General features: G+C 33.1%; 4 protein-coding genes and 1 long non-coding RNA gene across 6 annotated transcripts; 2 read left to right on the forward strand and 3 right to left on the reverse strand.

Moving 5' to 3' along the window:
* Positions 1-7,357: 7,357 nt before the first annotated feature.
* On the reverse strand, positions 7,358-16,428 carry LOC134701057 (uncharacterized). Its single transcript, XM_063562197.1, has 4 exons — positions 16,189-16,428; positions 12,369-12,461; positions 10,076-10,182; positions 7,358-9,410 (listed from the first exon to the last, which is right to left on the reverse strand). The coding sequence occupies exons 1-4, from the start codon at positions 16,268-16,270 to the stop codon at positions 9,210-9,212; spliced, it is 483 nt and encodes a 160-aa protein (XP_063418267.1). The 5' UTR covers positions 16,271-16,428; the 3' UTR covers positions 7,358-9,209.
* Positions 16,429-20,525: 4,097 nt separating this feature from the next.
* On the reverse strand, positions 20,526-29,285 carry LOC134701050 (stress response protein NhaX-like). 2 transcript variants are annotated; one of them, XM_063562192.1, is made up of 5 exons: positions 29,205-29,285; positions 25,615-25,730; positions 23,210-23,290; positions 22,604-22,710; positions 20,526-21,291 (listed from the first exon to the last, which is right to left on the reverse strand). In XM_063562192.1, the coding sequence occupies exons 2-5, from the start codon at positions 25,682-25,684 to the stop codon at positions 21,085-21,087; spliced, it is 465 nt and encodes a 154-aa protein (XP_063418262.1). In that variant the 5' UTR covers positions 25,685-25,730; positions 29,205-29,285; the 3' UTR covers positions 20,526-21,084. The 2 variants fall into 2 exon arrangements, with proteins under 2 accessions (XP_063418262.1, XP_063418261.1); XM_063562191.1 differs by lacking the exon at positions 29,205-29,285 and having other exon boundaries at positions 25,615-25,853.
* On the forward strand, positions 27,345-32,891 carry LOC134701049 (myogenic factor 5-like). Its single transcript, XM_063562190.1, has 2 exons — positions 27,345-28,319; positions 32,783-32,891. The coding sequence occupies exon 1, from the start codon at positions 27,403-27,405 to the stop codon at positions 28,309-28,311; it is 909 nt and encodes a 302-aa protein (XP_063418260.1). The 5' UTR covers positions 27,345-27,402; the 3' UTR covers positions 28,312-28,319; positions 32,783-32,891.
* A 2,274-nt stretch (positions 32,892-35,165) lies between these two features.
* On the reverse strand, positions 35,166-43,875 carry LOC134701070 (uncharacterized). The gene is made up of 5 exons (XM_063562215.1): positions 43,766-43,875; positions 39,276-39,442; positions 38,110-38,281; positions 36,544-36,637; positions 35,166-35,678 (listed from the first exon to the last, which is right to left on the reverse strand). Exons 1-5 carry the CDS (start codon positions 43,828-43,830, stop codon positions 35,304-35,306), a joined length of 873 nt encoding a protein of 290 aa, XP_063418285.1. The 5' UTR covers positions 43,831-43,875; the 3' UTR covers positions 35,166-35,303.
* Positions 43,876-47,046: 3,171 nt separating this feature from the next.
* On the forward strand, positions 47,047-60,368 carry LOC134701063 (uncharacterized). The gene is made up of 3 exons (XR_010104025.1): positions 47,047-47,217; positions 57,575-57,657; positions 59,878-60,368. It is a non-coding gene; the product is annotated as an uncharacterized LOC134701063 (long non-coding RNA).
* Positions 60,369-72,089: the final 11,721 nt, after the last annotated feature.

Below are 72,089 nucleotides of genomic sequence, written 5' to 3' on the forward strand. Positions count from 1 at the left end.
CAATTAAATTCAGGGTTAGATTTTTTTGTAAATAAAAATTGTATACAACTATACCATTTGAATTTACCTTTTTTATGCTTTACTATTTTATCTATTTCTTGAGAGTGTAAATATTTGTGGTTTTTTTTTTTTTGTGTAAAAAGAAAACCCTGAACTACAACAATATCAAACGCAAACATACAAAAAGTCATTTAAACAGATTGTAGATAACAACTGACATATTCCTAACTTGTTATATAGGCCATTTTATGCAAAATGGTGGGTTGAACCTGGTTTTATGGCTAGCTAAACCTCCCGCTTATATGGTGATGTTAAAATCCAATTATAAAAAAACATTGATCACAAATTGTAATCATCTTCGCCAATTTAGCACACTACGACAGGATTTATTCAAAGGGAATAATATATAAATTTTTAAAAAAAAAATCGCTAAGAGGTCTTTTATTCATAGCTGTCAAATGCATGTAAACATATCTGAACTAGTACTGATCGAAACGCAATCATCTAGAAGGTGATATGCAATTTTGCTTACGCGGTAGTTACTGAAAACCGAAATTTAATCATGGACACTCAAATAGGTGGACTACTAAAAATAGGGTACGGAAATTGGCACCATATTTTTATATCTTAAAAAAGACATTGTTTAAAAAAAAACATTAATATTATAAAGTAAGTGATATTTAACTAAATGTCCTTGAAAGTGAAACACAGTCCTGGTAAAGTCAGATATAGAAGGAAACGCTGTCTGAATCTAAATATCAGTGGTCGTCGTTTGTTGGTGTGTTTCATGGGATTTTCTCGTTTCTATATATAGATTATACCGTGACGGTTGGTTTTCCTGTTGGCATTGTTTTCCACTAGTAATTTTTGGGCCATTCATAGCTTGTTGTTCGTTCAGCCAAACCTTCGCGTTGAGGGCCGTTATTTTACCTGTACTTGTTATTTTTTACATCAGAGGCCCCTGAGGGGCCTCGGGAGTATTGCCATCGCCTACTTTTCAAAGATCTTCAAAGATCAAAGAAATGCATATATAATTCGTGTTGGGAAATTAACCGACATTATGAAATAGTGCAGAATAAAATTCCTTGTCGCTTCTTTTAAATTCATGTTTTCAATGGATACTAAAAAAAAATTGATTTTTTTTTAAATGCAAATTATTAATATGAAAATGTTTTGTTGTTATAAATATTCGTATATTAATCAAACGATCTTCAATATCAATGATATACCGAAAAATTGTTGTTGCGGATGAATATCACAAATGCATATTCATCGTGTTGAAGGTAAACGAGAGAAAATCAATTCACGCAATTACACACAGAAAGGTAATTATATTTCAATTATTTGATTTAGAGTAACATCTTTAAACCGTTTGTAGCATATTTGTCTATAATATTAACGTAGCAAAATCAGGAATATTTAATCCGACACAATATTAAAATATTTTTTCAGGCCGCGTCCCCCGCAGCCATTTTGAAAATACCAGCAGGGTAGGAGTAACAAGAACCTGCAAGGCCCTTAAAGATAAGGTTACTTTCTTTGTATTCTTTAATGCAACTATTTGTTTTTTTTAAAGATCTGAACAATTTTTTAAGTTAAATTTCTTTTCTTCGTAAATAACAAGTAGATTGATCACTTGGACACACACGTGGAACTATTTTCTGTTTTTAAAAAGAGGGACGAAAGATACCAAAGGGACAGTCAAACTCGTAAATCTAAAACAAACTGACAACGCCATGGATAAAAATGAAAAAGACAAACAGAAAAACAATAGTACACATGACACAACATAGGAAACTAAAGAATAAACAACACGAACCCCACCAAATTTAAAACTAGGGGTGATCTCAGGTGCTCCGGAAGGGTAAGCAGATCCTGCTCCACATGCGGCACCCGTCGTGTTGCTTATGTGATTACAAATCCGGTAAATAGTCTAATTCGGTAGGTCAAATTCATGAAAGGGAAGGGGATTGTAGTTACGACGTAAGGAACATATTTTAAGGTATTGTTTCGGATTTTCGCTCCTTCTCCGACTTAGTTACTTGCATTAGTATATTTGAATAATTATGTCCCTTGACTAGAAAAAAAAGCGGATTTTGTTAATCAGCTGTTAATGAATTTGTAAGTAATTATATATAATTATTGGTTGAAATAATTGTATTTTATGTAATATTCAGAGAATCTTCGACTTCTTATTCTTCCAATAGAGATGGACTATATTTGAGTGTGAATTATGACTCTTTGCTCGCTCGTAAAAGCAAGAGTCTTATTTTACACTGAAAGTCAGAATTTGGGTAAATCACATTTACTGAATTACAATTAGTGGCGTTGTCCGTACCATTTACTAGCCTCTAGATATATTTGGAGAATCCTTACAGTTTTAGAGGTATAAATATAGATTACAAATGTAACTGTTATGTTTTTTAAGTCTTCCTTGTAGTATTGTATAATTTTGGACCATACAATGCATGTCACATTACGTCATGTATTGCCAAAATTATTAAGTTGTGTAACCATATCCATGTAAAATTTTAGGTATTTGAATTAGACATTTGTTCACGCATACATGATTACTTGAGCAGATACAATCAGTTAACTGTCACTACGAGCACCCATGAGATCTTAAATTGCGCAAATATGATCACTTACAATTATGAGTAAAATTTGACCTAGATCTACTCAATTGAGTTAGATATATCAATTTTGAGACTAATCTAAATGGTTATTTGAGCACACATGTGGCTATTTACACTAATGAGAGCAATATTGGGATTATTGAGTAAACTTAGCAAATCTTGATAGAGACAAACCTATTCATGAGCGCTTTACCCTGCATATGACTGCAAGAGATATTTTAAAAGTTTTCTGGAACCCCAGATTAAAAGTTGAACTACAACATTGCAAAGTGTTAGTGTATTATTTTATTTTATCAAAATGTTAAAATTGAGAATGGAAATGGGGAATGTGTCAAAAAGACAACAACCTGACCAAAGAAAAAAAAACAACAGCAGAAGGTCACCAACAGGTCTTCAAAGTAGCGAGAAATTCCCGCAACCGGAGGCGTCCTTCAGCTGGTCCCTAATCAAATGTATAATAGTTCAGTGATAATGAACGCCATACTAATTTCCAAATTTTACTCAAGAAACCAAAATTAAAATAATACGAGACTTACAAAGGCCAGTGGCTCCTGACTTGGGACAGGCACAAAAATGCGGCAGGGTTATGTTAGTGAGATCTCAACCCTCCCCCTATACCTCTTGCCAATTTAGAAAAGTAAACGCATAACAATACGCACATTAAAATTCAGTTCAAGAGAAGTCCGAGTCTGATGTCAGAAGATGTAACCATAGAAAATAAACAAAATGACAATACATAATAACAACAGACTACTAGCAGTTAACTGACATGCCAGCTCCAGACTTCAATAAAACTGACTGATAGATTATGATTTCATCGTATGAATATCAAGCACAATTCTTCCTGTTAGGGGTTTAGTATCATACCAATGATACCATCATTACATATATGAGAAGAACATAACTTGTGTCATGCCAACAACTGTTTTTTGAATAAATGTGTTCAGTTCCAATGCAAAGACCCGATAAAAGAGGGACGAAAGACACCAAAGGGACAGTCAAACTCGTAAATCTAAAACAAACTGACAACGCCATGGCTAAAAATGAAAAAGACAAACAGAAAAACAATAGTACACATGACACAACATAGAAAACTAAAGAATAAACAACACGAACCCCACCATTAACTAGGGGTGATCTCAGGTGCTCCGGAAGGGTAAGCAGATCCTGTTCCACATGCGGCATCCGTCGTGTTGCTTATGTGATTACAAATCCGGTAAATAGTCTAATTCGGTAGGTCAAATTCATGAAAGGGAAGGGGATTGTAGTTACGACGTAAGGAACATATCCGATATCATTTGTGAAACGGTTATTCCATAACGGTCAACCAACTCGTGATGGCGTCCGTATAATTTACGAAGGGATGATTTCAACTTCACCATTTGGAACTCTTGGTTTAATAGCTTCCTTGTGAGCAGTAACCCTCTATCAAGAAAATCATGATAGGAAATGCAAGCACGGGAATATCGTATCAATTGGGAGATATATACCCCGTATGCAGGTGCTGCTGGAATGTTGCTACTTAGAAATGGAAAGTTCACAATTGGAAAGCTGAAATCATCTCTTTTGTCGTAAAGTTTTGTCTTCAACCGACCCTCATTGTCAATTTCTAGATGTAAGTCAAGATATGAAGCCGACTTAACTGTATCTGTAGTATCCTTTATATCCAATTCGATGGGATAGATGCGATCCACATAGTCACCAAATTTTGAATTGTTTAGTGAAAGAACGTCATCTATATAGCGGAAAGTAGAGTTAAAGGATATTGCTAACTTCTTATCTGTCTTCCTAAGAAGTTCCTGCATGAAGTCAGCCTCATAATAATAAAGAAACAAGTCAGCAAGTAGAGGCCACAGTTTGTTCCCATTGGGATGCCGACAGTCTGTTGAAAAACACGTCCTCCGAACGTAACAAATATGTTGTCAATCAAGAAATCAAGCATCTTGATAATATCGGTTTCAGAGAATTTTTTGTTTGAATCAGAATGGTTCTTTACAAAGTATGATTTATCCCTCCCTAAGACAAGATACTTGTATCTACGTTGGCCATTCTTTTTTATGAAGCAAAGTTATACCAACTCTTTTAATTTGTCTTTTAGTTTGGAATGTGGAATACTTGTGTAAAGAGTAGAAAAGTCAAATGTTTTAATACTGTTACAAGATGAAAGAGAGTTAGATTGTATGTACTCTAAAAGATCTTTGGAATTTTTAAGTATCCACATCTGATTCACGCCACCTCTAGAATAGGCAGTTTCACAATAACTTTGAAGCCCGTCTTTGATTGCTGATAAAATGGATGTTAATAATTTAGAAAGGGGTTTCGTGGAGCACTTGGAAGACCCAGCAATATACCGTTGTTTGTAAGGACACTTATGTAGTTTAGGTATCCAATACAGTGATGGAAGATCCAGTTCTTCATCTTTGGTTGAAATACCAAAGGAACAAAGAACAGACCTATGATTATCCAGGATTTCCTCTTTGGTAAGTGTCGTGAGGGTATATGTTGGGTTTCCAAGTGAATTGTCTATACCTAATTCGTTTATCAAGCAATTAATGTAATGACTTTTACAGATAAAAACGATGTTATTTGGGGCTTTGTCTGCGGGGACAACAACATATTCATCATGGAGGTCAGATAGGTGTTTAGCAACATTTGGATCTTTGAAGATTGACGTAGCATGGGCATTGATGGACCCATTCAGTTTCTTAATTCTGATTTGTATTAACGACCTAACGATAAGTGAATCAATATGAACGCCAAAATATGCAATCTTTAATGACCTGATAACAGTATCGTTACTATATCCCTTCTTAATAAGTATATTCAAAGGTTTTGTTAGTTTCCGAGGTGAAAACGGACACCTTTGAGCTATCTATAGATATTTTCATGTATAAATTGATAATTATTTTAACCAATTTATACATTTTTTTTAATTTGTTTTTGACAATTTTTTGTTCATTTAAAAATATAGGGACAACAGAGTTGGTGTATGTGGGTTCGATTCCCACCCTAGGCATTCATTTATATTGGCTGGTGCAAAGCGGGCAGTTTAGCTTAGTGGCCCCACACTGACTCTGTTGTTCATATGTCACTTAAAAAAATCAGGCCGCCTTCTTCAGGTCTTGCCATCTCTATTTTTCTTTTTGTAAATCATACACAACAAAACTATTGAATAATTGTGAAAATTATACCACTGATAACTATGGTAAAACTTTAATTGTTGTTGGAATAATTAAACTTGGCAGCAATGGCTGCCATCCAAGATCTTAAAAGTTTTTATATTGATGAATTATATATCAGATTTGGATTCTTTTGGTCACAAAACATTTTGGAAGGTACACTGTAGGTGGTGGCCAAATCTTTATTCTTAAAGGCTTAAAGCTTTCGGGTCTGACTTACATCTAGAAATTGCCCAAAATCATCATGTTTTTACAAAATTTGGAACATAAAATGTACTTTTATGAAAAGAACTGATTTATTGAGCGTTAAGACTTTAGAAATATACCCATTTGAGAAACCAAATAATTGTGAACTTTTTGGAGCTTTATGTTAAAGTAAATATTTTAGGCCATTTTGGACTAGAAGTGAAACTTGTCCTTTGAATTAGTGGTTTCACACTAATAACCATACTATATACTAAGTATCTGTTAGAAGATAGCTCTTTCACAGTACATTGTTAAACTTGAAGATAAATTTATACCAACAATGACCAATATTAATGATGGAATGAGATTATACATGTGTATATATACTGTCAGTGGCGGATTCAGAGGGGGGCGTACAATGTACATGTATAGCTGCAGATTCTTATTTTTTTTTTAATAATATAATGGATAAATGATTGACTGTGTTAACGTTGCAATAAAACCAAGATAACTCAGTGAAGCTATTTCTGAACATTAAAAAGTTTTTGTTGACTGCAACAAAAATCTAGAATAAGGGATAGTAATATTGCTGTGTTAACATCCACTCCATTAGTGATTGATCCAAAAGCTAAATGTTCCAGAAAGTAGAAGACCTGGCCATGCAGAGTCTTTAGTTTTCTATGTTGTTTTTAGTGTACTTTTATTTGTCTGCATGTCTTTTTTAGTTTTAGTCATGGAATTGTAAGTTTCGGTTTATGAGTTTGCTGTTCATCTGGTATCATTAATTTAGCTCCAATATTACAATTTGTCTGTTTTAATATGATTGTCTTAAACCTCTTTATCATAGTTCAGTGTCAGAGCATTGGTGAGTGACTATATAACACTATGTTGATTCTCTTTTATAAGTTATATGCTAATTTTTTTTTTATGTGTGCAAATATATGGTCATAATGCCAATCTAACAGTTCTCATTTGACCACATAATCATTTATAATTCACAAAGTTAAGATTGATTGATTGATTGTTGGTTGCTTTACGCCGCATTAGCACAAAAAGGCTATATCGCGGCGAATTCACAAAGTTAAGTATCCTAGTTCAAGTCAGTATCTCAGATATAATATACATATATATATAGCATAGCAAATTATAGTATTTGTACTATATTGTAAGGTGAACATATCTGTCCGGCAAGTATACATTTTGTAATATAAACACCTGTCATTTATCAATAATTCAACACAACTTGAGGTCCTCTGATGTTCAGTACTTTGATTTATATATTGTGATCTTCTTAGATATAGGAAGATGTGGTGTAAGAGCCAATGAGACAACTCTCCATCCAAATAACAATTTAAAAATTAAACCATTATAGGTTAAAGTACGGCCTTCAACACGGAGCCTTGGCTCACACAGAACAACATTCTTATTTATATTTACTTTTCTATCATATAGTATGCTGACATATCAATGAAATTATGCATTGTCAATTACAGACAATTGTCTAACAAAATTATAGACAACAAAATGTATCAATATGAAATAAACGGTTGTTCAAATATCAACAAAAAAATTATTACTTATTCAACATTATATAATCGTATGATCAGATGCATCAAATATATTCTGATCGGTCTTCAAGGATCCTGTTCTCAAGACAAAACATAAACAGAAATTAGAAAAATCAGTTAATCTGCATTCAAAATGTTGTAAAATGACCCCAGTTTGAAAAAAGGCAGTCTAACAAGGGCGTTGATTTTGCACGAAAAGGAAAGGTAGGGGTAACTACCTGTATGTTCTGCATGGTTATAGCCTTATTCTTCAGCAAAATTAATGTTTGATATATCCCTTCCCAATTTCGCCACAGAGAAAGTCCATGCTAAAGTTAGTAAATATTCAGATGATTTCTTCTCCGCGAGATTACAATGCATTAACCAATCGATTTTAAGTAAACTTAATTTTATTTGCAGGATTGTATCAAAAGTTAGTTACTTTCGCATAGGCGGATCCAGGGGTTGGCTTTCGTGGAAAAACATTTGGTTGATTATATAGGGAATCACTGAAGTGTGACTGGAGTGCGCCCCCCCCCCCCCCCTTTTTATAAAAAGTTCTGTATCCGCCACTGTTTCGTATTTGTTTGGTGTGTAATTGTTTCAGTGCAAATATGTGAACAAATAAAATCAATATGACGTATCCATTAAACGGATGATGCCTGGCAAATCTATTTGATGCGAGTAAAAATATGCATGTAGTGATGTACTATAAAGCTTTGAAAGCGATTACACGCAGTTTCACATTTGAATAGGAGTTGTCTCTCTTTCAGTAGACATAAGTGTAAATATTTACTCAACTTTCTCCATCCCAACTCATCCTAAATCGACTAAAACATATTTTCCTATAAGTCCTTATGTAGTAATACGAGTCCGTGTCAGTGGTCAAAACGGGGATTTTAAATAATGATTAATTTATCCGTAAATAAAATGTCATAACATTTTAAAATTGTGATAAGACAATAATAAAGACTAATTTGGTCTCGATGGTACATGTACCAAATAAGGGATATTCTAGTCTGATAATTAAAGAGCGATAATCAGACATTGTATTTTATAACACAGCAACTACATGTAGTATCAAATAGACATAAAAAATAATAACATTATTGGCTATAAAATATTAAAGCGGCATAATTGATTATGAGACAGCTAGCTGCCAGTGTCGGTAAAACGATCGTATAAGCAATTATACATCGTCTCGTAGCCTTAAACAATTATAAGCAAAACCCACACTGCTCTATTAAGACAACGATCAAACAAATTGTTAAAAGATCCAATCGGGAAAAGTATTTGATGTATAACAAAACCACAAACGAAAATCCAAATATGAAGGGCAGTCACCAACGATTAGCAGCGATTTACAGCATTTGGACAGACTAATTTTAATCGAAGTTATTTTTATAGTTTATTTTTTTTTAGTAAAGTCTAATTGAATTATGGCGTTGTCAGCGGTTTATCCTTGCAGTCTAATATCATTTAATTAATGTTTTTATACCAAGGCGAATAGTCTTTGATATAATTATTTAATCTATCTGTAGTGACCTGATCTACAAAGACATAATTATTTTGGACATGAATAAACTTCTTTTTTTTAACCATATATATTGGTGAATTTATATACACTATTCTAAGAACGATAACTCTTTGAATTTAGTCTATCAATGTTGATGTCGGCAAATCACAACTGGAACGTGAGCATGGTGAAGAATATAGTCACTTGTACTTCCCACCAACGTGCGCCGAATTTTGCCTAAACCACGACATCCGGTTATAATAATGGCGGCGTTTAGTTCTGCCGCACATTTTACGATACCTTCTCCTGGATTAGTAGTATGGACGCTTTTAACTGTTCCATTAACCTGAAAGAGAAAACCATCCTTAAAATATATAAAACTTTATAAAAGTTTAAAGGCCGAACATTGCCCTTTGTGTATTAACATCATCGTCCTGAGGTTTCTGGAATGCAGCTAGCTTTTCTCATTAGAAATCAAGCCACAAACTCCTGCTACTTTTATTACTCCCCTTTGTCCAATCTTTTTGATGTGTTATTCCCCCTTACGCAATCTTTTAAATAAGTAGTAACGGAATACTTAATTGACGACCAAGTTGCGATAAAAAGGAGAAAAATCCATGCTTATTATACATGTGTTACAGTTCATGAAAGGTGCTTTCCCCTGCTCAAACATTTAATACAGTCAAAACTATTGTGAAGGCAAAATTGTTTCTAATTAAGTGTATTAAAAATATAGGTCTATCAAATTATGGGAAAACATACATAAAGCGAACGAGCAAAAAGGACTTAATTTGGAATATATATAGTGTGTCTGCATCATATCTGTTGTTTTCTTTGAAACAGATTTGAAATTTTCAAAGAAACAAATACCCAAATTTGTAAACAAATGATACACTTCTGTTTTGTCTTTTTTTGTTTCACAACTTCTTTAGCAACAATTAATACATCTTAAGAAAGATACGTAACCAATAGTTAGTAAGATACGTACTCCAGATTCAGCAATATACGTACCCCAGCTTCAGTGAGTAGCGCAGCGTATTCTTTTAACTCTTGTGTTACGCGATCTTTTTCTTTCTTCAAAATGGACGCTAACACATCTGGATCAAATGAGTATGGAGCTGTGTAATGAAGAAAAAGACTTTATATTTATGGTATATAAACATTCAATATAAACAATAAAAGTAGAAATTAAAGTATGACCATCTCAATTGAAACACCGAATGCCATTCTGCCTTCCTTATAAATAAAAGCCTTTTTTCGATTTTGTTTAGTTTGGAGTTATTTTCAAATATAATTGATTCATAGTTGTTCGTTTAAAGTCCAGTGGCAAATATATCATGCTGCTTATTATTATTCAATATTAAGAATAAGCAAACATTGACTACAGATGTACTTTTAATAGGAAAGTTCTCTGTAAGTATCGAAAGTGTAGATGTTGTTGCAAGAGTTCGTTTACGTACAAAGCCCGTTACACTTTATCTACACAAGCATGGTAGTTAACGCCCGGATTCAGACTGTACGCTTGCGTGGGTTTGTATTTTTTTCAGTTGGTCTTGCCTTGATAAAGGTTAAGAAGTCCCGGTATGTTTTGACATGTTATCTTTACTTTTTGTTTACCTGGTCAGTATAAGGTTAACGAACCTTACATACAAAAATACATACAAATATTAACAACGAAAAAGTAAACAACGAAAATATTTTCTGATAGATAAAATAGATAGAAAAATCTACATTTGTCACCTTTTGAATCATAAGTCGGTTGTCAAGTGTAGATGACCTTAGCTCCGTATTGTGCGTTTTTCAATTCCATTTTGCCTAACGAGAAAAATATCTGTCAAGCAATTTTTTTCATTAGGTTTTAATATCTCCGTAGTTATTACTGAAGTAATTGATTCTCAATGAATAGAAATCTAAAAGAAGACTGTTTAGACTTCAGATTTTTTTGTAGAACATTTTCAAAGAAATACAAGACTGCCATAATTAAAGTTGTAAATTAGCTTATTGTAACCTTTGTCCACTGATTTCTTCTATTATTATAAGTTTCTTAATAGTCATGCTAAGAAGAGGTACACAGATATAGAAAGATGTGGTGTGAGTGCCAATAAGACAAATCTCCATCCAAATTGTTTCTAACGTAATCAAAGCTGGTAATATATATGTGAATAAACGCATCATAGATACAAGGATTGGCAGCAGTCCTTTTGCGCCAATTACTGTTATTCAGGGGTATCATTTTCGCCAATTTTTGTTTTCAAAATGTATCAATTGCGCCAATATTCGGAACTCATTTGCGCCAATTTACCTGTACACATATCTATTTCTATATATCTATTCTTATTTTTGCCTCAAAAGGTATCATAATTACTGTATGTTCGGAGATATTTCACCATAAAAATGAGTTTCTGATGAGAATTAAATGACTTAAGCAGCATTAGACAGTCAATGTACAGAGAGAGAATAAAACTTATTGCTTTGTTTAACAAAGATATGCCAATATATAAAATAGAAGTTTTTGCTCTTTATGTTTTAGCCACATATGTTGATGATACAGTGCTTTGTTCCCACCATGCGTATATGGGCTTTATTATTATGAGAACTATTATTAACTATTTTATGGATTTCATACTTCAATGTTTGTGTTTTTGGACAATAAAGTGAAGCTACAAGCTACTACATACATGAAATGGGAAGTACCCATGCAGCAGCAGTAAGAAAAAGATATGTTTCAGAAAAGGAAACATGTGCCGTGTTACACTGCCGGTTCCAAGTCCGAATAAAGGAGTATAGAAGTAATTTTTCTTCTAACTGGCGCAATCGTATGTTTTATTTTTGGCGCAAATGATACCATCTAATTTTAAAACATGTGGCGCAAACGTAGCATTTGAGAAAAAAAATGTGGCGCAAAAGGACGCAATTTTGGCGCAAACGGATCTCTCCCCAAGGATTAAAAGGGTGTACGTCAGACACCAGACGCCAAATACTCAGCAGACACGCTCAAATAAAAATAATTTGAAAGGCCGAAATTTTGAAGAACATTGAGGCCGTTTCCAAAATTCTGAAAGGTTTCGTCAAATTGAGCTTACTCAATGCCACCTATTCCTGGAGTAAAAATAAATCAAGACATTTAAAGTTTTGTGAACAGTTAATTTAAAATTATGACCATACCAATGATCATAACTCTTTTAATGATGACTACTGAGCTCGCGATAACTTTAATAAAGATCGGGGGGACCTCCACTAATAAAACTAGTATTTGATTAGCCCAGCTACGTTTCTCGTGACTTTTTTCTGTATCAATACCTACATGAGAACTGTTGTGACGCGAACATTTCATTCATCTCGACTGCATGGACGATGTAAACATGATCATCTTCTTTTCGACAGTTGTCAACAAACCCTGTAATGAGAATGAAAAACTTTTTGATATTCGTTATTCATTTGAGATCACGTTTCTGACCGAAAGTTTACGCAGTTTTACATACTAGAATGAAAATAATGTACTAGTATATATATATATGCATTATTGTCGCCATCAAAAATATATTTACAGAAGAAACCGAATTTTTAATAAAAAAAACTCATGAGAGATACCAGGATGAAAATTTTGTACGTCATACGCGCGTTTCTTCTACAAAAGACACATTGGTGATGCTTGAATAAACAAAATATGCCAAATAAACAGTGACGGATCCAGAACTTTTGATAAGGGGGGGTGGGGGGTGGGGGTGGGGGGGGGGCTCTGAATGACCTAAATAGGGAAGGGGCATCAGTTAAGAGACAGTGTTTCCCCATATTATAAATTATTGTTCCCACAAAACGGGGGGCCAGGACCCGCAGCGGGATCTGCTTATGATAAAGTACGGAGTTGAAGAGGACCCAAATTTAGAAAGGTTTTGTAAAATATAGCTACAGGAATCTCTTCCTGGGGGTAGACATCTTTTGAGGGTCTCCAACTTATCCTGATAAATGTCAGACATTTGTTTATGTCGACATCTTTATATCATAGTAACACTGCTTTTTGATAGGTATTGAAGATTACATGATGATTTAAATGGCAAGCGTTATATAAAGTATATAATGTATCTTTAACATGATTATAAAATTGATATATGATTCCTTGGAATGCACATAAAATTCAAAATAATGATTTAACATGATCGAAAGATGTTAAAAAGTCCAAAAACAAAATATTATAAAAGATACAAACACTCTTTAAATTTTTCTAAAAACTTTAAATTTCATCCTTGACATTAATACTTTTGCAAGGTCTGATAAAAATTAAAACGTAAAATCTAATTGAGTTTGCAGATTTTTTTTCTTGGTCAACAGGTACATGTACACTTGTAAATGATATAATCTGAGATAATGGTTTTGTAACATGTTTAATATAAAAAAAAAAAGAAGATGTGGTATGATTGCCAATGAGACAACTGTCCACAGGAGACCAAAATAACACAGAAATCAACAACTATAGGTCAACGTACAGCCTTCAACAATGAGCAAAGCCCATACCGCATAGTCAGCTATTAAGTACGTTTCATCACATACTACACACAGTATTGTATTGACACAGTCCTAGACCGAAATAACATTCGGGTTCAATCGGGAAAAGAGGGGGGTCATCTTATTTGATGGATCTTACCCAAATAGAAATTAAACCAAACGACACCAATCGTGAACAAACAAAGGAGTTACTGGAACTTACCTTGTTCATCCCTAACTCATTCAAAATGAATCGAAGGAATCGTCAAATAATGCCTACAGATAAAACCAAAACCATGCATTTATCAATTACGAGCAGAAGAAGCATATATATATTTGGATCATATGGGGACATTTACGATCTCACAATAACTGTTAAACCAAGACGCATGTATGCGCCTGTCACAAGTCAGGTACTTTTAACCTTTGTTAGTCTTGTGTGTGTGTGTGTTGTTTTATAATTTCGGTTTATTTGGATGCCTCGGAGTTTATGTTGGCGTCCATTTCACTCAACTTGTATATGAAATAAGTTCGTGTAGGATTTTATCGCTGCATTAGAGACCTTTTGACCGCCTATGGCAATTTACTGCATCTTGATCGGTTTGTTGTTAATCTAACAAATTCCTAGATTCCGTTCTCTATTATTTTATATTTAATGTATGACATGAGCACTTTGTTGATTATAGGTTATTAGAAAAATGCACATGGAGTTTCTAAGACAAGACGATCATGCCATATATATACTTTACATGTAGCATTTGATTTTGAGTTATATGATATAAATGGGCAACGTATTACAACCTCTATGTAAATTGTTGATTTTAGAATATTTTTGTATTTCAACTTCCAGCATAAAATAGAATCATATTCAAAACAGTGTGGTACTGGCCATTGATTGACGACCTAAATTATCCCATTGACTGGGACAGATTAGGTGAACGTTTGTCTTTAACGACCATTGCTCACTTCTTACTTATTATAGAATTTAAACTGTGGGGTCACCAAAGGTTCTTAACGCCTTTAATAATAAAATAATTAAAAATTATTCAGGAATAACCTTTATGTTTTGATTTATATTATTAATATAAATCAACAGATCGTATTATTCCGGATTCGTTTTTCGAATTGCTTTATTTAGGTGTTGAGAACCTTTGGTGACCCCACAGATTCAGTGTCTTTAACAAGTACATAGTGAGCAGTGATTGTTACCGACAAACGTTCACCTAATCTGTCCCAGTCAATGGGATAATTTAGACCGTCAATCAATGGCCAGGACCACACTGTTTTGAATATGATTCTATAAGATATATATGAAAATGGGGTCTAATGAGCCTTTTCTTACCATTTTTTCAATCGTTTCTAAAAGACACACTACAGGCCTACTCATAAAACAAGGAGCTCAAACATGATTTATTATTGTGCTTATATATCATAATTTATAAGAAACAAATAGAGGACCAGTGGTCGAGGGCATGCAATGAAACCTTCGTTTTATTTGCGTATGCCTATTTCAAATATATTCCTACGCTATAAAATTAGGAAGTCAATAAGACATCTATATATCAACCAGAGATCAAAGAATGAAGATGTAAATAAATATAGGTCATTGTACAACGCAATATCAGCTTTAAAAGGTAACAACATGACAAAATATGATTTACTAGTATGTTAAAAACAATGAAAACAAACAATTTCAATGTGACTATCCCAAGTCAGGAATCTGTAACTCGGTGGTTGTAGTTTGTTGCTGTATATCATATTTGTTTTCGTTATTTGTACATACATCAGATCGTTAGTTTTCGTGATAGAATTGTTTTACATTTTCATTCCAGTGTCTTTAATATATTATGTACTATATATGCAATATATAATGTTTTGTTCTGCGTTGAAGCCTGTTTGGTAACCTATAACAATTAGTTGCTAAGTCAATTGGTCTATGATCGCATGAGCTCAAAAAGACTACATCGCGGCGATAGCTTACTCGAATTGAATTACAGGCTCCAGCACGACTTGGGACAAGCACATATACACACATATGGGTCATCCATGCAAGCACATAATGAGTCTTGTAACGATATATGCTTACTTGCATGAAATAAATTTGTTACCAATTATATAACATGAATTTCAAAATTAAACTGGAAAAAAGAAGTCTCCGAGCTTCCACAAATATTTCTCTCCTCCTTTTCCCCTTACATGATATGTTTATCCATGCACAACCCATGTTCAAAACCGTACAGTTTGTTTGCTGATGATATAAATCTTAATCAAAGTAAAATCCCATTTAACAATATTGTAATTTGTACTATTCTCATGATAACTATATAACGATGAATGTATATACATTGTAATGTTATCAGTTTTACGTGAATCTGATGCACGTATCTAATCAACTAAATATATAATATCTATTGTATAGTGCAATTTGATATAGCATTATAGTTTTAAACGTAATATGCATGAGCTAGTTTCCAAATGCTTGATGATGATCTGATTTTATCACAATAATATTAAATATAAAAGTCATTTCCAAGGTCATGTTGAACATCTTATAAATAGTATGTTCATTTCCTTCAATATCATGTACAATGTATGAGTTATCGTATAAAATATACAAACAAATGTGTTAATAAAATACTTACATTTAAAAGCATATTTGGAATGTTCGCTTCCATCCATAGCTATGACCACATTTTTACCTCCCGTTTTTGCTTCCTCTGTCATTTTTAAAACTCAGAATATCTAAAAAGTTTATATATGTGCAGTCACTGATAATTTACATGTAAATAAAAGATATCGTCACCTCAGTATATAAACTTGTCCTCGATGCGAAATCACGGTCCAGATGACGACACGATTTAAATGACACTAACCGTGTAAATTTCAAAATAGTTGAAACAGAGACATATAATACATTGTATTATATGTCTCTGGTTGAAATAAACAAACGGGATTTTATTACATCTGTGTATTGGTGTCCCCAACATCAGTAAAATTGATTAATACTGTGTGCATTAAATCGATTGTATTTACATACAAACATTTCTAAATACACTTAAAACTGATCGTCAACTTCTTATTAGACTAAACAGATATTCGCTTGCGGTTATTTTCAAGGCATGTCGTGGACAGGGGCTAGTATTACAAATCCCTTCTTAATTTTCGATTACAAAAGACGCATCAGTGACGCTCGAATAAAAAAGTTGAAAAGGGCCAAATCGAAGCTGAAGAGCATTAAGAACCCAAAATTCCGAAAGAGTTCGCCAAATACAGCTTAATTACCACTTTAGTGTTTCCATTAAAACAGATCTAGAAGTGGGTTTTTTTACGTTTTCTATCTGTTAACTTTCCAAAAATGTTATTAGCTGTGAAGTTTTAATCAAAGAACTGTTTTTAAAATTAGTTCTGTTAATAGACTACAAACTGTGCTTCTTTCAACATTTATTTCCTTCGGATTCCATCAGTTTTTATTGTTTCCGACTTTGAAGACTATTAAGCCTCTTATAGTATAGTTTGCTAACCAATGTTTTCACTCTATTCATGTAGGTGATGAAACAGTTTAGTTTTTTTATATATAGACTTACACATTCCAAACCACAAAACTCCCTTTTTTAGCAAAGCTAAGTTTATTAGAACACCGTTTTACGTTTTCATCATCGCTTCGCTTCTTACATAAATGGTCATTGCTTATTTAGTCAGTTTGCAGCGGCCAATATTACATGAATTAACATAAGAAAAGATTTGTACATAAAACAGCTTTTATAAAATTGAGAATGGAAATGGGGAATGTGTCAAAGAGACAACAACCCGACCAAATAAAAAAAACAACAGCAGAAGGTCACCAACAGGTCTTCAATGTAGCGAGAAATTCCCGCACCCGGAGGCGTCCTTCAGCTGGCCCCTAAACAGATATATACTAGTTCAGTTATAATGAACGCCATACTAATTTCCAAATTGTACACAAGAAACTAAAATTAAAATAATACAAGACTAAAAAAGGCCAGAGGCTCCTGACTTGGGACAGGCGCAAAAATGCGGCGGGGTTAAACATGTTTGTGAGATCTCAACCCTCCCCCTATACCTCTAACCAATGTAGAAAAGTAAACGCATAACAATACGTACATTAAAATTCAGCTCAAGAGAAGTCCGAGTCTGATGTCAGAAGATGTAACCAAAGAAAATAAATAAAATGACAATAATACATAAATAACAACAGACTACTAGCAGTTAACTGACATGCCAGCTCCAGACTTCAATTAAACTGACTGAAAGATTATGATTTCATCATATGAACATCAGGAACAATCCTTCCCGTTAGGGGTTTAGTATCATACCATCATAACATATATGAGAAGAGCATAACCCGTGTCATGCCAACAACTGTTTTTAGAATAAATGTGTTTAGTTCCGACGCAAAGACCTTATCAGTGACTCAATATTAACGCCAAAATATGCAATCTTTAATGACTTGAACACAGTATCGTAATTATATCCCTTCTTAATAAGTCTATTCAAAGGTTTTGTAAGTTTCTGAGGTGAATACTGACACCTTTGTGCTTTATAAAGAATATTTCCATAAAAAATTGGATGTGAAATACCTGAACGTATAAGAAGTCTGCATGTTGAGCTATATTTACGAATGATGTCTTTATACCGATGATAAAATTTAGTAAATGTTTTGACTAGTTTGTGATATCGAAAACCCTGGTGTAATAATTTTTCAGTAATACATAAATTTCTCTCGTTAAAATCTAAAACATTGTTACATACACGAGCGAATCGTACAAGTTGAGATATATAAACACCGTAAGATGGTGACAAGGGAACGTCACCATCTAAAAACGGATAATTAACGATAGGAAATGAAAAATCATCCCTTTTATCATAAATTTTAGTATTCAGCTTTCCGTTAGTGATATAGATATCAAGATCGAGGAAAGGGCAGTGGTCATTGTTAGTATTAGCTTTATTTAAAGTAAGTTCAACAGGATAAATTTCATTAATATACATACTGAAGTCGTCATTATTGAGAGCCAAAATATCATCCAAATATCTAAAAGTTTTATTAAAGGAGTAGGTCCGGTAAGGACCGATTTTGGCCTCAAATTTAAGTTTTATCTGACGAAAGATTTTGACCACTCTTTAAACACTTAAGTGTCTATTTCATATGATTCAATTAATTTATGTGCAAGATTTTAACTTATTTAGTCATTAAAAACGGTCCGATTCAAGCTCAAATATGAAAAATCTACCAAATATGCGAAAAAATGTCACTTTTCAGATGGTTTTTGTCCAAAACAAAAGTGGCCGCATCCGTGTTCATCCTCAATCTTTACATATGTTATGTATTATCATCAAATACAACTTCCATTTCAATATTTTGGATGAACACGAATGCGGCCACTTTCGTTTTACCCGGAAACTGTCTAAAATTTAACTAAAATGCTGGAATTGTGAAGATTTCAGTAATTTAGCACGACTTCATGGTGCTAGTACCCAATATATGTGCATTGTATTGGCAAAAACAGCCCATTTTTATGTAGCAGAACCATTCTACTTTCCAATAACCAAGAAAAAGTTTAAAATTTAACAATTTTGTAAAACTGTAATATTTTGGGGCCAAAAAGAGGTCTTACTGAACCTACTCCTTTGTTTATCAGATGTTGTTTTGATGGGTCTTTGATTATTTTTGTCATAAATTGTAACTCATAACAATACAAAAAGAGGTCCGCAATAAGTGGTGCACAGTTAGTCCCCATTATACTTACTTTGGAAACACTTAATTGAGGCAGTGAAAATATACATATACCATACCACTTCTATGCATTATGAATACTCGAAGTGATTGAAAAAGGTATTAAAACATATTTGCTATTCTTTATTCTTTAAAATCAACGGTAATATTGAAATCAATTGAATGAAAAAGGATTATAAATTCGCGAATCTTAAACCATTAAACATGATGAAGCATGAACAGAAACATCGAGGCAACATGCAGCTCTCCACAAACATCCATATCATACGTTAATCTGTAATTCTGGTTTTGAAAAATTGGAATTTCAAATAGAATTTTGAGGCTCCCAAAAAAACTGTGTCAACTGCAGCAACTTTTTCCTATATTTTGAAATAATTACTCTTTTGCGCTTTTGTGTTGGTGGGTCTTTTTTATTTACCTTCATTTGCCTTTATTGTGCATTGTTGTCAGACATTATCTTCACTTAACACGTTCAAAAGTCTAAAGTTGAGTTAATCATCACAAACGAAGCGAAACTACATTGGAGACTGCATGTTTAACAAGGTAGATATAGGCCAAACCTGCTAAAGTAAATTTTATCTGTCGGAGTTGTACGGTACATGTACCATTTACCAGAAGCCAATAACTAATTAGACATACATGTATATATACGCTGTAGAAAATTCTCAATGCCAAAGCATTCAATTTCGCTCATCGTCTGTTGAATCAAGGTAAGATATGACATCACAACAGTAAATCAAGGTCAACTATACTGTTTGTACATTGCTTTTTAATGTTTATTATCAGGAATGCTCGGATGAAAAATCTAATTGTTGCAAAATCACATCGCGTTTAAAAATACCATTACAATCAACAAGAACGATCGCCGCGAAGAAAAAAATCAATTATTCACTTGACTGCATACAACAAGTTTTATAACAAACATACTGACAATAGTACAACATAATAATCAACAAATTAAATATTAATTATATTCCTTGTTTCGCTTTTCCAGGATAAGATAATATAAAAGCAGTTCATTTTGTAAGTGTTAACAAATAAAAGAGATTTTGAGACTCGGATGAATTGACGATCTAAAAGGAGGTGGGGCCGGGGCGTACTGCTCTCTAAACTTCATCCCACCCCTGACTCCGGCGCCACTAGTCTTACTTAAATGACTCGCTTTCATATTAAAAGAAACATCATATCGCAATTGTTTCAACTTCAATCAATTATAAAAAGATACAGTTTTTAATGTTTTATTCAAATGTAATTTAAAATGTATAATGAATAATGAAAAACAATCCTTGATTGTTCAAAAATATTATAACTACCCTGGGAAATTTCTTAAACGAAATTAATCATCAGAAATCGTTACACTTTTATTACTTCTATCGAATCTATCTTTTGTCCTCCATTCCCAGAAGTATCCATCAAACTTGATGCAATCAAATAAAACCTATTTGTAATTAAAAGCAAATGGTAAATGTAACATGTACATATGATGGCTTATAATTTAATGATATCTCATTCTATGACCTGCGTCCAAAGCCACTTGTCTCTAGAAAAAAAATTCTTTATACTTTCATATATTCTTTTAAAGTATTTGATTTACATATTCATGTGCCTATGTTGGCGTTGCAGGCGAGAGAGACAACAAACCTGTCATGTAGTTTCTGATATAAACGTACATGTATGTAGATAATACAATACAACGTAATAAATGATACAAAATGGGAAAATTTGTAACATAAACTGCGTATTAATTGATAAATTAGGTCTTCAGAGATAAATAATTACATTATTAATTGTTACACAAGTCCTTTTTCACAATAAGGACAGGCACTTTTGAATGATGTACTAAAAATGAACTAACACTACCCATAACACCTAAACGCGTTTTATTTCGTCCTCGATTTCCGGTTACGATACAGTCTACATTTTCTTCGTTGGCTACTTTAAGAATTTGTTCTTTTGGGTCTCCTAGTTTCCGCACAATTTTTCCTGAAATCTACAAAATTAGAAACTTGTTGCATTTTAAACAGCACAGACAAAGACGATATATTGCTAAAAACCAAATATTTTCTACGCAAATCGTGAAAAATAAACCTGTCCATTGGCAATACAGTCATCCTTTTTACCAATTTTAAAATATTTATAAAAAAAAATGAAATCTATAGCCGAAATAAAGCATATTTATGTAAACCCAAATGAGGCTGATATATTAAATAATAGATCTAAATATCCGTAGCACACGTCTGGAAATTGACACAAAAAGTTGCACTTTATGCAATTAGAAAAAAATATCTAGATCATAGAAAATTCGGTTTTATGATAAACGTCATAAGGACTTTTCATTCATAAATTAGTACAGCAAGGTTTCTATTATTTGAGTAATAGAAGAAGTATAGTTCTTTCTACCTTCCCAATACCTATAAATTCATAGAAAAATACAATAAAAAAAACCGTGTGCTGATAAATAATAATGTACATAAAACAAAAACAAGTTACATCCAACCGATTAGGGGAAAAAAAAACTCCATTTTTAGGCACAGGCTAAATATATATAATAATTATGCTTAGTCTGATAAATTAAATGAGAATTCTTTTGCTTTTAATATCTGATATATTATATTTCAAAGCATTTTAAAAGTATTTATTTGCAACATTTTGATTTTTTTAAGCCCCAAATGTTGATAGCTGAAATTTTTCAATTTTAACGTCAAATTTTAACACGCAATGTTGAATATAGAACTTAATATACTGTCTATAATATACACTATCCTATTGCCATGCAACTTTGTAAACAGTCTCATATTTTGTTAAGCTTAGGTCATGCCAAGTTTTATTAAGATTGGTCAACTTTTTCTATCCTAAGAGACGAAATCAGGAAATATAGAATCTGTACTTTGACAACTTCCCTGAATGATTTAATGGTGTCAATTTGTCAAATTGCATGAAACTAAAGGATTTAAACTTTTATTTGATAGAAATTCTGCAAAAACGACCAATTTTGGCATTATGTGGTCAAAATAAGCATTTCATAGCTTTTTCAATTTTGATACTTAGGTGGCATTCTGACTTTCTATTCGAGAGGTTTTTATGTGTCAATATTTCTGTTGCGAGGCTTTAATCCAGTTATTTTACTTATTTCTGATTTCTGAATCTACAGAAAAGAATATTATCTCAGACAATTTGTGCAAAATGTGTTGTATAAATGAACCTCGTCCAACGCCCTGCTTGGATCAAGTTCAATGTGAGGAGCTTGGTACTAAAAAGTTGAACTCCATAATAAAGACCACATGATCAATCAAGTGACTTACTTTTTCCCTTTTCAGATGTTCATGTAGTCGCGCCAAAAGTAACCTCGTTTCTTGTTCGTGCTCTAATATCATTGTCTTGAGTTGATGTGTACATTTGGATATGAAACCTGGAACATAAAATAACGCTAAAAAGCAATTGGTACACATATCTGCAACAAGCTTGTTCAAAATTTTAAATGGTTTTTCATTTAGAACAACCTACAGTTTAAGCTATCAGCGAATATTTGTTTTAACTCGGGCAACTCAGGCAAGGTCAAAACACTTCTTAAACGTGCCAAGAGTGTTGAATTTTCCCCACACAAAGAATCAGAACTATCGTCCGTTTTTTAACCGCAGACTTATATTTCCCGTTCACCCAAAACACACACCCTCTTATAGGTTATTGCCAGACGTAAGAAGTCGTGAGAAGACCATTTTTTATACCCTAGACAACTTTTGTAGACACATGTCTCTAAACAGATATAAAACTAGGCCTTGGTGCGAACGCACAATATGTATATTTACGACGTATTAAGAAAATACAAAAGAAATGAATGTAAATGGTTGAACACTACAGAACGATAGTATATGATTTACAGTACAAAATGAATATTTACAAATACTCACATGAAAGCTGTGACTGTGTCAATTCGGGACAGTGAACAAACACAACATAATCAGATGCTTGCCTTAAGTACTTTAGATACCCTGTTTAAAATACAACAATATCAAAGTGTCAACTTTTATGTCATAAATTTAACTGCTTAAACCCTTTGAAGTATGAAAGTCGAAAACACATGGAGTTTTATAGTGTTTTCATTATTTCGTATGAGATGTTAATTTTAATATTTTGATTGGTTATGAGTATTCTGTACAACGTCCATGTACATTTATTCTATTTTTCTTATTTACCATTTACTAGTATACAATTAGTAACACCATGTCCATGTATTGCATGTACATAAATAATAAGTTACGCTAGCATTCATGAAGTCGCAAATTTGACTTCGGCGGCTTGTTCTGGTTACTGTTTATGTCGTGGGACGTCAGGGCGCTATTCGTTTAACGCTTTTTGTTGTGCTTCAGGGGAAAGTACAAATAAATATTTGATAGATTGAAAAATACCTAGCTATGTAATAATATATAGTAACTTGAATGTATACTAATCATCCCACATCCTGTCGATACTGTTTATTAAGATTTTGGCGTTTTAATTTGATAATGCTTTTCTGTTTCGGATATGGGGTAGCATCTATAACACAAAATCAGTACATGCACAAAAAATTACACAAAAATCAAAACGTTTTTACCGTTGATACTCTTGGGTGTGTTCTGATCTATTAGAATACATGATTTTAATAGTTCTAATGAACTATCTTTCAGTAGCTGCTTAAATTTGTTCTAAGTGAACGATGTGTTGTAACACCACTTTAACAGGTAAAGGGGGCACTCACAATCTCGTGGGGGCCTCGGAGGCCGAGTGGTCGAGGTAGTTACTACTGTAATCACTAGCCGTTGTGAGTTCGAACCCCGTTCATGCGTGTGCACTCGACTCCAATTTTAATTGACTAGGATTGTCAGTTTTCCTATCGAAGGTCGGTGGTTTTCTCCGGGCACTTCGGTTTCCTTCACCAATAAAACTGGCCACCACGAAATAGCCTTAAAAGTGGTGTAAAACACCAAAAATCAAAATCAATCAAATCACAATCTCGTGCTTTAAAAAAAAAAACATCTACGTACATGACGTCACGTGAGCTCTAGCAGAAAGTTACATGTACCTCTTTGAAAATCATACAATATCTCCTCATTTTTTTCCGACATAGTCGGTATAGTTTCGGTTTGTGCCCTTTGAACTTAAGGACGCTTAACTATGGCAACAGAATACGCATGCTCGAAAATCCTTTAGATGTGATTGGACAAAATGCTGTCATGGTGGGTGATTTGGTTGTGTTTGATAAACGCCTCGTTAATTATATCGTGATGGAAAGCAAGTGAAAAACTATTAATATTTGAACTAGATCTTACAAAGATTTATATTTTTATTAAAATAATTGTTTCTCCAATAGCTCTTTGCATCCATGACAGCTGTTTATTCGAGACAATTATATAATTTTCAATGTAAACTTTGTTGTACGAACGTACATGACTTTTAGAACGCACCTACGCATGTGTGATTTCCGCGTTATTTAAATGGTAAATCGAAATGATAGTTTTAAACATATACTCAAATTTAAATACGTCGGATATCTTTTTTAAAGATAGTTCTTGTTTATAAAGTCAACGAATTATTTATCCCATTCTGCTAGACACGAAACCCGACAATGCTTTCACGAATTTCAAACCAAAACTTTGATCTCCTGGTCCCTCAAATTTCTGAGGTATTTATATTTTGCTGCAAAGCAAAACATTTTTTCTCTTCGTATTATAGTAAGTTTATGTACTCCGTTATTCAAAGATTGCTACAAGAGTTATAAATGACCGAGTGTCGGAAGGGAAGTAATTCGTATATTTTATTAATCATGTTTACTTAATATCGACAAATAATGTAATAAGTTTTATGTGTATTAATTTTTGTGTAAGGAATGTATTCGACGTAACCCATGAATGTGTATTCAGACTGATTGTTTTTTTTTTGTTTTTTTTTTTAATACATATACTGAAGATTTATTCTATAATCATAAAAATGGACGTATTGAAACAACGTTTTGCCAGTTTAAGTTTTTTAAAAGTCATCAAACGATACATGTATATTTGAATTTCATACATTTTTATACACTTTCAAGATAATTTATATTGAACCGAATGTAATAACAAAACATTTGATCGTCAATATTATGATACTGTATCATCGCTTTTTGCAATAAAGTTGATATATTATTATAAATAGACTCTGGAAAAAATCTATTTCGCAAATAGACTCAGTCATTCAAGGTGAAATTACAAAACATTTACTTATTTTAATTGAATGCATTTTAAAAAAAAATGTATTTTATAAATTTAAAATTTATGAACTCCATGCACGTGAAACTTACATCGATAAGCATGGTCCGAGTGGTCACTTCCGTCCATAGCCAGTAAAACTGTTCTGTAATTTTCTTCCATTGTATTTTCTTTTGTTTACAATTCTTTCCTAACAGACATCTTGTGTCTGAAGAATATAGAGATGTACATGTCTCGGTTAATTGTTGGTGATTATGACATTTGTTATCCTTGAAATAATATGCTAAAATGAATTGTTCGTGTAATACACATCTTATTTATCTACCAGATATATAAAGGTTGCCAGAAGAAATAAATATAGAGTGCATTGACACGGTTCAACGATAGAAGCGTATACTTACATAAAAAGAATGGATGAACGATCAAAAGTAAATCGTATCCTAATAAAAAATTATGATCTTACTAGAACTTTAAAATTGTGTTGTTTTCATGACTTTTGTTTGTGTACATATTTTGTTATTCAGTCGATTATGTGTCACTGGTTTTATGTCGTTAATTGAATATCGACTTCAAATAACACTTTGAATTTGAATTTGAACTTAATTTAATAAGTAAGTTCATAAAGAACTTACAGATGCGGATCATGATGGGATGTATTTAACAATACAGACTGAGAGGTGGATCCAGCCATTGTCAAAAGGGAGCTCCCAACCCTGGATAAAGGCAGAGGTCCATCCACATGTCGCTTTTCCAATGCACTGATCGTCAAAATGAAGGGTTCCAACCTCCGAACCAACTCAACCTCTCTGGATCCGCCACTGACAATATGAGTTGTGGAAGTCAACGGTCAACACATTAATACTAGTAGGTTATATGGAACATTTTGGAACTCCTTCAAATCCATATTTCTTTTTCAAAAGCATAAAAAGGAAGATTCACAGAGACTTTGGTATTCAATGATTCTTCACAGGCGTTCAAAACGCTTTCTTTGTAAACTAAGGAACAAATTAATTCATGTACATTTTTTTTTATTTTCATTTTCGTTTAAAATGCTGCGGAATCCTTTGATTTTTACACAAACAGAGTTTACCTTTCAAATTCCAGGCTATGTTGTCTTCTATATGAAATTATATATTATAACATTTATACGGCCCTGCTACATTTCTATTTCATACCTGCAGTACTCGCTAAAATTAGGGATCCAACATGCAACTTTTTCACCAGAAAATTTTGAAAAAACTTATTTGAAGAAAAAGAAAATAATTTAAGTTCAGCTAAGTTATAAGTATCTTAATATTAATAAAAAGAATATTGTTGGAACATAAGTCTACTCACAAAATTTCAGTATGCCGGTATAAAAGATGTGTCTTTTTTGCTTTTTTTTCATGAATTTCTTTATTTCTTAAATATACATTTTATTTTATTTTATTTTAATTGTATTGTTCCAACTCTAATCTTTTCAATATTAACTTTACTTTTACAATCTATTTTTGTTGTCTGATCTTTTAATGAATGAGTAAATAATGCATTGTAAATAAATATATCAATATATTGCGATGCAACCAATAAATAATTTTCTTAGAAAAAAAGACAATTTTATAAGTTTTTGTCCTTCTCATGTCTTTATAAATTCGTTTTCTAAAAGTTCAAACTTGTCACTATAAGAAGTGGTCGGATAATTTATCTATTAGGCCATTCATTAAGCAATTAGAAAACAATTTAATTGATAACATCCGTGAGAGGAGATCGAAGGAGCAACACAGCATGGGATGAGTCGACGCTTTGGACAATTTATGACTTTAGAAACAATGGGTGTTTGTCACTATATCTGTTTGACCGCTGTATCATTTCACAAGTCTTTATCTCTCTCTGAAGTGACCATGGCCGAAAATTCTGCTCTCAGTCCAAATCAAAACTTAGAAAATGATGATTCTGTGCCGATTGATTTAACCAAAGATTCTAATGATAATAGTAGTGAAACTGATAATGTGATTAACAGACGAAAACGAAAGCCGAAAAAGTTCGAAAATTTATCTGACATTGACATTGAAGAAAGGAGGAATACTGCAAACGTCCAGGAAAGAAAACGTATGAAAAAGTTATCGAAAGCTCTTGAAGATCTCCGAAAGTGTATACCGGCCGAATATCACCTAACCAACCGAAAAATGTCTAAAATTCGGACTCTTAAATTAGCTGTTAATTACATTGCTTCTTTAACAGATATAATTGACAGAGACAATTTGTTAAAACAACAAACTTTCCACCTTGAAAGTCAGATGATACAATCAACATATTCGTATTTGATGCCTTCGCCCATAGTTCAACAAGGGAACATTTCCACCGTGCAGCAGTCAGGGTTTTCGCCGTATCACACGCCTTGTATTAGTTCCGAACACAACAGACTACCAAAACGACACTTAAATTTCTCTCCTTTTTGTGGAACACCAATTCCGTCGATGATTTCGCAGGGAAGACAGTTAACATATCAGACTCCGGTGAAATCAGAACCAACTCCGTATAGGATTCCGGAAATGATCGAAAGACGGCGTACAAGTACCTTTTCGTCTCCGTCCTTTATTGGTGATCTTAGAAATATGAATGAAGTAAATACAAGTTTTCTAAGCCCAATGACAGACGATAGTGATGTGGGGTCTGGACCTTCACGTTTAACCGATACAAAACAGTATGCATACACTTTAGATGGAATCAGTCCACTTCCAGAAGAGGAAAAATTCAGAGGAACTGACTGTGTGTTTGATCCAAGACGGAGAATCAAGAAAATAGAATGACGGATTAGGTAAGTGCTTCTCTTTAATGTTTTTAAATGATTGTATAACTAATGCAGAAATCGTGGACAAGAAACGCATAGTATACATATATATTTTACTGTATATTCAAAACTTAAAGGGCAGAATAAAACTATATCAGTATTACCGGCGTCAAAAAAGACGAAAAAAGAATTCTGCATAGTCAACAATAGCAAAAATACATGTACATTGTACCTGGTAGCTTGAAGCTAAAAAATCTAACCCTTGTGGCACTTTAAAGTTGAATTATCCGCTTTGTAGGGAAATACATATCTTATTTGCCTAAATTTTCTTCTGATACGGAAGGTCAACTTTTTTGTGTATACAAATTTTGCTTTCTACATCATCATGATCATCATAAATTAAAAATTAAAAATACAATTTAATTTTTGTTTTGATGTTCCTTATTGGAAGAAGTTATAATTATGAAAAAACTTACTACACATTTACCAATAAATGTATTTTTAATATAAAAATCATAATAGATATTGACAAGGTCAAGGAAGAAGTTCAATGATTTTTACATCGATCGTAAATAAATTCATATCTGTTCAAGTAAAAACATAAAGATAAGGAGATGTGGTATATTTATTGTCATTGAGACAACTATCAACCACATTTCAAATGAAGTTGATGTTAAAAATTAAAAACCTCCTGCACAAATAAAAAACATTTATGATTATAACTGCAAATGAATGTAACATTTTTGTAATAATGTATGCAAAATGGAAAATATAAGAGGATAATGAAACTCAATATGTAATATTTTCTACTGAAGTGAATTTAAAATATAGTAATGTTAAAATGCTGTATAAATCTAGACAAGTATATAAACAATGAATTGAAATGTACTAGTGATTGACAAATTTACCTACTTTTCACAAATATCTCTTGTTGAAAATTCCTTAATACTCATTTACGTAAAGGTGTTAAAATGTCTACATATGTGTGGAAATAATTCAATTGCAGTTATTGGACCATGACAGACAATAACAAATATCGCGTAAATTTTAAAGAATGTTGTTTTCAAAAAAAAAAATTCTTCATGTATTTTAAACTAATTGGTTATAAAAAATTATCAAAAACAATAGGTTAAGGAAATTAAACGTTTGTCTGTACGATTTAATACATGTATCTACATTAAAATTAATTTTCAGTAGATCCGAAATCAAAAATTATATATGTGCATGTTAACACATTTCTGCTTCGCTAAATCCACTATACAATTTTTTTGGGTGTAAAATACATTGCCATTCTTCGGTGTAAAATTTAGAATGATAGCTTGTCAAGGATATACTCTTTCAAAAGTACTGTTTTGCAGAATTTCCAATTTGTTTTCAAAATTTTGTTTTTATTAAGAAATAACCTCTGTTTGCATATATGATTGTCTTTAAATTTGTGTTCATTTCATAAAACTTGATCGCATGACTGATAAAATTGAGAATGGAAATGGGGAATGTGTCAAAGAGACAACAAACAACCCGACCATAGAGAAAACAACAGCAGAAGATCACCAACAGTTCTTCAATGCAGCGAGAAATTCCCGCACCCGGAGGCGTCCTTCAGCTGGCCCCTAAACAAATATATATACTAGTTCAGTGAAAATGAACGATGCATTTATGTCCTTCTTTCACAAATATTTCAGAACATCTAGATTTTTTAAAGCAATAATGCAATTATTTTTTTAATAAGAAATATGTAAAACAAGAAAAGCATTTCATTCAAAAACATGGGAAAGCAATTTTGCTTTGAAAACGGAGCAAAAAATAAACACTTCTGTCAAACATTTTTGCTCTAGTGCTTAGTTTATTGCTGATATCGTTTGAGTTTTATTCCAACCATACGTTTCTACGTATCTTTAAAGCTACATCACTTATTTAAAGTTTAGCAAGGTAACCGTAGTTGCTGAAAAAAAAACTTAAATTAAAAAGCTATATTTTTCCACTAGACGTATGAAATTTATAAGTTCGGAATTTGAAAACTTTTGTATCACGTTTCAAAATTATAGACAAATGAGATTTACAAATGTGTGGTTCGATTTTTGTCACAGATAAACATATCTCCTTTTAATTATATATTTTCAAATTATGTGAAATTGGCACATTATAATTTGATTGAAAAAACCTAGTTCAAGCCATACAAAATCTAAACTTTCAACTTCACAATTATGTTTAGTTCCAGGCTTCCTTTGTTAAATTTTTATTCGTGTTTTATTCTATATTGTTCTTCTTCTCCGTAAATATACAAATATTTTGCTGTAATAATAAACATGCTCACAATTTAACATAAACAATATTATATAAGACAATCTGTATGTTTAAGTTCAGCAGAAGAAGAAGCGAAAATTGTATTTTTTTTCGTTTGACCCTATTTTTATATTATTTTGAGGTCTTCAGTATGAATTTGAATTTGCACATTTCGTTTGGTTTTTGAAGAAGAAATAATTGCAAACGACGAAAATCGTAACATTTTCTACAGTATTCTTGTTTTTCAGAAATGTATTATTTAATATTATCATCAATTATTCATGTGTTTCAAATAAAACAAAACAATTTATTTAAATCCTAAAAAAACATGGAATAGGAGAACATGGATGATTGGGTTTTAACAGTGTAAGCATGAAAACGAAATACTTAAAATTCAAAAACCAGAACATTTTCCTTCCCTTTTTTCTTTTTTTTTTTGCTTATAAATTAAAAAAAAATGTCCATTCGTTCATTTTTTTTTTTTATTAAATCCTTTACACTTTAAAATACAAAGGCAGATTAAGTATAAAAATTCAATTACAGATCATATTTAAATTGTTTTTCATTAGTTTGAACCCTGTTTTTTTTTGTTTAAACAAAAACGAACAATCAGTAACTTTATTTTAAGACAAAAACGGTATAAAATTTCTTGACAGTTTGATGTAATTATCAACGTCCGTTAATTTAGCCTTTTCACATGGGAATGGTCATCTTTTATCGTTTTACAACATGGCTATTATTTGGACATTAATTCGGTGTTACTTAACACCTAAGTGCAAAGAAACGGGAGTTTAAACGGATTCTTAAAACCAAAGAAAGATCAGATAATTCAACAAGGTGGTGCTAACGACCGATATGCCAGCAGATTTTATGATAAACGATTACGTCCCTAACTAATCAGTGATGACGCCCTTTAATTGAGCAATAAAATAATTAACAGGGTGAGGATAGTCCCTGTGTGTTCCGTTACTGAAGCTGTCTAGTTGGTAATTAGATGCCACTTGATCATTCTTTTGATAAATTTGTTTCAGTCATTTGTCGGTATTTTGTAAATTCTTTCGATTTGTGAAGATAATCATCTTCTGTCATTTTAAAACCGAATTCATGAAAGACAAATAATTCAAATGTATTGGTATCTCAGTAAAGTATACGAGATGAAAAAAAGGAAAAACTTGATATGTTTTTACTTTTATTTAAACTTATTTAAAAGACGAGACTGAAACTAATTCGTTTCTCATCTTTTTATTTATTTTAACTGGTTAAAACATATATAATTGTATTGTATTTTATTAAACCTTTTACCTTTTTTTGTTCGAGCGTCACTGACTCGTGCGTCTTTTGTAAAAAAAAATAAAAAAACGTGCGTCTACTGAACCAAATTTTGCACAGTATTTTTGTAATTTAAAATCTTACAATTGTACAAATGAATGCTAATAGATTATTATGTATTTTCTATGACTTTAAGATTGTAAGACCTCAAATGATTTTACGGTAGAGTGCTAGGAGGGCATTATCTTTTTTTCTTCTTATAAAACGGGTCAGTAAACACGAAAACTTCAAACCTCTAAACCTTTCTCAAATAACGTTAATTATTTATATTTGGTTTGGTTTTATTTGTTTCAAATGAAAATTAAAAAGATAAAACAACTTTTAACATTGAGTTTCAAAAATATTTATGAATCCTGCATATTATTGAAAAAATAAAATTTTGGGTTGTAAATTTCAGTATTAAAAAAAATCCGAGAACAAAACCTATGACCCTAACACATGTATAGTTAGTGCCTGATATGAATCAAAACTTTTGTCATGATAACTTGTTGTGTACATGCCAATAACTTATAACAATTGCACTACGTGACTAGTTTTAAACACATGCTACGTATAATGATTTCCCCTCTCAAACGTCACCAAATCACCATGTAAAATATTCAAAGACGAACAAAAATTCTTGAAAACAAGGGAAAATTAAATATTTTCCTACAGATGATTTATAATGTGTAAAACAAAACTTACAACCCCAAGCAAACCTCAATTTCCATGCACATATCATCGCAATATATTAATATTATTTCAAATACATTTTTGGTAACATACTAACATGTTCATGTATGTAATTAGCAAGGAGGTCATATAACCTCCTCGGTAATAGTTTATCTATTAACAAACTTGAAAAACGTCTTCATCTAAAAAAATTTCTTTTTTTCCAGGTATACAGTCCAGATTGTGGCCAGTTCAATGCGAGGTTCGATGTAGTGCTACAGAACAGCCAGACGACTTCAGTTCAAAACATTTATATTACTTTGTAAGACAGTCTTAATGTATCTGTTATTTATTAAATATGTGTATGAAAGTATGATGTTAAATTTGATCCTTTTTGTCTTGAGAACCTTAATTGAAATCACAAATACAGGGCTTTGTGTAGTCTCTTTTCTCTTGATTTCCTGTATATCTTTATTCTCATAAACCAAAATCCATGGTACAGAGATATTATAAACATTTATAATATAACATAAAGTCAGAATTAATACAAATGTATGATCTACAACTGGAAAAATATTTCCAGCTACATGTAATATAAAAAAACACATTATGCATGTATACAATATTATATAAAAAAATACATTTAACAATGTTTCCCCTAAGAGTCCAGCTGTTTATTATTCAGTTTGATAAATTTGCACAAATGATTCAACATACTGATGTTTCTAGTATTCATCAAATCATGAAATTTCAATACGTTTGGTCTATTTAGATAATATGGTTTCAAAAATTTTTCTCTATCATGATTAAATTTCGAACAATTAAAAATATAGTGGAATTCATCCCCAATATCTCCTGAATTACAAAGTTTACAATTTCGATTTTCTCTAGGTATATTTTTCCACCTTCCAGTTTCAATAGGAAGTTTATGACTGAGTATCCTGAATCTACAAAAAGTAATAATATTTTTATCATCTAGTATCTTAAAATAGTTTTCTCTTTCAGCATTATCTTTGAATAGACGATAGTTAATAGCTTTTGGCGATTCTAATAAGATAGAGTGCCAATTTTGTTTGAATTGGTCTACAACACAAACTTTAACCTTATTATATAACCATGTATTACTAACAAAGTACTGTGAATTCCAAACATATGACAGTCCACAACTATCTAGAATAGATTTTATATTATTAAGCCATGGAATACTCATCCCATACTTTTTATATGCATATTTATACAAAATAACAGGAAGTTTTTCTTGCTTTCCACACATAAGTTTCGACCAGTAATTTAAAATCCGCAACTTGATATCAATTTCCAAAGGATATCTTCCCAGTTCTCCATAAATCATGAAATCTGGCGTTGACTTCTTTACATTTAACAAAATTTTACAGAACTTAAGGTGGACCCTTTCAATAACAGAAATGTTGCCGACTCCCCAAACTTCACTTCCATACAATAAAATAGGCTTAACAATTTTATCGAAAAGATCGAGTTGGCATTCTATAGATAAATTATGTTTTCGACCTTTGCGGATAACATCGTACATAGCGTGTGTGGCTTTTTCTGTTTGTGCCTTTTTTGCCTTAGAAAAACTTCCTGTTCTAGAAAAAATAACACCAAGGTACGTAAACTCATTTACAATTTCTAAAACAGTATTATTATATTTAAATTCTATATTTGATAATGGTCTACCTTTTGAAAAAACTACAATTTTACTTTTATTTACATTAACCTTCAATTTCCAAAGTTCACAATAGTGAACTCCGTCTTTCCTTTAATTTTGTCAATTGCGCATTTGTCCACATGTCTAGTGCGCCGATTTATTCTGTGCATCTTGCAAATTAAGATTGGTATTATTCTTAAGTGATGCTCAAGGCGACGTGATCTTGTAATCTCCTACCTTAACGGAACCAAGTAGAGCACGAACAATCGAGAAAAAAATAATTTTGTGCATGCAATTTCGAATGAAAAATTAGAACATTACTTTAGATATTTTCCAACTGATTTTTTATGTTGTGTTGTTACACCACTATCCGCGAGATTAGGGAAGGTAAAGAGCACACGAACATGTTTTACTTCGCCACACTGTTAATGTGCCTACCGAAAGTCAGAAACCTGTGATTCAGCGATTGTCGTTTGTTGCTGTAAACAGTGACATAGTCGTTTTCAGTTTTAAGATTGGTGTTTATATATATATATATATTTTGGTGGTAAAAAGTCTCCAGAAAATAACATTATCATGTACATTTGGAAAAATGCGTATATTATGACGTACATGTGATAGTGCCGCCAAACCATCAAACATTGTTTGCAATTCATTCAAATTTCTTGATCGTAAACAAACTCTGATTTCAATACTTTAATATGCGCAAATTCGAAATAACTCTTAAAAAATGAGTCTTAATGTACTGACAGAACTGATTTTACATGCTTTTGTAAAATTATCTCTCACTGGTATTTGAAGCTTGATAAAAGCCGAATCGAGACTAAACTATTCGAGTTATGCGTAAGCCAAATGTTCGAGGAATGCCTTCAACTAGGCGACAATTAGGTATCTACAAGGAACTTCATAGAATTTTTCATTTATTTTAATGATGATATCGATGTTTATATAATTTGATATCTTAATGTTAGACCATGGAAGTATTAAAGTCAATATAATACTTCCATGGTTAAACTTATTGTTTATGCTATCCACATTTGTAATTTTGTTCATCACTTCAACAGAATTTGTAAAATTCAAAACTAGATATGTGTCAATTCTGTGTCGTATCTTTCACTCTTTGGTGTAAGAGGAGGAATGTCTGCTTCCGGTACAAAATAGTCATGTCCATCTGGGTAATTAATGTCATTTTCATCCTTTATATGAATCATTGGTCTTAGATCTGGAACCGATTCTGGTCGCAAAATATAGTCATTTCCCTCGTTTTCTGACAGTGTTGTATATTGCCTTTCCATTTTATGTCTTTGGAAATTAGATAAACCATCGTATCCAGGTTTTGGAGAATCCGTTGCTATGGCAAACACTGATGCATCATGTTCACCAGTCTTGTCATTCTCTAAGCCGTATGTGACGTTCTGATTTTCTTGATGCCCTAGTTTGAGTTTAACATACCGTGCCTGAAAATATATTAATTGTTTGATGGAGATATATTCGGAAACTTTAAGCCCTCTTGGTTAAATTTTGCCGGCAAGTTTTTATTGGCGGAGAAAACCAGAGTGAACTTCGGTTAACTTCGTATGCCTTTAATTCATACCAGTTAATAACAATTACATCGTCATTTAATTCTGTCGATGTTGTCTGGTTGTTTTTGACGTTTATTTGATGTCTCATTGACCTATAACCTCAGTTTCATTTTATTCAAATTGAAATAAGAAAATAATATAGAGGGGTTATTCTAAAAGATGAATATTTTGTTATCTTTCAGTAAATTTAGATATATGTTTTTGTTTTGATTTTTCCAGTTAAATGAACTTAATGTATCGTTAGCCTTAAAAAGAGAAAAAAACTCGAAACAGTTTCATTAGCCAAAGACATGTTGAATCATTTGACTTTTCGTCGAGTTTTTAATGCCATAACTGTTAGTCTCTTTGATTGATTGGTTACTCAAAGAAGATTTAGTGGTAGGAAATTTCCATTTACTAGTACATACAAAATTAACATATTACTATACATGCACACTTGAGTCTTTTGAGTCTTTTGATTTGACTTTGTCATTCCAAGTCCAGAGGAGAGTTTAATACTCAAATAATTTCCCCCCCAAAAAAAGTTGTTCCATCTTTAAGCATACATGACTTTTAATGAAAAAAACCACCACAATTTTTCTAAATTTTTGAACACATAGATATAGAAAGATGTGATGTGAGTGTCAATGAGACAACTCATGCTTGTATTAAACCATGAAGCGATGATAATTATTAATCAAATACTAGTACCCGATACTCAATTGTATTTATAAACGCAGTGTACTATTTACAAACATACTTGGTCCGGATCCATATTAACCTCACGAATTTCAGCGTAGTCAACTGAGCCTCTGTGTGCCAAATTGTAGGCAGCATTATCATTCTCTTCAGTCCTAAATATATAATCACAATTGTTTTAAAAAGGGGAAGATAAATCAAGAGGGGAATGCAATGATTAAGACGAAAAACAAAATGACAACATTATGGCCAAAGGAGAGAAAACTGACTCGCAACAGTCCAAACACTACATTGAAAACTAACAAAATGGGTGTCATCATTACTCATTGGAGCGAATTCGGATGCAAGGAAATGGTAATCAGATCCACTAGTTACAAGTCTTACAACCGTCGTATTAATAAAATTAAAATGACATATATTCTGAGATAAGCCCTTTGATTTTTTTGATTTTTTTTTTATATAAAACTAGGGGTCTTACAGTTTTATCATTTGTATGTTTCTGGATTGCTGTCTTCATCTGTGATGTATGACCCAAATACCCTATTGCTTATTCTGATTACTCATGATTATAAAGATATAAACTGACTCCCATACAATATACCGAGGTCGATCATAAAAATAATGAAAAGGAAGGTTTTAGAGGAGCGTGGCTGACATCCTCTAACGTCGTATCTATTAAGATTTTAAAGTCTTTGGGCGCGCCACAAGTTTGTGCTGAAAAACTGGTTCCGCTGTGGAATTTTTGAATTATTGGTTTGTTTTAATCAGCGATTTAATTGTATTAAAAACTTTCCGTAACTATACTAAAACTAATATTGCAACTCTCTTTAGTTGGTCAACTTTAACAATTTTGAATATCCTTCGTATATTCTGTTAACTTTAGATGCTCCAAAGTATTTAATCTTTTTGGTATCATATCCATTCTTTGAAAAGACGTACAGTACTTAGTAAGGAGACTGAGGTTTGTGCGCACTTACATTTGGCCAAATTCTGCAATATTATATGCCTGTTACAAGTCAAGCTGTATGGGCATTGAGTTGATCTTTGTTCATTATTCGTTGTTTTTTGTCTTTAGGTTTTTGTCGGAGCTGTCGGTTTACTCTATATGTGATCAAAGTGTACCATATCCAGTATTTTTCGGTAAATTATGTAGCGTCAGCGCATATATGTATTACACAACTGAAAAATTAGCAGGTCATAGTTTGTTTTTCTAGTATGATAAAGACACATTATTTCATTTTACCAATAACTTTGAAAAAGATTTGTAATTCAGTGATGTTGTTTGTTGGTGTGTTACATATTTGTTTTTCGTTTATTTTTGTACATGACCTTTGTATAACAGGGTATTTTATAGCTGACTATTCAGTATGGGCTTTGCTCAATGTTGAAGGCCTTACGACGACCTATAATATATATTATATAGTTGTTAATTTCTGTGTCATTTGGTCTCATGTGGAAAGTTGTCTCATTGACAATCATACCGCATCTTCTTTTTAATATTCAGATTTTGAATTTTAAAAACATCATCGAATATATAGGCACTATATTTTTGTACACTAGTTTTACAACATCATTGTACTGCAATCAGTATTCACAGCAAATTAAATGATTATGATTGAATAATTACCTCTTTTCGGTCACTTTCCTCTTGGATCTCCGGTAAACGAACAGTGAAGAAAGAATCAATACAACGACGAGTACAGCTCCAACACATCCGCCGATTATGGCCCCGTTATCATTACTGGTGTTCTGTTTAAAAGCTGAAGTTGTACTTTCCCATGTAACATAGTCATCAGTAGCTAAATGAAAACAGTGCTGGTCATTTCAATAATGATACATGAAACAAAAATTCAAATGTTTGAGGTACATACATAGATCAATTGAAGCTTCGATCGTCTATATTTTCAAAATTCAAAAATTCTAATTAAAATAACGGATTGCCATCCCCTTTGTACTTGGTTGGGAACCTATGCCCCCCCTCGCTCTGCAAGCCAGCAGGAAAATAGAAGAAACTTTTTTAGGCTCGAGCATACATGTAATATATGATGAGGTTATTTCAGAAATGGCCTTGGGTGTAAATTTTTAGAAATTTGTGATTACATAAGAGATAGTCCATGATATAAACAATTGCAGGAACCGTGATAACAATTTCTAGAATTCTTTTTTTTTTAATTCGTTAATTCTAGAAATGGTAGAATTGCATATATACGTTGTGTACAAGTTATCAGTGTTTATGAACTGCTAAACACAAATGGACGATGCAAGAACACAGTCTTTTGTTTCGCATATTTCTGTCATATTTTCTCAACTACATGGTACAATCTAATACTGAGCATTGATACAAAATACTTTATAAGACGACAAAAAGGCTTTTTGTGAATATGGATATGGTATCAGGAAATGTTATGTTGAAGTATATGAATTTGAATTTATGGCATTAAACTGATACATTTTAATAGATAAACCTGTATCACCTGTTGCAAGAAGGTATGTGTAAAAAAAAATATAATTTGTACAAACGGTAAATTTTTAATTAATTAAAAATACTTAATTCCATCTCGGATGCTTTCGACATTACTCGTTACCTTTCGACATTACTCGTTACCTGTTTATACAAAAATTTATCGTTCGTAATTTATACGCATTTGATTGGTTAACAGAAATGGCTGTTCACTTCAGGTAAATTTTCATAAATATTTCCTAGTCATTTCGAAAAGTTTACTGGTCAGTTCAACACGTTAAATTTACACAATTGTATATATTTGTATACTAGTATATAAATGGAGAACATACTGTTATCACCGTAATCGCCGTAATCATCGTAACACGATCCATTGTATGAGTACTTATCTATTATTACTCGTATATGATGTCCGAACGTCTGTTCCATAATGGACTGGTATCGGTCACAGAATGTGTTTAAATTTTCCGAAATGCAATCCAGTAGATAGTTCGTAGCCCTAGAAAGGACAAATATTATAAGTTAAGCTACATATATAAATAAAACATACCTTCATAGAGAACTTTTAATAGATCTACTGCACCCCAGAGTACAAATCAAACAGACCCGTAATACGTGTAACAAAAATAAAGAACTGAATACAAACTGTAAATATACAACGTCTATTTGTATAAGACTACTCTTACTATCAGGAGATGTTTCTTTAAATCCTGGGCCAGTAAAATTTCCGTGTGGGACATACGAGAAGGGAGTCAGAAAGAATCAACGGGCAATCCAGTGCGATGATTGTAACGTGTGGTTCCACCTAAAATGTATAGACCTACCCCTAAACGAATATGAACTACTTGGAAGTACAACTGACAGCTGGTTCTGTAAAATATGTTATCTACCGGATTTTAGCGATTCTTATTTTATTGATTTTAACGAGGAATCAAACACACCAAATGACAGTCTATCGTCTAACTCTACTTCCGGTGTAAACAAACTTTTATTTCAAGACCTGAGAGAGACCAGACGTCTGCATCCAAAGAACTTTATTGCGGCATATATTAATATTAACAGTCTCAGATATAAATTTGATGAGGTAAAAGAACTACTCACAGATAATATAGTTGACTTACTAATGATTGCCGAATCAAAATTGGACAATACCTTTCAAGACAACCTATTTCAAGTTGAAGGTTATAAATTACAAAGGCGTGACAGAAATCAGCACGGTGGTGGCTTACTTACCCTGATTAAATCAGACTTTCAATCAAGTAGAAAACAATGTTTCGAATCTGATATCCTTGAAAATATTTGCTATGAAATTTATATAAATGATGCCAAATGGCTAATAATGGGAGCATACAAGCCTCCATCCATGAAAAATGATGACTTTATTGAAAATTTTACAAAATCACTAGATAAATGTTTTGTGTCATATGACAATATTATTTTTTTTGATGACCTAAATTTTGACATGTTGTCTGCTGAAAAATCTCAAACTCTACATGATTTATGTGATATTTTTAACTTGTCCCAACTGGTTAAAGGCCCAACATGTTTTAAAAAGGGATGTAATCCATCCCTTGTAGATGTTATTATTACAAATAAAAAGAATTTGTGTTTTAAAACAATAAATAGTCCAAATGGTGTTAGTGACTGTCATAATATTATTTCAACAGTTGTGAAAGGAAATTTACCTGCACAAAAACGCAGGGATGTAACATATAGAAGTTACAAAACTTTTGATATTGATGAATTTACAAATGATTTACAGAAAATAAAGATTTCAGAAAATTGTAATGAAAAAGATTTAAATAGAATATATGATGATTATGAGGAAGATTTTAAAAACATATTAAATAAACATGCACCTGTAAAATCTAGGGGTCAAAGAAAAAAACCACTTCCATGCATGAATAAAGAACTGAGAGGGGCCATATATAGAAAACAAATGCTTTATTCACAATATACTAAAAACCGGAGTGACAAAAATTGGGAGAAATTTAGAAAACAAAGAAATTTGGTAACAAAGATAAAGAGAAAATCAATAAAAGTATACTTTTTAGAACGTTGTTCCGGTGGGTCAAAATCTTGCGATTTTTGGAAAACAGTCAAACCATTTTTCTAAAAAAAGGGGAACTGTGGAGAGCAAAAAATTTTATTATGTGAAAATGACAAAATTGTAAATTGTTCAAATGAAGTTTCAAATGTTTTTAATAATTTTTTCTCCACAGTAGCAGACAAAATTGGAGCAGATGTTGTATATGACCCCTCAACTCACCCTAGTATAAAAGAAATTTTGGAAAACAGAAAGCATAATTCTGATTTTGAATTTAAAAAAGTATCAAATGAAAATGTTGAAAAATTTTTGAATAAAATAAACATAAAGAAGGCTACAGGAGCTGATGGTATTCCAGCAAAAATAGTGAAAAATTGTAAATCTTATATTGCACCACAGCTGACAACTCTTGTAAATTTGTCAATTGATAATAATTGTTTCCCCGATAAACTTAAAGAAGCCCAAGTGACCGCCCTTCATAAAAAAGTGACCCATTATTAAAAACAAATTATAGACCAGTTAGTGTCTTACCCATATTTTCTAAAATCTTTGAAACAATATATGAAATTCAACTAACTGATTATTTTGATAAAATATTTAATCCTTTTTTGTGTGCATTTAGACGTGGACATGGATGTCAGACCACACTTCTCAGAGTGTTAGAAGACTGGCGAGAAGCTCTTGATAAAAACCAGTACATTGCAGCAGTATTAATGGATCTTTCTAAGGCTTTTGACTGCCTGCCTCACAATATTATGCTAGATAAATTATACGCATATGGTTTAACCCCCAATGCAGTTGCTCTTTTAAAGTCCTATTTATCTAATCGAAAACAGCAAATTAAAGTCAACAATGTTCTGAGTGGTTGGGCTGACATCCATAAAGGCGTACCACAGGGTTCGATACTAGGGCCATTGTTGTTTAATATATTTATAAATGATATTTTTCTTTTTATTAAAAATGGTAGTTTATATAACTATGCAGATGACAAAACTTTATCTTTTTGTACTCCAGATTTCGATTTATTAATTTCAACTTTGGAATCTGATTCAAAAACACTTATTGAGTGGTTCAGGGTAAATAAAATGCAAGCAAATCCTGACAAATTTCAAGTTTTGGCTGTTGGCAAAAAGACCTTTGAAAAGAACCCATCTATACATATTCAAAATTCGAACCTCACATGTGAAAAAACAGTAAAATTATTAGGCATTGAAATAGACTACCAGCTAAATTTTGATGTTCATATCAGCTCAATCTGTAGGAAGGCATCACAGCAATTAAATGTTATAAAACGTTTAGGCTCATTTTTGGATAGACTTAGTAAACTTACTATATTTCATACTTTTATTCTTAGTAATTTTAATTTTTGCCCTTTGGCATGGCATTTTTGCACTGAGAAAAATTCCAAAAAATGGAAAAGGTGCAGGAAAGAGCACTCCGTTTTGTTTATGAGGATTTTACCAGCTCCTACGAGGACCTCTTACTTAAAGCTAAGGTGCCTTCCTTGCAGATCAGACGGATAAGAACAATGGCTCTAGAAACTTTTAAAATTATAAACAACATTCCTGTGTTCTTACAAAATTTGGTGAATGTCAAAAAATCTAAATATTCTTTCAGGTATGTAAATATTCTTGAAATTCCGCAGGTAAAGTCAACCCGTTACGGTAAAAAAATCGTTCAAATTTGCTGCTGCTACTTTATGGAATAGTCTTCCAAACCATTTCAGGACTGAAAACAGTTTTTCACATTTTAAAAGTCTTGTTCAGTCCTGGAACGGTTTGGAATGTCACTGTTCTGCTTGCAGATAATTCTTACACTGTATTATTATTTATGCTGCTTATTGGTTGATCTGGTCAAGCATGTTTTTACTTCATTCTAAATTTTGTTGATTATTTTTATTGCATGCTATGTATGTGAGATTTCAACTTTGTATTACAGGTTGTTTTATATGTCAAAATGCACTGTTTTTATGTTATTTATATGTTTTTATATTCGGTCAAAAGCTCCTTAGAGCTTGTGTTGCTTATTTGTACTCATGCCGAATCAAAATAAAGTTTTCTTATCTTATCTTATCTTATAAGAAGGAATTCACACAAAATAAGAAATCAAAAAATATGAAATGTATTTCAAAGTAACAAACACAAAACAGATATAGATATATGATACAGCCGTTTGAGTATATTGGGCATCAAATATAAAGTCATATTCAGATCAAATACATTGTATGGCTTCGTATTTATACATCCCACTCCGTCCCCCAGCAGGAGTTCTGCTGTCGGACAAGAGAAGCCCAAGTGATGACTATATCATTTTTTATATATTCTACTCAGCGCTTGCCCCCTTTGGTGGCGAAGAAGTTGTTTGCCCCCTTTTGATAAAAAAAATATATAATTCTCTTTTCTAAAATTTTCAAACTTATGGAACTACGTCCATAAACCCTTGAAACCCTCTGAACATACAAGTACACTTTGGATTGTTTAGTATATATCTGAGGTATTTAATGAACACATGACATGTTAGTTATGCATTGTGCATTAAGCAGATTTTAACACAGTAAGAATCTTGTAGATCTTGCCTATTTCATCATGTGTTAAACTTCTCATTTAAGGACTACACTGTATCGCTCATTGATGTTAATCGTCCTGAGTATAAAGATAGCGATAAAATATCATAAGAATTTTACTATATTAGCAAAACATGGAATCTAACCATGTACACATGTATATCGTGGCTCAATTTATACAATTCATATCCGCATTCATTGTTATGACCTACCAACAAATATCATCATCTCTGGTGAGTGCATCTACATCGTGGTATATTTCTGGATAAAACGTCATATCCAGACATGTTAACGCCTCCAAACAACACCATGTTGCTGTATATGAGTCTAGAATAAAGAATAGTAATCATAAAATTAGCCATTTGATTGAATATAGCAACTATAGGTAACCGAACGGACTTTAACAATAAGTAAAATACATACCGCGTAAGTCAGCTATAGGAGGTCCCAACATTTGCTCTTTATAACTCTATTTGTCATGCTTATGAAACTCATCTTTCCATTTCCTTTAGTTTCGGGACTTTTTGTAGCTTTCTATGCAGAATATGGATTTGCCATTTGTTGAGGGTCGTACGGTGACCTACAGTTGTCAACTTCGCGTCTGTTTGTCTCTGTTGGATAACCAGACTCAAGCTAGCGACCAATTCTAGCGACCAATCAAGCTAGCGACCAATTCTAGCGACCACTAAAGTTAGCAGTGAGAATCAGCTTTTTAAAGAATCATATTGTGGTATATGTGAAAACCGAAAAAACCATTAAGATCAAACGTTCTATCAAATAGAAATTCTAGCTACTAGCACGGAATATATTTTATCGTCCACCAAAGTTAGCAGTAAGAATAAGCTTGTCAAATAATCATATTGCGGTATGTGTGTAAACCACAAAACACCATTACGATAAAACGTTCTGTTATAGAAATTCTAACGGAATATGTTAATTTTTCAACGACTTAACTTGACAAGAGTTGCCAAGCATTAGAAGTGGAATTGGAACAAACCTAAACCAGTGACGTCTGTTAATGACCGAACTTACTATCTTGGTTGCTTAATGTCTATATGTTTATCAGCCTGTCTATGTGTATACTAGTCTGTCTTTCTGTTCGCCAGTTTTTCTATATGTCCCCCTAGTCTTCTTACATTTTAACATGTGCCACTAAGTGTCAAATTGATCTGACTACAACTTCATCTTTAACTACATTAATTTACATGAGCGGACGAATAGATAAAAGGAAAAACGAACGAACAAAGGAATGAACGAAAACACAAATCTGAGAATACATGCAGTGCTTTACTGTCATAGGTCGACTTACATTTTCCCTGTAGTGCTATGTATATTCTTGCAAATAAACAAAATACGAGAAAAAAAAACCCAATATATGCTGTAGCGTAACTAGTTCACTGGCTTTCCATACATTCGATCGGCATTTCAAATATCCTGTAGTGTTACAGTTTTTTTGTTAGAAAAATAAATTGTCACGTCTATTTCCTATACTGAAAGTATATAGAATACTAGTAGCAAGTAACAAGCTGTGGGAGTGTATTTCATACATAAAATTAGTACATTTATATGAAAGTAAAATATGCGTGTTCTGCAATCCGAAACGTAATGTGGAATTTTTATGCTCCAATTTCTGTTTCTCCCGCAAGCTCAATTCTACGTCATTAATATTAGGTCATTCGATTCTAACAGGATAACAGTCTAATAACATTATAAGATATTAAACCAATTACTGTTTCTTTGAGATCTTCAACAAAATATCGTATAGTGAGCAATCTCAAGACGACTGACCCGTTTGTTGCATGTTAATTATCATTTTTATTATCATTCATCATCTATGATTGACATTTTATTACATCACAAGAAACCAATGCTATTTTAAAACTAATACGGAAAATGTAGATAAACGCCGCTAATATAAACAATGACACAACTTTTATAAAATGTTTGCAAATGCCTGCGTCCGTCTGTCCGTCGTAAACATGGTACAGCATATTATCCAAAATCATAAGACGACGGGCGTATCATTTATTTATTTGAAATTTCAAGAGCAATCTGTCCTTTGTGTGTCTTTTGGTTATTAAAAGAGTTGCAAAACTTGATTTTTCTCGGATATTGATCATAATGTAAAATCATTTTGATAGACATCTTTAATTTTCGTTAATATAAATCGCTGAATGTGTTTTCTTCTCGATAATATTTCTTTCACTATTCTACACCAGATCTTTCACGAATAATGGGCATACCAATGTGACTTTTCTTTCATTTGTTTTTTGGTACGTGTATATCAAATGATAGCCATGGGATTGGCAATCAAACCATATCTTCTTGTTCGATAGGTAGACTTTATATTTCTGTTTATGTTCATCGAAAAAGCAAAATAACTAGTTTTTAACACCAGATAAAAGCATTTGCATCTCCTCAACCCTTTTAAGTTCCACGACACAGTGGATTAAGAACACGGCCAAAATGACAATCGTAAAAGGCTTGACTCACCAGAACCAATTCAATAGCACATGTAACCGGTGCACATGTATACGAATATTTTATCAGTATGATTTCTGGAATATAACATAAATCAAAGTAAAGAAAAAAAAAGAATCATGCGTTACATAACCATACGCACCTTACAGATACCACACGAATTTTATCTACGATCTACAAACACAATCTGTTAACTAAACTACAGTGACTTCAGAACTAAAAGAACAATTCAAAGATTTTTCAACTAAATATTTATAGGTACTTGTTATATAAAAGAATGACCATGCAGTCTGAAAACAAACTTGGAGTAAATTTCTAAAATGTGAAATATTAGATGCTGAACAATTTCTTTATCTGCATACGGGGTATATATCTCACAATTGTTACTATATTCCCGTGCTTGTATTTCCTATCATGATTTTTCTTGATAGAGGTCTGCTGCTAACAAGGAAGCTATTAAACCATGCGTTTCAAATGGTGAATTGGAAAGTATCCCTCCGTAAGTTTTACGGACGCTATCACGAGTTGGTTGACCGTTATGGAATAACCGTTTCACAAATGATATCGGATATGTTCCTGACGTCGTAACTACAATCCCCTTCCGTTTTATGATTGTGACCTCCCGAATATGACTATTTACCTGATTTTTTTATCACATAGGCAACTTACATGTGGAGCAGGATCTGTTTACCCTTCCGGAGCACCTTAGATCACCATTTATTTTAGTGGGGTTCGTGTTGCATATTCTTTAGTTTTCTATGTTGTGTCATGTGTACTATTGTTTGTCTATTTGTCTTTTTTTCTTTTTAGCCATGTTGTTGTCAGTTTATTTTCGCTCTATGAGTTTGACTGTCCCTTTGGTATATTTCGTCCCTCTTTTATAGCAATATGAATTGGACATAAGTAAATTTAGATAACAACTTCCCATTGGCTGCTTAAATGAGCCAATCACAATATTCCAACCCAGTGACGACGCCAATCTTTTAAACTGCGCAGTTTACCGGGAGGACATGACACAAGTGATGTTGTTTTGGATTTTATGCTTCTACTACCATTGTGTTTATAACAATTTAATAGTGAATGTGTAATACAACACATGGTTAGCTGGCTTGAACGACCTACATATTATATTCTCTACGTAGCAGATTTTGTGATGGTTCTGAAGATTCATAATTCATACAATGTGAGTAATTTTTACGTTTTATTATTTTTGATCTTCCATAAACTGATATTGTTTTGAAACGGTTATTGGAGCTGAATAGTTTCTATATATATCTTTATTCTCATAAAGCCAATGCATTACATCGGTTCAGAGATAACAAATACAACAATAAATATTTACAATATGTACAAAACAAGCGAGAGAGGTTACAAAAGTTACAAGCCATAGTATACATGTTGGACGATACATTTTCCTGAAACCTCTATAACAGGGTAAATGTTTTTTTTCAAAATCCAATTCAAAGACTTGGGATTTCGGGGCTTATTTTTCGTTAAAATGCCTTGGAAGTAACGAAATCACAGTTTTGCTTCATACATGTACATTTCCCGTTTTGAGAAATTGTCAAACCATTGATGTTGTTAAAATCAAATTAGAGAATTGCTTTTGATAAATGATTTCGAAATATTAAATAAAAATAGTGGAATCGCAGGCCTTATTTTCTAAACAGAAAAAAAACCAACACATTTTTTCCAATTAATTAAATAAATTACCTGTCGTTGTCCTTAAACAAAATTTTCTGCAAAATTCAAACACGCTTAAAGAAAATAAATTTTGTAATAGTTTAATCTAAAATTTTCAAGTTGTCTATGTTCCTGGTGTATGTTGAATGATAAACATGAAACATTTCTGTAAGATGGCAAGAAGATATACTTGGAAAAAGACACCAATCTACTTTATTGACCAGTCGTCACTTTATTTGTAAATCAGATTCCTGGAAAATCGGAGTAAACAATAACATACACATGGACTGAAAATTGAGCGGAAATACAAATTTCGAATACAAATACTAAAATTGAAATCGGACCAATTTCTTTTAAGGGGTGGACTTCCATTTGACGTGTAACACACACAGTTCAGAGGCCTAAAACTTCGACACATAGTTTAAAACCGTGGATATATATCGTCTATTTTGTTTATTAGTTAAATATTCATAGAAAATGATTACTTCTGGTTCCAGCTTCAGTTGCAATAAAACATATTGAACAATTAAAAAAAATCTAATTTTTGAACTAAATTATCTTCTTTTATAGACTTCTCTACCAAGATAGGTTTCACTCTGACATAAGCACTGTTGTAAATCTAACCAATGGAGTCCACTCTACATGTAGACTACAGTTGGTTACTTTTAACAGCATCATTTGGCGTAGAAAAGTGACGAAAAATCGTCAAACTGAACGCTTTCTGCACTACCTGATGATCAATTTCAACTATTCGAGTTCGAGTGTTAATCTGATCGAGTAGGTCTCTATATAACTTATTCACTGAGAGAACTTCCTGAACTGGTTTAAAACATGAAAATAATGTACATGTATAAGGAAAATGCATTTTAATGTTCTGATTTTTTGCAAATGTTAATAAATGAAATCTCATCACTGGACGTCCGTCGTCCAGTTAGTGCTGTCCGACGTTTGTCGTATGTCGTCCGGCGTCTATTAACTTGTACTTAAATCTTCTCTGACACTACTGGGTCAAAGCTAACCATATTAACCATAATTGTTCCGAATGATTATTGTGGTATCATGTTTGAAATTTGTGTCCGATGACCCGGTTAGCAAACCAAAATGGGAGATAAAGGCTAAAAACAGAATTAAGGGAAAAACGTAGATGCTTTTCGCTGGTATAGATATAGGAAGATGTGGTGTGAGTGCCAATGAGACAACTCTCTATCCAAATAACAATTTAAAAAGAAAGGTAAACCATTATAGTTCAATGTGCGGCCTGAACACGGAGCCTCGGTGAAATCTTTGCCCTGAAATTTCTTAACGTATCGGACAACCCGTTATTGGGTTGCTGCCCCTTAATTGGCAAATTTTATACGCCCTCAAAAAAAAATTGAACTCGAATAATGATTAATGTCACGTCGTCGACGTCTTCGTCGTTCGCATCGTGTCCGAAGACATTTGATTTCTACACTTCAGTAAATGTTAAAAGAGAAATATAAAATTTGTACACATTTTTATAAGCACAAAATATCAGGTCTTTTTGGGGCAGTTATGTTCCCACCAGTTTAGGAATTAGGGACTCAAAAGGGCCAAAATAAGCATTTTTCTAGCTTCCAGACAAAAACTTGTGAAACAGTGTATTTCTCTCTCTAAAATTATAACCCAGGTTAAGATTGGCTTTTGGAGGTCGGTATTAGGGTTTTATGACTCAAACTGTTCAGGAATTAGGGTCAAAAAGGAGAATAACAAGGGTTTTCTTGTCTATTTATAATTAAAAAGGTACAAATTAAATGTTTGCATTACCTCACTTACACTGTTTTTTAATTATGAATAAAGAAATATTGAATAATCTTCAGGTGATTAGGTGTCAATTTATTGTTAGAAGTTAGAATTAAAAAAAAATGCTACTTAGGAAATATCTATTCGTCCATGATTATATATGTCCTCTTTTATTATGCCCCATTTATAGGCATTATGTTTTCTGGTCTTTGGGTCCGTTCATTCGTTCGTCCTGTTTCAGGTTAAAGTTTTTGGTCAAGATAGATTTTGATGAACTTGAAGTCCACTCACTTAGTACACATATTCCTAATGATATGATCTTTCTAATTTTAATGCCAAATCAGAGATTTTTCCCATTATCACGGTCCATTAAACATAGAAAATGATAGTGCGGATGGGACACCCGTGTACCATGGACACATTCTTGTTTTAAGACTATTATGCTGTATTTAGATAGATAATTTTGGTTGCAAACTCTTTTGGAAATTTGACTTAAGATACTAACCAAATTTCACCAAACTTTGCCGCAATCAGTCTAAAGATATCTTGTATAAAAAACATATCCGATGACAATGCCTGCCAACCAACATAGCAAACATTGCAAACAAAAAGGGGGAATGCAGTTTTTGAATAATATCTTTGAAAATAAAGCAAAAGTATAACAGTTGAATTATTTGATAATGAATTGTAAATAAATATATCAGGTGAGCGACACAGGTTCCTTGGAGCCTCTAGTTTTATATTTCAACTTCTACAATCATTGAGGGATCTGATCACCCTTCCGGTTCAAATGAGATCACCCCAATTTTTAGCTCACCTGGCCCAAAGGGCCAAGTGAACTTTTCTCATCACTTTGCGTCCGTCGTCCATCGTCGTCGTCGTCGTTAACTTTTACAAAATTGTTCTTCTCTGAAACTAATGGGCCAAATTAAACCAAACTTGACCACAATCATCATTGTGGTATTAAATTTAAAAATTGTGTCCATTGACCCGGTCAACCAACCAAGATGGCCGCCATGGCTAAAAAAAGAACATTTGGGTAAAATGCAGTTTTTGGCTTAGAACTCAAAAACCAAAGCATTTAGAGCAAATCTGGCATGAAGTTGATTTGTTTATCAGGTCAAGATCTATCTGCCCTGCAAATTTCAGATGAATCGAACAACCTGTTGTTGGGTTGCTGCCCCTGAATTAGTAATTTTAAGGAAATTTTGCTGTTTTTGGTTATTATCTTCAATATTATTATAGATAGAGGTAAATCGTAAACAGCAATTATGTTCAGCAAAATAAGATTGACAAATAGGTCAACAAAACTAAAATGGTCAGCTGACCCCTGTAGGAGTTATTGCCCTTTATAGTCAATTTTTAACCATTTTTAGCTCACCAAGTGAGCTTTTCCCATCACTTGGCGTCTGTCGTCGGTCGTCCGTCTTCCGTCGTCGGTCGTCCGTCTTCCGTCGTCCGTCGTCCGTCTTCCGTCGTCGGTCGTCCGTCTTCCGTCGTCCGTCGTCCGTCTTCCGTCGTCGTCGTCCGTCGTTAACTTTTACAAAAATCTATTCCTCTGAAATTACTGGGCCAAATAAGATCAAACTTGGCCATAATCATCATTGTGGTATCTAGTTTAAAAATTGTGTCCGGTGACCCGGCCAACCAACCAAGATGGCCGCCATGGCTAAAAATAGAACATAGGGGTAAAATGCAGTTTTTGGCTTATAAATCAAAAACCGAAGCATTTAGAGCAAATCTGACAAAGGGTAAAATTGTTTATCAGGTTAGGATCTACATGCACTGTAATTTTCAGATGAATTGGACAACTGGTTGTTGGGTTGCTGCCTCTGAATTGGTTATTTAAAGGAAATTCTGCTGTTTTTGGTTATTATCTTGAATAATATTATAGATAGAGATAAACAGTTAACAGCAATAATGTTAAGCAAAGTAAGATTTACTAATAAGTCAACACGACCGATATGGTCAGTTGACCCCTTGAGGAGTTATTGCCCTTTATAGTCAATTTTTTACATTTTCAAAAAATTTTGTAGACTTTTAGAAAATATTTTTCACTGTTATTACTGGGCCAAGTTCATTATAGATAGAGATAATTGTAGCAACAAGAATTTTCAGTAAAGTCAGAACTACAAACACACCACCATCATCAAAACACAATTTTGTTATGAATTTATCTGTATCCATTGTTTAATATGCACATAATCCAAGGTGAGCGACACGGGCTCTTGAGAGCCTCTAGTTGTTTGAGTTTGTGCTGCTCAGTCTTTAGTTTTCTATGTTTTGCCCTATGTACTATGTGTTTGTATGTCTTTTGATTTTCAGCCATGACGTTGTCAGTTTTTAGCTCACCTGACTCAAAGGGCCTTGGCGTCCGTCGTCGTCGTCGTTGTTCGTCGTCGTCGTCGTTGTCGTTCGTCGTCGTCGTTCGTCGTTCGTCGTCGTCGTCGTCGTCGTCCGTCGTTAGCTTTTACAAAAATCTTCTCTGAAACTACTGGGCCAAATTTTACCAAATAAAGCCAGAATCATTATTTGGCTATTTAGTTTAAAAAATGTATCCGGTGACCCCGCCAACCAACCAAGATGGCCGCCATGGCTAAAAATAGAACATAGGGGTAACATGCAGTTTTTGGCTTATAACTCAAAAAACAAAGCATTTAGAGAAATTATGACAAGTTAAATTTGTTTTATATCAGGTCAAGATCTATCTGCCCTGAAATTTTCAGATGAATCGAACAACCTGTTGTCGGGTTGCTGTTCCTAAATTGGTATTTTTAAGGTAATCTTACTGTTTTTGGTTATTATCTTGAATATTGTTATAGATAGATATTAAACTGTAAACAGCAATAATGTTCAGCAAAGTAAGATTTACAAATAAGTCAAATGACCGAAATGGTCAGTTGACCCCTTTAGGAGTTATTGCCCTTTATAGTCTATTTTTTACCATTTTACGTAAATCGTCTACTCTGAAACTACTGGGCCAAATTTAACCATTTAAAGCGAATCTGACATGGGGTAAAATTGTTTATCAGGTCAAGATCTATCTGCCCTGAATTTTTCAGATGAATCGGACAACCCATTACTGGGTTGCTGCCCCTGAACTAGTAATTTTAAGGAAATTTTGCTGGAAGCAAAGGAAGACCTTAAAATAAGTCAACATGACCAAAATGGTCAATTGACCCCCTAAGGAGTTATTGTCCTTTATAGTCAGTTTTTAACAATTTTCATAGAATTTGTAAATTTTTACTAACATTTTCCACTGAAACTACTGGGCCAAGTTTATTATAGATAGAGATAATCGTAAGCAGCAAGAATGTTCAGTCAAATAAGATGTACAAACACATTCCCATCACCAAAACACAATTTTGTCATGAATCCATCTTCTTCCTTTGTTTAATATTCACATAGACCAAGGTGAGCGACACAGGCTCTTTAGATCCTCTACTTTTTTTTTATCTATGAGTTTCACTGTTCCTCTGGCCCCTCTTTGAATTACTTAAAAAGATGCTTAAATATTTCGTATGAAATGCTGATTAATTTCATAATTTTATAAGAGATAAAACATCCTTATTTTTACATAGGAGCTGACAGACAAGGCATAAACATGTCTCATACAAGATGGTATTAGAGTTTTACTATGATAGTACTTTAATTTGTTGGTTTCAACTTTCGTGGTTTTAACAGCATTTACATCCTAGTGTTTTTTTTTTTTTATTTTTTGGACTTTTGTTTTCTAAAAGAAATGTAAAACTGAAGCCATAAGAAAAGAAAGTTTAAATTTGTCTGCATTGAAGTAAACTGAAAAGTAAACATTGAGCCGTGCATATCGCAGTGATCACCTTAATTAACCCGAGATAGAGTGATCAACAGATTATATACCATCAAATGTGTAACAGTTAATAAGGCCATAAATATGTCACCTAGAGAAAACGGTAACAAATGATATAAATGTATTTTTAATTGTAAAATATTTTTTATCAAAAGCAAGCACAAAATGAATTATGATAATAAAAAGATCAAAAGTTTTACTGTTATGGTTATTTAAGATCAAATGGGTATAATCCTGCCTGTAGTTATAGTTTATACAGTACACACAGAAAGGATATAATCTCATACTCCCAACCTTGATTCTGGTGTAACACAGTGTTACACTGTAAAACACAGAATTCCTTCCCATAAACACCAAGTAATTACTCCCATCTGGGAGGGTTTTATAACCTGTTGATTGCAGGTAAAAGTAATAAAAATGAACAAAGTATGACTGCATTGTTTGACAGTGACATATAATTACATGTCATCTTTTCTCTCACTTCTTCCTATTTCAATCATTTCATATTTAGTTTTATTTCTGAAAGCTAAAAATACGAAAGGGTGTTCATCCTTAGTATTGAAATGTAAGTTGTATTTCATGATGATACATAACATATATTAAAGTTGTGGATGAACACGGATGCGGCCACTTTCATTTTTGACAAAAACCATCTGAAAAGTGAAACTATTTGGTAGATTTTTCATATTTGAGCTGATATCGGATCGTTTTTAATGACTAAATCATTAAAAATCTTTCAAATAAACAAATTGCAAAAAATGAATTGATTCACATGAAATAGACACTTAACTTCTTAAGTGTTTAAAAAGTGGTAAAAATCTTTCGTCAGATATAGTTATAAAGGGCCCCAAAATTAATAGTGTAAAACCATTTAAACGGGAAAACCAACGGTCTAATCTATATAAAAAAAAACGAGATACGAGATACGAGAAACACGTATATATTACATAAACAAACGACAACTACTGTACATCAGATTCCTGACTTTGGAGAGGTGCACACATTTGCACCTGTCTTATGTTCCTTATGAGGTGCTCACCAAAAGTTGTAACTATGTAGGCGATCAATCGTCCAAGATGGTCACTAGCGGGTACTTCGTTTTACATAGGAACAACAAATGCACATATAAAAAAGAGAATGTGATATGATTGCCAATGAGACAACTGTTCGCAAGACACAACATGACACAGACAGTAACAACTACCGGTCACCGTACGACATTAAACAACGAACGGAGCCAATAACACGTATTCAGCTATAAAAGTCCATGAAAGGACAAATGTAAAAAAAAAAAATCAAACGAGATAACAAACGACATAATTTAAGTACAAAAATAAATGTAAACCAAATATGTTACTTATCAACAAACGCAAAACACTGAATAACAGGCACATTTAACCCTTCCATAACCTTGTACAGTAGCGTAAAATCACACTTTGAGAATAAACTATAAAAATCGTTTCAAAAATGTTAAACTGATTAGATGAATACAAATAGAATTTCCTCTAAAAAAAAAGCACAAAGTAGATAAACTCATCATAGATACCAGGACTTCATTTTGTATATTCGCCAGACGCGCATTTCGTCTACAAAAGACTCATCAGTTACGCTGGAATCCCAAAAAGTTAAAAAGGTCAAATGAAGTACAAAGTTTAAGAGCATTAAGGACCAAAATTTCTAAAAGTTTTGCCAAATACAGCTAAGGTAATCTATGCCTGAGGTAGACTTGACCGGGTCCAAAACAAGTGTCAAGTTATCGTCTTATAGGCCTAACAGGCAGCTGTTGTAAATTGTTGGAGCGCATAATAAACATGCCCATGAACTTAGAGTCAAGTAACATACTTGGACATGAACAAGCTGGTTTTAGACAAAACAAAAGCCCAGAAGACTAGACTACACATCTATCCCAGGTAGTAGAAGATACCGCCCAATCCAAGACAGTAGCGTTGGCTGTTTGTAGATCTTCAAAATGCATTTGATAAGTTATGGAAAGGTTGACTCTTCAAAGGTATTTAATAAGGGGAAGAATGTACAAATGGACCAAATTTTACATGTATAAAAGAAGAGCAAGATTGCTGGTAGATGGGTAATGTGGACAGAAAGGGGTACCACAAGGAGGAGTATTACCACCAACTCTATTCTTACTCTTTATGAACGCCCTAGTACCAGAGCTACAAAAAGGAGTACAATCAGTACTTTCAGACCAAGATAACAAGATGCAGACGAAAAAGATCTAGCTTTACATTAGAGACAAAAGCATTACAACGAAAACATCAGAAAGCTCTAACTTAACATACCGAACACATAGCTTTCACATTGAAAAACAACTCGTATGAAGAAAAACTTGGAAATATCACCATCCAGACCTGTGTTTCGGTCATTAACACTACAGATGAATAGACAAGCAATGTTAAGAAAACACTTACAATCAGTTTGCTCGAAGGAGAATACCCTTTAGAAAACTGAGTAAGAGTTTATATAGATGGGTCAGCCACAAATGCCATAACAAAAAGAGGGACTGGTATATACAGTACCCCAATGGAGATCAACAATCAGAAGCAATACCAGCAGGCCTTACATTGTTTAAATTACAAAGCTGAAGAAGAAGCCATCATTCATGCTGTACACTTAATCAGAACAAAATTGATAACACAACTCAAGTAGTCCTCCTGACTGATGTCCTCACTGTGCAACAAGCTTTTAAGAACTATAACCTTTCTCAACTCCAGCAAACTTTATACAACATCGAAAGTCGGACAACAATTATTCAGATGATCCCTTCACACTTTGGAGTTTGGGGCAATAAACCAGCCGATAAAGTAGCAAAGTATGGTGCTGAACAACAACAGACAGATTCCAGTCTGCTTCACAGAGATGAATACTATCATCAAATCTCTGTTCAACACTCCACAGCAACAAAACAGTTATCATCAGCTAACCGGATTTGAACAAACTACCATATTTAGACCGAGGACAGCACATAACATACTCAACCAACATCTACACAAAGTTGTTCCATCTCCAATGTGTTCTTGTGGAGAAGCAGAGCAGGACACAGCACACCTCTTACAGTCATGTCATATTCATCAGGTACTGAGAGATATGATGTGACCCTCATAAACACAACTGAAAAAGAAGTTATACGGATCAGTGGATGCCCTACAGAAGAGCACCAGCTTTGTTGAGGAGAGAAGTATTCAGGTCTTATGGCGATTGATAAGAAGAAAAAGAAGGAGACGTGACCGGGGTACTATATATGCCAACAACAAGAAGACACTAAGTGCTGATGGATTTATTATCATAAACTATCAGAGAAAAACCTGATGCATAAAACAATTGGGAAAATCATCGCTCTGATCTTCACATTAATCATTCAAATATTTGACAGTAACGCCTGGCCTTTTGTGTTCTGTGCTTAAATTCTATACCGAGGAACTAATATTTTCTAACATTGGAATACTTTCAGCTGAAAAATTAATGTTCAGCTCAAATGTAGCTATGCAGAACCAGCATAACATCTGTAATAATGATGCCATTCTGACCTTAATTTGAGCTGAACATTAATTTTTTCCCCCTGAAAGCCAGCTATTATCAAAGGTCATTGTCTGAATACACAATTTTACAGCAGTTATGGAAATGTATATAGGGGTGTCCGTCTCAATTTGCCGAGCCTACTCATTATTATTCTTTATGAATTTTCAGCTGCTGTTGCTTCCTTAAGAATAATTGTTGTCTTTTGTGGCATAGGTCTGTTAAACAACAATAACCTTTCATAAATGTATTGCTTTGAAAACGCAATCAACTGTTGTTCATTTAACGTGCACTCAATGTTGCTTCATTTGTTACAATATCATCTATTACAATTCTAAAAGAGTATAAGCACACAAATTCATGAAGTTCGTGATATTCTGTGGAAACACAAATGTTTCTTGATCGCACAGCAGTCACTAAAACAAGAGAAGAATTTTCGGTTTGAACCAAAGGATTCAATGAATACAATTTAGATGCATTACTATTGTGTCAACAGTTGAGATGGCATTTTTACGTCTGACTTCTATAGGGATTTGTTTTCACCACCTCTTCAATCACTTTCAATGAAGTGGTCTAATCAATTGAAAAGGGCGTTCACGTATGCCGTACATTATTAGAAGAGTATTACTGATTCTTCTGTAATTCATATATCTTTGTAGGCTTTTCAAAAACCGTTATGTGTGGTTCTGTAAAGGACAATGTGCCTTTAATATGTTGACTGTTTCTTTTATTCTAGGTGATACTTGATTCCATATTGCAGCAGCACTGCTTCAAAGTAAGACTATCATATTTCATAGAACTAGCTATAAAGGTATAAAGGTAAGATTCAGAAAACGATAATCATAATAAAAGCTATGAGAACATTATTGCACGTCTATTTTTTTATCTATATATCACATACGAGTTAAACATTATATTGTCTCTTTCGGAATTTCCAAAGGAATTAAATTTAGGAACGGTTTAATATATATTATATTTACAACCGTTACTCGGTATATACGGGGTGAGTTAATTCCATAGTTGGGTGATTCGGCACGCTCTCACATGTCATCGTCTTTCCGATCGCGACTATCTTGATATTTCGAAAATTACGTGTATTTTGAAACATCTGTTCATTTTCACAGTGACAAAACAGCAATATTTGGTTTCTGGTTGACTGTCACAAAAGTCTACTTCTTAATAGGACACTGTTAATAAAAGGACAAATGCCTATAACGAAGGACGTCGATTTCATAATTATACTTAAATCGACAATGCTGCTTTAGATGGCATTTTCCAAATGTTTCAAAGACAGTTATCATACATGTTAGTTTTATCATTTTGCTCATCATAGGGTGTCGATAAAAGGATGAGTGCAGACAGTGCATATTTTTTCTAATACTTAAACATAAGAAATATACTGTGATTTCCTATAAAAAATTCAGACATAATTTCACAAACTCTTCAAATGGAAACACATTTGTTTAATTCATTGATACACTTTGTACCATTATTTCATCTTTTTGCATGATTTGTTACCAAATATAAAAAAAGAAGATTTGGTATTGTTGCCAATGAGACAACTGTCCACAAGAGACCAAAATGACACAGACATTAACAACTATAGGTGACCGAACGGCCTTCAACAATGAGCCCGCACCACATAGTCAGATGTAAAACGCCCAGATACGACAATGTAAAATAATTCAAACGGAAAACTAACGGTTAAATTCATATATGTGAAAATGAACGAAAAACAAATATTTAACACACAAACAAACGACAACTCTAAATTACAGGCACATTCATACATAGTGCTGCGTAGTGAAACATGTTAGTGCGTTGTTCCAACATACAATTTAAGAACAAACTATAAAAATCAGTTGAAAAAAGGCTAAACTCGTCAGCTGGACAAAATTACCAGTGGACAACAAGACACTGGGAACAGATCTGAGAGTACTCGCAGTTATCTGACAGCTAGTTCAAAGCCAATAACAACTAATAAAAAAAATCATATATCTTAAACTAAATAATCAATTCGTACACATCCAACATCCAATGGACTTAGTGTTAAGACTTCATAAACAGTCAGGGGAAAACATGACCTTGTGCAAAGCTCATTTTTAGGTATCTACATATTATAGATCCATGAATGTGTATATGTTTATAGCAAACTAGTAATATTTAGGGTTTTTTTTATTTACTGATAACAAAATCAATATTTATAACAAAAAAAACAATATTCAATCTTTTTGCCGTGTTGAATTGGTAACCGTTTAGAATAAGTTTATTAAAAGGAGCGATAAGTTTACAAGGATCATTTCTAAATTTCATTGCGCGGTTAAAAAAAGATCCGTAAAAATGAGGATGTGCTATCCCGTTTGAAATAAGTTTTTAACAGGTGCAACCAAGCTTCAAAACCAAATCTTTATATCTATGGAAAAATTTAGTAACGGTTTTAAGGAATTTATGGTAACGATATCCCTGGTTTAATAATTTACAATAATGAAACAGTAATACTAAGTTTGCGTTCGTTAAAACAAAAAGAAAAACCCGTCACAACAGACACGAATACAGCGAACGAACTGTGCAATATAAACACTGTAAGACGGTGCCAAAAGAAATATCACTATCTTAAAATGGAAAATTAAACACATAAGGAACGAAAAATTGTCCTTTTTGTCGTAAATTTAGGTGTGGAGTTTCCCGTTATAAACAGACATATCTTAATCCGGGAAAGGACAGTTATTACCGTATAAATTTGCTTTATTTGAAGTAATTTCTTTGGGGTAAATTTCAGCAGTATATTGAGAAATTCTTGATTATTTAACGAATCTGTATTTCAAAACACATAATGCTCTTATTCAAAAATGCAATGCCAATTTTATTGCAAACCAAATATACATATGAAAGGAAAGACACTTGACCGAATGAATATCATAGTATGTTTGTTTATATATCATATCTTAACCTACTGTGTTGGAATAAACACGTTGGCATCTTATTTTAATTAGATCTTTTTATCAATGAATATAACAACTTTGAAATATATCTTTTCAGGTATTTTCAAAATGGGAAGAAAGAAAATGACAAAGTATCGATTTCGCAAACACATAAGTTATGACGATATACGTGAAGCTATAAAGAAGCTGAATATTCAGACATTCACAAAATCGTGGCGGGATGAACAGTCAGAATATGGGTTGATATGCAATACAATTGGCCGAAAAAACAGCACAGCAAACAGGTTACGGATACGAGCCCTGATTAGAAACGAACCAAAAGCTGAACTTGAAAAGCCGGAGTGGCACAATATTAAATTGAAGACTGATGCATTTGCAGAGAATGAACACATCGAAAATGATAACCGTAAAAACACTAAACAAGTTCTGGTAATTGATGAACTGTCAGGTAAATCAAGTGCTGTATAGAATTATTTGAACTTTTATGACTGATCATGATATTTTGTACTGACTTCTTTTTTATCAGAGAAAGAAAAGTTGGATTTCAAATTGTTGATTTATTAATAGAAATCTGTGAGACCTATAAACATGAAGGTAGCATAATACAAAGTAACATAAAAAGAACAGTTAGTAAGTAAAAATGAAAATTTGAATTGATAGATTTATAATAATGTACAAATTAATACAGAATGTTTTTCACAACTGCATTGGCTTTTTTGGCAGTTTCAACAAGACAGTAGTTATTAAAGTGATTCATACCTAGACATTCTCCTAAAAAGATTCGTACTGTAAAATATGGTCCTATTGCACATTTCTGATAGCTGTTCATTTATATTTTTAGCTCAACTAGCCCCAAGGGCCAAGTGAGCTTTTCTCACCACTTGGCGTCCGTCGTCCGTCGTCGTTAACATTTTACATTTTGAACATCTTCTAGAGAACCACTGAACATCATGTAACCAAACATGGCATGAATGTTCCTTATGAGGTGCTGACCAAGTGTTGTTACTTTGTAGCCGATCCATCATACAAGATGGCCGCCAGCGGGGGACTTAGTTTAACATAGAACCCTATGGGAAATGCATATAAATGACTTCTTTTAGAGAACCAATGAATGGAATAAAACCAAACATGGCATGGATGTTCCTTATGAGGTACTGACCAATTGTTGTTACTTTGAAGCCGATCCATCATCCAAGATGGCCGCCAGCGGGGGACTTAGTTTAACTTAGGACCCTATGGGGAGTGCATACAAATGAATGATTCTAGAGAACCACTAAATGGAATGATACCAAACATAGCATGAATGTTTCTTATGGGGTGCTGACCAAGTGTTGTTACTTTGTACCCGATCCATCATCCAAGATGGCCGCCAGCGGGGGACTTAGTTTAACATAGAACTCTAAGGGTAATGCATACAAATGACTTCTACTAGAGAACCACTGAATGGAATGAAACCAAACACGGCATGAATGTTCCTTATGGGGTGCTGACTAAGTGTTGTTACTTTGTAGCCGATCCATCATCCAAGATGGCCGCCAGTAGGGGACTTATTTTAACATTGGAACCTAAGGGAAATGCATACAAATGACCTCTTCTAGAGAACCACTGAAAGGAATGAAAATTAACATAGCATGAATGTTCCGTATGAGATGCTGACCAAGTGTTGTTACTTTGTAGCTGATCCATCATCAAAGATGACCACCAGCGGGGACCTAATTTCACATTACATCCTATGGGAAATGCATACAAATGACTTCTTCTAGAGAACCACTGAATGGAATAAAATCAAGCATAACATGAATGTTCCTTATGGGGTGCTGACCAAGTGTTGTTACTTTGTAGCCAATCCATCGTCCAAGATTGCCTCCAGCGGGGGACTTAGTTTAACATAGAACCCTAAGGGAAATGCATAAAAAATGACTTCTTTTAGAGAACTACTTCATGGTTTGAAATCAAACATAGCATGAATGTTCATAATGAGATGCTGACCAAGTGTTGTTACTTTCTCGGCAATCCAACTTCCTTGATGGTCGCCAGTGGGGGCACTTAGTTTGACATAGGACCCTTTGCATACAAATTTCTTCTTTAAGAGAACCACTGAATGGAATGAAACCAAATATAGCATAAATGGTCCTTTCCTAATGAGGTTCTGGCCAAGTGTTGTTACTTTGTAGCCAAATTTTATCTTTTTTTTTATATGAATTCAAAAACCCAGGTTGTTATAGGTAAGCGATATAGGCTCTTCAGAGCCTCTAGTTATTCTCTCCATATCTTTTGATATAGAGATTATTTTTTCACCTGACAGCTTTCATATACTTCTTTTTTTGTTCAGAAAAAATTTGATAAACTCTTAATCCAAATTTTGTTTACCAAAAATGTTGTGTTTGTTCTGTGCTAATTTACATCGTACAATACAATTAACAACAATACATTCTATACTTTCTTCCAGTTATAGCCGACAAATGTATTATTCTAAAAGTAATAAATAGATTTATTTCTGCTATATTATTACAATGCGATAAGTGATTACTATTGAGACCATTAAGATTCGAGATATGATTTTTTGTTGTATTTAATGTTTGCCATAATTAGTCATTTGTTCATTATCATAAGGTTGGGCTGTATTTGTTCTCACTTATGCTCTATTACATTTAAGAAACCTTTCTAAGTTTTTAATTACACACATATTTTTTTTCAGCTGAAATATAGGCAACAATAGTTTATGATGTTCAAACCTCTAGGTAAAACGCAGGTTATGAATGAACCTTTCAATTATAGGGATGCGTCTTCTGCTATGCACTCATCTTCCGACAAGTAAATACCAATTCAGTCAAAATGTCCGAACCGTGAATAGGACACAATGTTATAAAATGATAAAAATTTCTAACATTACGAATAAAATGAAATTGGGCTTTAACACAACTATATCGTATCAATGAGAAATTTATAACACCAACAAAAACATATATCAGACTACAGGCTATAAAGAGCACGTTTCGTACACCTTGCTCTACCAATTGCAATGTATATTATAGAGAGGACGCTCTATAACATTAAAACAGTAGAATATGATTCATAATAAACATTCTCTTGAACTAAAAAAGCATACGTACTAGTTTTCTTGATAAAAAGTTATACGTTTTACATTGAAACATAGAGCATCAAGTAAGTAAATGCTGTTGAAAAACATTACCAGTATAAGTTTAGAAAATAACATAGAATCAACGACAAACGCAAACAGAATCTACCAGATATGCACGAATCTGCAAGTATTTATACCTCGCATTCATGAAATAATTCACAAATAACTAAAAAATAAAGATCTGTCAAGATGTGTATATCTGCATTAAAAAAATAACAACAGAATCACCACATTGTAAGGTGACTGAGAAAGTCACGCCATAGAATCATCATCAGTTTCATCTGCATTTACAAAATTATTATCATCATCATCTCCATCATCTTCGTCTTATCCGTGTGCAATGATTTGATTATGTTTTTTGTTACAAGCTTTCACACATTTACAGCAATCTGTACAGGATTTACCTTGTCGATCACATGAACATCTGTGTGTGGCACAATCAGCTTTACATGAACAGCTTATCAAAATTAATAAATCATCAAACGCTGGTAGTTGGTCTAGCCAATTGATACTGATCAAATTGTTCCTAACAATCAAACCATTGTTGTTTGGCGACAGAACAGTGTTGTATTCAAGAGCAGATTTCAAAATCTTTGCCTGAAAGTTTGCTCGTTTCATGTGCTCCAACATTTCATTTTTTGTTGGGGGCAGTAGATGACAATGAATGTTTTGTTGCATTGCAAACACTTCTGATTCTGTTTTCATCGATGTTATTAATTTCATAGCCTCACGTAGCACACAAAATAATATCAGAACTGATGCAATTTTGAAAATAGATAGCAGGCCAATACTTCCACATCAGTGTCAAAAGATTTTATAACAATGGAATCAGTTAGATATTTTGCATGATGAAACATTGTTGTGTCGGCTTCTACCTGTTTGCTTAGAATCTCACTGCATTCTACACTTGTGACTTTTCATTTTCATCATATATTTTGTGGCATAAACTTCGATTGGGATACAAATAAATTAATATCGTTCATCAAGTGTAAATTTATTGGATATTTTACTCTATTCCAACACAGAACTCAACAAGAGCAAATGTGTTTCTACCAAGTGACAAGAATTTCTTTCATTGCCGAAGACACGAATGCGACGATCTAGAAATTACAATAATAATTTGCCCTTCCAAGCACCTGCGATCCCGTTCTATTTTATGGATATTGTGGGATACCTATCAGTGTTGAACTCAAAGCGTGGAGCTCTTTATAAAACAAAAAAGATATTTCAACTGCCAAATCATATAAAGACTTGGTATCCTAATAACGGATTGTATGACGGCCATGTCATACAATACCCACATGGTTACTTCAGGAATGTTTGTTAAACGCCTTTTTCCAAAAGACCAACCAGGACATATTTGTTTGTCTTCACTTGTGTACTATCAATGTTTGCAAGAGACCATGGAAGAGGACCTAATTCAAAGTGAATTCAACTGTCTTGTCTGGGCAATCACAGGCAGGCAACCAAACAAATAACTATCTGCTCTCAATATTTTTTTGTTCTTACAAGCCATTAACTGCTAACCTTTATTTCTTTTGTTGAAAATGTAAGCATTATTGTCTTTTGAGAGGTTTGAAGATATCGTTTGACTTTTTAATGAGCCGTTCAGTAATGAAGTTTTCGATGCAAACTTTCCCTTTTCATAAACGTTTATTTATAAAGCCGCACATTAATTACGAAGAAGAAATAGTACCCATGGCTATAAAAAAAGGAGATGTGGTAGTATTGCCAATGAGACAACTGTCCACAAGAGACCAAAATGACACAGACATTAACAATTATAGGTCACCGTACGGCCTGCAACAATGAGCAAAGCCCATACCGCATAGTCAGCTATAAAAGACCCCACCAAGACAATGTAAAATAATTCAAACGAGAAATTAACGGCCTAATTTATATAAAAAAAAATTAAAGAAAAACAAATATGTTACACATAAAAAAAACGACAACAACTGAATTACAGGCTCCTAACTTGGAACAGGCACATACATAAATAATGTGGCGCGCTTGAACATTTTAGAAGAAGAAACAGTACCCATGGTTAATTCAGATGTCTGCTTAAAATGTCATTCGCTTCATTCCAAGTTTCCAAAGTTCTTTTTGTGCAGATGTTTCAAGGTTGACCATTCATGCCAAGTCTCGACATTTTGATGATATTGAAACTCTTTCGTGTGCATTTAAAAAAAACCCCGATTAACAGAAACTTTATTTAAACTGAGACCAACAATGCCACCTCTTTTTGTGATATCTCTGTTTAACATTTACTCGATTGTTTGGTCAACTGGAGATATGGAAAATCCATGAGAGCTTTCTCTAAACATAAACACCACCAAATGAAAGATAAACATGTGCATCAGGATTGGAATTTGCCAGAACTTGCATTTAAAGCAAACAGACTTAAATGTGACGGTCTTATGCAAAAAACCGTGGTAACACTTTTCCAACAAATGCCAAATGAAGTTGAAATTTTACTTCCCTTGTTGCCAAGGTAAACAACAATAAAAGTTCCACCATTTCTTTGTAAAATGTTTTAATTGGTCCCACAATAACATTGCAGTATACACTATTCACCTTGAATAGTTTACCAACAAAAGGTGGCAGCAGCAAGGTTTTAAAGCTTTAACATTTAAACATTTGCATGATATTGGAGCTCTTTCATGTGCATTTAAAAACCAGCGTTTAAGAGAACCAATATTTAAACTGAAACAAACAATGCCAGTTTTGTTTTGGTATCTCTGTGTAAAGTTTGCTCGATAGTTTGGTAAACTGGAGATCTAGAAAATCCATGAGAGCTTCTCTGAACACAAAAACCACTAGATGAAAGATAAACATTGGCATCAGGATGAAATTATGCCGCTTTTGCATATGAAGCAAACGACTGACATGTTTCGGGAATAGTTTTGACGGTCATATGCAAAACAAAAACGTGGTTATATTTTGCAGCACATGCTAAATGAATTTTCAAATAATCTTCACTTGTTGCCCATGTAAACAACAATAACAGTCCCACCAATTTATATATTTAGAAATTTAAGATCAAATGAGGAACAATATAAACATAACTAATTAAATAGTAACCATATGGTACATTATGTATGTCAAATGTGGAAGAAAAAAGTCGAATCAAATTCACCAACTGACTATTTCACCTTCGTTCAAAGAAATGTTTGTCGATCGAATGACTTGAAAATCTTAAGTCAATCACCACATAGCTAAAACACAAGATATACACATGCACAGATTCATTGAGTTCGATAGAGTGCACTCTTTTCAGAACGCAAAAATTTAACCTTAATTTATCATTTTTCATAAATATTTTGTTTAACAATTACTTATCAAAATAATGTGTGTCACAAAAACAAATTAAATCGATAATTCAGTGTTTGTTGTCAGTTGCAAATGGATAAGCTTAAATTTAATCATAACAAATAGACAAATATGGCCGTATCTTCACCTCAAATACCACTCTGAGTAAAGACTTACCCGTGCTGTTTGGAAAATTTTAAGGCCTAGCATACACTAGATATATATAACTTAAATGCATTTTGTGTTAAAGAAAGATAAAATCTGCATTTGTTTTCGATGAACATTTTTCCCCTCTCTGCAGGAGGTGTAAAAATAAACAAACACATGGATAACTTTGATGCTGTCCAGTCCGATAAACTCACCTACAGTTGTGAAGATACATTTTGTCCATGTCAATTAAGGCCAATCAAACAATACACACCGGTTTTTACCTCAGGAGCATCTCAAATATGTACCACAACTTAGTAAATTTTCACACCTTATGCATGAAGGAAACAAAAAATGCCATAAAAAAATCAGAGGATTTCATTTTTTTGAAACACAAAATACGTTACCTTTAATATATCTAGTGGATGCCAGGTATTGAAACTTTCGCAACTTAACAGGTAAGTATGTACTCTGAGTAGTTTATCGCATGTAAATACGGTCATATTTGTCCGTTTGTTATGATGAATCATTAAGACGCAGGTTTTCATAAAAAAAAGGTAGAATAAGTATTATGTGTTTTGTTTTCCCAATTACAACATGAATGCAGTATTTTACTGTTACAGTAGTACAGATGAAATTTACCATAATATGTGATTTTCTATATCACTTTGAAGTAAACTTATAGAAAGACACTGTTGAGCAAGATATTTACTCTCCACAAAGTTCTCATTGATAAAGAATATGAAATGAATAAAAACACTCATTGATACAATTGAGTAACAGCACGATATAGGAAATACCGTTGGAACACAGTTGCTTAAAGTCACAGAAGCAACTCAGAGTAATGCTTGTCAATTTTCAGAGCGTTAAGATTATAAAATAAAATGATCTCCAGGTTATGCTGAAGTCCTCCCGTCCGGTATCATCTTAGCGACTAAAACTTGGTAATGCTACAAAATCAACATAACTGAAACTTTCACACAGAACTTGGCTACGATGTCATACGCAGGGACGGAAAGAACGCCCCTAAATGAGTTATCATAGCAGCAAAAACAACACTTGGACTTCTTAAGTCAGGGAAAGACACAAAACTCATATTTTGGCGCATCAACATACCGCAAATTTCGCGATTTTCATTAAACAAGGTATACGAAATATTTTAGCGGTTATTATTTTGGCGGATGAAAACTTTTATTAATACCTTTGCATGTACACCTTTAATTTGGCGATTTTCTTCTATCCGCGAAAATAAGCGAAAATTTACACCCCGCGAAAATAACCCGCTATACGGTAAACCGGAAAATGAAAGCTATAATAACATGTTATATAGACCACCAAATAGGCTTGATCAACAAACTGCAAACAACGCAATACAAGAAATCACTGATCTACACAACAAACACAAAAGTAATATGTTCATCCTTGGTGGAGATTTCAACTTACCAGACATTGACTTGAAAACCTTCTCATACAGGGTATTCAGATGTCAAGAAATATTAACAATGCATTTCTCGAATAAGCAACCAACCTAAACATACAACAGATGGTAGACAAACCAACCAGGGGAGACAACACTTTAGATGTGCTGTTTACATCTCATCCAGACCATATCGATAGATGTAAAACCATACCACGTCTTGGGAACAGTGACCATGATATAGTTCTTTTGAACTTTTCACACGGCTTGCAAAAACCTAATCAGCAAAAGAGAAAATATCTATGGAAAAAAGTCAAAACTGTCATGATTAATCAACACCTCAAAGAAAAATACAATATTTAAAAAAAACACAGATTTAGAGGATTTTAACAGCCTTTGGAACAACATAAAAGACTTGATTGATGATGTCACCGATCAACATTTACCAACCAGGAACACATTGACAGAACATTCCCATCTATGGATGAACTCAGATTTTAGACGACTCAGTAACAAAAGGCAGAGGGCTTATACCCTTGCCAGTAGCAGTGGTAAAACGCGAAACAAGAAGAAAAACAATTTTCTAAAAGCACAACTACAGAAGGAGTCTAGACAAGCACACAGTAATTTCATGGAAGATATTGTAAGCAACGACTTGGAAAATCAAAGCACTGTAAGCGCTGTATGCAGTTAACCAAAAACCAAGGCATAATTATAAAACTGTGGCAATGCTGCTTCAATTTGTTTTTAAAGATTTTCAAAAAGAACAAACATTAAACAGTCATATATTGTACATTAAGTTCATTTAATAAATTAATCATTAAGGCAAATAATTCATATTTTGTCAAAGTTTTTAATAGCAAAAATATATCAAGTATATTTGGTACAAGTTTGCAATGATTGCGGTTCTTCTAGTTGATAGTTGACGTTAGTATTGGTTGACTATTAGTTGTTCAAATCGACTTTAGTACGAGCTTGCAAAAGTATGAATAGACTTGCTTCCCTGGAAAGAAAACTGAGTTTGTGTTCAACAGTACAAGAAGTTATCAAACAGAAGTGGATAGGGTGACCATAAGGACTCTCCCTATATTTCATTTGATCAGTTCTCATACATGAATACATATGGTTTAATTTGAAGGTGGGGGTCTCGACAGTTTCCGATTTCTCAATCCCACAGGAGGGGTTGGGTGAGTGAAGGGACTCCCCTATATTTAATTTGATTTGTTATATAGTCCCATACAGGAGTAAATATGTTTAAGGGGTGATCGAGAATCTAACATTGTTTAAAGTTCTCAGTGGCCCTAGGGCCCCTATATGAAGATATATGGTTTAGGGGTAGCCTAGGGATCTCAAGTTACCAAGTTATCAAACAGGAGGGATGGGGTGACCCCCAGGGACTTCCCTTATATTTCATTTGATAATATATATATTGTCCCATACATGATTAAATATGGTTTATGGGTGGGAACCTGGACTGTTTCCAAGTTCTAAAACATGAGGGGGTGGGGTGACCATAGGGATTCCCCATATTTCATTTGACTAGTTATTTAGTCTCATACATGAATGTATATGGTCGAGGGGTGGGGATCTCATCCGTTTCAAAGTTATCAAACAGAAGGAGGTACAGTGGCCCAATGGACTTCACCTATATATAATAAGATTTGCTTACAATCAGGTATCTATAATACTAAAATTACGAGGTCCAATTTGTCAGCCGTCATCACGTAAAAACGACGAATCAAGGAATTGAACTTTATATATAACTAATATAGTACAAAGGTGTAGATTGAAAATTACACCACTCCAGGCCCTTTTGTTTTCCATGTAATTAATATTGCCAATAATTAAGAAGTTCCGGGTCAAGTCCGATACCGATACCGATACCAATAGTATATTCACCTGTTACCGATTACCTTATCTGTACGTTCCGCATCTGACAGGCGCACCACCACACGGTGTATTCGGGATTAATATGCTATATAGTATTACAGGGGTCATAATCACAGGGTTTACCTATTGTAGTATTTTGATCAGTTAGACTTTCTAAGATAACAATACGAATACTAAAAATCTGGACTAAAAATAAGGCGTATAGGTACAGTTTTCAATTTGTTAACGGACATGACGTAAAACAGCGAATCAAAGAATTAAACTTTATTTATAACTAATATAGGACAATGCTGTTGATTAAAAAATACTCCATTCCAGGACCTTTTGTTTTCCAAATAATTAATATTACCAATAATTGATAAGTTCCAGTTCGACGGGTTCAAATAGAAAGATTTGAAAGCAGAGAAAACTGTGTATCTTTTAATCGGCATGACTCTTTCAAATGACAATACTATAGTTATATACTTTAATTTAGTCACGGACCCGCGATATCACGGATGTGTTCTAGTCATATATATAGTTACACTATTTGTGCCTGTCCCAAGTCAGGAGCCTGTAATTCAGTGGTTGTCGATTGTTTATGTGTTACAGTTTTCAATTTGTTAACGGACATGACGTAAAACAGCGAATCAAAGAATTAAACTTTATTTATAACTAATATAGGACAATGCTGTTGATTAAAAAATACTCCATTCCAGGACCTTTTGTTTTCCAAATAATTAATATTACCAATAATTGATAAGTTCCAGTTCGACGGGTTCAAATAGAAAGATTTGAAAGCAGAGAAAACTGTGTATCTTTTAATCGGCATGACTCTTTCAAATGACAATACTATAGTTATATACTTTAATTTAGTCACGGACCCGCGATATCACGGGTGTGTTCTAGTCATATATATAGTTACACTATTTGTGCCTGTCCCAAGTCAGGAGCCTGTAATTCAGTGGTTGTCGATTGTTTATGTGTTACATATTTTATTTATTTTTTATATAAAGAAGGCTATTAGTTTTCTCGTTTGAATTGTTTTACATTGTCTTATAGGAACCTTTTATAGCTGACTATATGGTATGGGCTTGGCTCATTGTTGAAGGCCGTACGATGACCTATAGTTGTTAATGTCTGTGTCATTTTAGTCTCTTGTGGACAGTTGTCTCATTGACAATCATACCACATCGTCTTTTTTATATAAGAAACTTCCAGCTATTTTAACTGACCCATCAAAATTGAAAAGAAAAAAAAACCTTGAAATTCCAGTAATATGTTTAACTTTAAAAGCATCTTACATGCATTACCAACATTTATCACTGATTAAAAAAATTTATACTGTTACCAGGAACATATATATTGTTAGATAAACTGTCCCCAGCTGTCACATTGTATTTGATTTTGACATTAAAAATTGTGTACAAAATATTTTCTGAATTCTCTTCTTTTACATATATATTCTAGTGATATATTTATTTACCATGCATAGATGTATTTTGTCACCTGTCTTGATTTTTCTAAAATGATAGCCAAAACCCGGGATTACCCTTATCCGCTTCTGGAATCGGATCCGATATTGTAATTGTCTAATCGCTGCAGCCATTTTGTTTTCAATGTTGTTTTTGACAGAGGAAGTGAGGGAGTGAGATACGATTTTACTGGGATTTACACATTATTTGTCGGCGATTTTCTGTATAAATCTTCCGGTTGAACAAGTTGAACATCGCTGTCATGGATAGTAATGAGGAAAAAAGGTTTGAGATCGTTTATTAGGAAACTTTGGTAAAAATGTTTGGAAAATTATTTTTTTTGTTTTCTTTCAAGGTCCGTCAGGCATGTCGGGCGTAGCTAGTAACCAAGTTGAAAGCCCCACTGCAAAAGTGGAAGGTCGCAGACCTCGGACCACCGCTAATTTAAACCCCCTGCGTCCAAATTGAAAAGATACGAAATTTCGTCTTCTAATTTAAAATTGCCGCCAACAGCGTGACCAGTCGAACTTATTTTAATAAACTACTGAGTAAACGTAGTTGACTGCGTATTGATGACAAACAATATTCCTTCAACTTTTGCGATTTGGGGAAACTAAACTACTTGTATTAAGAGATTTTCGGCGATTAAATATTTCATACATTTGTTCTTTGACATATTAGCCAAAAGCTCAGGGGATAATAAAATACATACGGATTCCTTATGTGCTCTACTTCCTATGTGCAACTTCAAAACTTTTTGGAAAATCGACGATCATTTAAGGTTTTTCTGGTCCTATTTTTTGAAATCCAGAATGAAAAGTTCGAAAAAAATGTCCAATAAGTTATATATAACATAATATCCAGCTAGATAATAACAATGGCACGTATTTCAGCATTTATTGGATAGAACACAAATCCAGGGTGCTCGCATAAGGCAGCTTGACTGCCTC

Source organism: Mytilus trossulus, unplaced genomic scaffold (genome assembly GCF_036588685.1).
Source record: "Mytilus trossulus isolate FHL-02 unplaced genomic scaffold, PNRI_Mtr1.1.1.hap1 h1tg000211l__unscaffolded, whole genome shotgun sequence".
Classification (NCBI taxonomy): domain Eukaryota; kingdom Metazoa; phylum Mollusca; class Bivalvia; order Mytilida; family Mytilidae; genus Mytilus; species Mytilus trossulus.

Excerpts from the sequence above, each read along its gene's own strand:
- LOC134701057 (XM_063562197.1), bottom strand. The coding sequence starts at position 16,270 with ATGACAGAGGAAGCAAAAACGGGAGGTAAAAATGTGGTCATAGCTATG. Across the intron at positions 12,462-16,188 it reads TTCCAAATATGCTTTTAAAT|GGTTTGTTGACAACTGTCGA; the intron begins GTAAGTATTTTA and ends TTCTCATTACAG. Across the intron at positions 9,411-10,075 it reads CGCTACTCACTGAAGCTGGG|GTTAATGGAACAGTTAAAAG; the intron begins GTACGTATATTG and ends TTTCTCTTTCAG.
- LOC134701050 (XM_063562192.1), bottom strand. The coding sequence starts at position 25,684 with ATGGAAGAAAATTACAGAACAGTTTTACTGGCTATGGACGGAAGTGAC. Across the intron at positions 22,711-23,209 it reads GACACAGTCACAGCTTTCAT|GTTTCATATCCAAATGTACA; the intron begins GTGAGTATTTGT and ends TTTATGTTCCAG. Across the intron at positions 21,292-22,603 it reads AACATCTGAAAAGGGAAAAA|ATTTCAGGAAAAATTGTGCG; the intron begins GTAAGTCACTTG and ends CTAATTTTGTAG.
- LOC134701049 (XM_063562190.1), top strand. The coding sequence starts at position 27,403 with ATGGCCGAAAATTCTGCTCTCAGTCCAAATCAAAACTTAGAAAATGAT.
- LOC134701070 (XM_063562215.1), bottom strand. The coding sequence starts at position 43,830 with ATGACGTTTTATCCAGAAATATACCACGATGTAGATGCACTCACCAGA. Across the intron at positions 39,443-43,765 it reads AGAGATGATGATATTTGTTG|GGCTACGAACTATCTACTGG; the intron begins GTAGGTCATAAC and ends TGTCCTTTCTAG. Across the intron at positions 36,638-38,109 it reads AGGAAAGTGACCGAAAAGAG|GACTGAAGAGAATGATAATG; the intron begins GTAATTATTCAA and ends TTATATATTTAG.